Here is a 72089-nt window from a genome sequence, read left to right on the forward strand (position 1 = left end):
AGATTGCTTTTAGCAAATGGCCTAACCCTGAATTCAGGAGAAACCAAGTGTGTAATCATTGCTGAGAACTTACATATCTATCAACACTTGTTTAATCCCACATCTATCTCCACATGCTGGCCTGACCTTGTTTTCACAATCTTGAATTTATTATCTTGGCGTAAATCTCCATTTATATCCTTGCACATTGAAAATTTGATGCCACTTTATCACTTAGAAATTGGATAAGGATTAGCAGGAGAGACAACTCTCTAGTGCAGGAAGCTCACAGCAAAATTTTAGGTCTTTCCCATCTCATAGCATAAAAGAAAAAGCTTATAGCAATTTTCTAATATTTCACCTCAGTAGTTAAAGAATGGCAATAGACATTCAGCAAAAAGAGTCAATGCTGGTGTACCAAAGGAAATGTCAACATCCCCCTTGTCATGAAAACAAGAACTGACTTTTAGGAGATGGAAGAAATTACAGCTTAAGCAATTTAGCCCTCTGTTGTCTTTATGTAAAAAGTAGCAATGCCAAGGATTTCTGGAAGGTTCTGCATAAGGTGCTTGTAAGGAAAATTGCTGCAGCCAATGCATCCATAGGAAACAAGTAGAGTGTGATTGAGGGAGAAAGATGAGAAAGAGATTACAAAAAGCAGAAGTCACAAAATTTTTTACTTAAACGGTTGATAGATACTTAACTCTTCTCAGCAAGATAAAATTTTCAACAGATATATATATATAACTAGTGGCTCTAGTCTGCACATTATTTTTCTGCCAGCATCTTCAGATAATGCTCCATGGTAAGAGAAATGAAAATCCTCTAAAAATAATAAAATAAAATAAGTAATGTGGCATAAATGGCTTTCTGAATTCTATGAATTTTTTCATTAGTTAAAGGAAAGCTGTATACCAATCATTACACACAATACAGAAAATAATCTATGTTTCTGGTAGTTGCTGTATTTTATCTGAACTTTTAGGTTTACTGTATAAATATAAGATAAGCCTTTTGTTTTCATTTTCTGCATTAGTTACAGGGAAGAAAGTGTTACAACAGCATTGCCACTCTGTTTCCCAGGTGACAATTCTTCAAGTTGGTTAGAAGACAGTAATTTCTCTGTAGCAAAAATTAGCAAAGCTGATAGTAGTGGTAAATGTTGCCTTTAAAAGTTGCCATTAAAATTGAACATGATTAGTATCCTTGGAAAATGCCATCTTCAATATAGAAAGTGAGTTATCTGAAATCATGTAAATTAAATATTCTGTCCCCTCGTGAACAGGACAAAACAGAAATATATATTATGCAAAATCATCATTAGAAAAGAAAAAATGCATCAAGACTCTAAAAGCACTCTATTACTGGAAAAGAGGGGAAATTCAGATGTCTAAAGTTGATATTACTAAGGGTTTAAGCTTGTAAAATTATTTAAAAAATACTAGGGCAAAGACATAACAAATGTGGAAATTATGGTTGTCATGGTCATAAATTCTTGGCCATAAAAACATGCCAGGATGATTTTATGCAATTATAAAGTTAATATATTGATCAGTTAGACAATTAAATAAGACATTAATGATTTACATTACTGCAAATGTTCCAAACAGCTTACTAATTTAAAGTACAACAAAGGTATTTATATGGATTGATTAGAAATATATGAAGGCATAAAGTTCTTTGTAAATATAGTGCCTAAAAATTTTGTTTCACAGATAGATGCTACAGTATTTTAAAGTTTAAATGCTGAAAGCAGAAATCTATAGAGTAAAATGTGTTGTGTGCTATCGTTACTGATATTTCACTAGAATTCCTTTTTCTGTATTTTTTTCAGAGGGGGCAGGGGATCTTTCACTCCTTTCCTTTTCTCCATTATGCTTTTATATCTCAGTGTTGCAGTCTGCTGTAAACAGTGTTTTTAATAAACCATAATCTTACCTCATAACACAAGCAGCCAAAACCAGAGCCTTACTGCTGTCTGAGAGCTTACACAGTGCCACTTCACGCAGAGATACCGTGTACCAAAAGCAGAATGATGACATTAGCACTGTAGCATGTGCTTCGCTAACAAAAGTATTAGCTCTGTCTCTCCTCATGAAAAATGAATTTAAGTGTAGGGCGGTCCTAGTACATCAGTGCAGATCCTCATTCTGGAAGCAACTCAATTGCAGTTATTTCATTTTCTCCTGAATTGTGAGGAGATGGCCAGAACTTAAAGATGGCAAATAATATGTTTAAATGTGCTGAAAGTAGCAGAAGAGATATGAGGAGAGAGAATGCCTGGGACAGAGAAGCAGCATAACACTATACATTAGCCTATGGAATTGCACCCATCCTTATGATCATGTGGCAGCTGCCAGCTTTATAATTCTTAGAATGCAATTCTTATGCCCTTTCTGGTTGCACTTGCCCAACTGTAAGATTAAATTAATGACATCTAGAAAACTACTGGACTGCATGTTTAATATTATTTGAGATCTTTTTATTTTGCCCTTAATCAGGTACAGAGAAATAACCTCAGCATATTCCTCATATGTACTCCACCAAATATACATACAACATTGTTTCAACTGTTTGGATTCTGTACAACATGTGGACAAAAAAATTATGAACACCAAAATGAATATGGAATGACTTCAAGTGGTTGAACCAATAAACAAGACTACTGCAGCATGCAATCAAGTTTATTATGTACATGAACAATAAACCTGGCAAATGGAGTGCTGAGTAAGTAAAGTATTAGGAACCATTTGGCATTGCTTTGTGTTTTGTGTTTATGTGTGTGAAACATATTTCATTATCTGAAATCCCTTCCAGAGTGACCTGCTGTGCTGTCCAACTGGATAAGTGATTTATGTTAGTATATCAAACAGAGTAATGACATTTAGAGAGGAAGAAGGAACTCTGTGGCAGTGCTACTTTACTCCCTCCTGGAGCCTCACAAAATGTCATTTGTGTCATGCTGAGTGCTGTTTATTTTAGAATAAGAGACATTTACAGGTTTGACTCATAAAGTTCTCTGAGACAGCCTAATAAAAAAGCACAAACCCCCCCCCCCCAAAAAAAACCAAACATAGAAGAATTGCATGATTTTAATGCAGAATTACTGATTTCCAGCAGGGGCAAAACCTGCCTGTTTGTATTTCATAAGAGTAAAGGAGAATGAATGTCTCAGACCACAAGATGCTTTTCTAGAGTTGAACATGTGGTTTCACCATAAATTAAAGCAGAACTAATATTGTAACCCTTACTTAGAGGGCTGCATCAGGTGCATGATGTAGCTGCTCTCCATGCATTGGTTCAAGCAATTGTGTGTAGTAGGATTGAACAGTACCTCTTCATCAGGAAATAAGGGTTTAATTTTCAGTGGTATCAATGAGTGTGTTCAACCTCTTAGGTGACTGCAGAATCATAGAATGGTTTGGGTTGGAAGGGACCTTAAACACCATTGTATTCCAAGCCACCCACCATGGTCAGGAAAACCTTCCACTAGAACAGATTGCTCAATGCCTCAATCCAGCCTGGCCTAGAACACTTCTAGGGATGGGACATCCACAACTTCTCTCGTCAGTGTCTGTTCCAGCACCTCACCATCCCCACTGTAAAGAATTTCTTCCTAATATCTAACCTAAATTGACCCTCTTTCAGTTTTCAGCCATTTCCTTTATCCTGTCACTGCATGCTCTTGTAAAACACCCCTCTTCAGGTCTCTTGTATGCTCCCTTTAAGTACTGGAAGGCTGCTATAAGGTCTCACTAGAGCCTTCTCGTCTTAAGAATACTTTCTGCCCAATAGTTCATACTCCTATTTACAACTTCCTAACCACTATTGTATCTTTCAGGGGAAAGAGGGGTACTTTCTTTGTTTGCTTTGGTCTGGATTTGTTTTGGTATTCCTTTAGTTGATACATTTTCACATTTTCAGTATGAAATATTTTCATATTGTTGGTCCGTTGTGATTTCAAGCAGGAAAGGATTAAACTGGGAGAGGCAACAGACTTGGTTTACATCCAGAAAATAATGCAGTCACAACACTATTTATACAGTCAATAAGCCCCTGAATCTCATGAGGCATATTTTTTTTCTCTCCTTTACAAGCCTCATAGAATGTATCAGAAGACTTCCTCTGTTTTTAACTTCTATATAGAACTGAGTAAGTACTAAAAACACTTTGGAAGAGTCCATGGCCTTTCAGGAATGTTTCTGAGAAATTATTTAATAGAGAATGAAATTTATCATCCTGCATTAGTTCACAACTTATTTTAGGAGTAGAATTTTCTGTTAATATCTTACTGAGGTTTTTTTTTTTTTTTACAAGTATGAATTCCCCTGAAGTCTACCTGATCACTTCATTTCAAAGTGAAATTGGTTTGCTGCACATCTGCCTTTTCTTTTCTCTTTGCGTCTCTGTTAATTACTGGTTCTTGGTTGCGAAGTGTTGCTTAGCATGATGTGGAGGTGAAAGCATTAATTCAAAGCATCATAATAAGTATAACAGTTTGCAGCAGTGTTTGAAGTAAATATGATACGCACAGTGTTGAACTGAAAAGAGCTTGAAGGCAAACATGATCATTGTAACAGTCTGTGTGAACAGGGAGAAGGGATTACTTAAAATGCTTGGGTGAAAATACTACATACTTTTGAAGACCCATGCATGACCCTGACTCTCTGTCTCCTGCCTTCCATCCATTCTCATCTCTGTGGTCAGCTTGAAGTGTGGTTTCACTGATCCATGCTGTTGTGTTCCTAATTTGAACAGATATGCTTACATTAAAGAGCTTTAATTTTTCACTGTTTATACTAAAAGTAGTAACACCTCCACCTTCAGATCATTTTTTTCCTCAGTATTCACTGGCTTTTGCCCTTTGACAGTATTACCATTGTGAGCAATGTGGGTGGAGTGACAGAACTGCATTTCCAATTTACAAACCTGAGTTGTAATTCCCTGCAGACCTGTAATGGATTTCCACATCCATGGTGTCTTTTACCGGATATATCTTGTGATTTATTAATGAAAGTTTAATCACATGTAGCCATATTCTGTTGCAAAGTATGGGTGTCAGAGTTTTAATAGGGTTTGAAAATACTTTGCTGTTGGCTTCCTACTGGAAGAATATTGCCAGTGCCAGAGGGATGACCATCACCCAGATTTTTGCACTGTATTTGGCAGAGATCATAGGAAGATGTCAGGGAGAGGAGCATTCATTGTTATTTTAATTTTATTGGAGAATAATGGATTTCCGTAAAAAATGGGTAAAAGATAAGTGTCTGCTTCTCTACACATCATCTATTCCTATTTATCAAGGACTCAAGTTAGTATATGTAAATGGTGGTGTGAGAAAAATGACTCTAAGAACATGTTTCATTCCTTTAAAAGCATACTTTGCTTTGATTACTTCAAATGGAAATTGCACTGAAGATGGGAAGGAAAAAGATGACTGTATCACTTTCTACATGTTGTCACAAGAGTCTTTGAAATAGTTACAATATTTGAATTACCAGACTTTAGTCATATTACGTATGTCCAATTGTGGACATAAACAAAGCATGCATTTTTTTTTTTCATGTGGGTTATTACACATCCCCTTGCTCTCAAAAAATAGACTGCTCTGTGGTTTCTCAGGTACCAAATCAAACCACTCTGAAGGCAGGCGGGTAATGTAAATGCCAGGACAAGAAAATGCTGTGATTTGGAAGATTTGTCAGGGGTTACTGCTGGTTGTGGGAAGGGACTTCCAACTGCAGTGGCCATCATAACATCCAAAACATTGGAAAAAATTAGTGCTAATGAGCATAAAATGCCTCTGATATCTGTATTCAGTGAGCATGAAAATCTGTCCTTGTAAAATCCACCATGTGATTTCTGACAAACCTGAACGCCAGACCTTCTTCATAACAAGTGACAGAAGATAAGCTCCTGCATCAATATGTATCATGCAAGTAGATTAGGATTTTGATCTCAGTCATACTGTGTAGTAACCTGCCTCTTTATTAACCTTGTAGTATCTTAATGTTTACACCTCTCTCTTGGCATTCACAGTGTCCAGAGATGCACATTTGAAATTCTGCCTGTTAGTGTTATTTCTGCTAATCAGGGGATGAATTTTCATCTCCTTCATAATTCTCAATTTCAGGAACAGCAATTCAGGCAAATATGTCCATATTTCCTTCATTGCTTCCACAATAAGGATCAGTCAGTGCACATAAATGAACCAGAATGGGGGTTGCATGTGTGAGTAAACTATTATGCACAATAGATGCTGTGCAAATACATGTGTTTATAATACCCCTCCACTGAATTATGCATTTTGCCTAATTTAAAAGCCTGAAGTCTACTGCCCAACTCACGGAGAAATTTTTTTCTATTTAATGTACTTGGGAGCAAAGACCATTGAGAAAACAAATACATTAAGTCTGCCCACAGATTTTTCTCATTTAATTTTTTCATAATTTATATTAACTCTTAGAAGACTTTTTCTTGGAAAAACAGTATATGTGCAATATATATATATATATGAAACCAAATTTATTGTTTGTGAATGTTCATAAGATCAGAGAACAAAATATTGGCTTCAGCAAATTCTCTTCTTTTATTTCTACTGACTGAGAATGAATATGGGTCCAAATGTATTGCTGACATTTTGGGAATCAGAAGATGTCTGTAATATAGCTGCAGTGCTTGAATGAAAGGAAGAACATTGAAAGCATGTGATGGTTTTCAATGGCAAGCAGTTGCCTAAGAGGACAATTTTTTTTCCTGTGGCAGTTCCCAAATAATTTCAGATTCAGCCTCCAATCAACTGGCATTGATTTTTGCTGTGGTCAGTTTTTGAATGCAAAGCATGAGTCAGAAAGGAAGATGGATATGTACTTTTTACAGAAATGCAAGAATTCAACAGTCAGCAGAGACAGGAAGGTTTGCAGTGTGGGAGCTGGTTGCCTGCATCTTAGGGTAATCTGGCCTCCATCCCATGCTTAAGCAGTGGTATTGATTGACCAGTGATCAGTGGTATTGCCTGGCTTTGCAATTACCCTAATGGAACAGTTGTGCTTGTGCTCAGAGCAGTCATGTGTGTCCTAGCAAAAGGAGGAACAAATGCACAGACTTAGTGGTGGAGTTTATATACCCCTAACCAATCTTCTCATGCCCCAAAAGGTTTTGTGTAGGGAGCATTTGCTAACTGGTCCCCTCAGTGGCAAGGTTAGTAACACAACTAGAGTGAAATGGTGCAGCTGATCCAACCAGTGAGGTCCGACCTATGCTGGAACAGGTGGTCTGATATGGGAGCAGTCTGTCTCTTATGAAGGACTTTTAGATCCCTCTTCCATAGAGATACCTAGAGGCACTGCGCTGAAGGATTCTTCTAAATCAACAGATTTTGTTCTCTTTCCCCTTCTAATTCTGAATTTACGGAAGAGATTTTATCTACATATAATTGGGATAGCTCTCGGAGAACAGTATATTTGAGAATAGCTTGCATTGTTAATGTAGCTCTGTAAACATGGCATAGACTTCTGCTGTTTAATTATGTGGAAAAAGTGTACAATCCAGTTGGAAATCATGACTGTGCTTTCAGTATTATTCAGTCATACCCATACATAGGAATTTTTAATTGGTGGCCTACCATTCTATTTAAGAATCTGCTTTTTTTGCTTCATTGTCAGTAAATCTTGCCAAAATGGATAAAATAAAATCCATGACTGTTCAAACAACTATTTCTCTTATCAATTTTTCAATTAATAAAATATCATGTCACAATATCATCTCAAATACTTCAAACTCTGTAATGACTTTTATCAATGCTTGTGGTCTCTCTTTTCTAAAATAATTCATCTTAAACCCACTAATATAAAGTCTTCTATTATCTGTGATTTTAATATACTTTCTTTATAAATAACATGAGGAAGTTAATATAATTGCATGGAGGATACAGTCTCATCTTCTGGTGCACTGCAAAAAACTTAATGCAATTGAGTTTGAATTTTACTTTTCCTCAATGAAGATAATAAGACCTTTTCTTGCTGCTTTGAAATATATGCCACATAAGGATTTGTGTGGTCAGTTCTTTTGGGGAATATGATGCCATTATTTGGATCCAACTATATTACATGTGTGGACCCAACATCAAAGATTTTGGCTGAATTTGCTGTTCACTTAGCTGAGCAAATGCCAAGTCACTGCTTTAAAAGTATTAGAAGAGAACACCAATAGTGTAAGTGCCTTGGGTGTGAGGTGAAGCACATGAGAAAACATGGATGAGTGGAATTGCTGAAGGAAAAATTAGAAGGGGAGGGGTTTGTTTAATAAGAAAGTGTGTCTGTTACAGACTGGATATACATTGTGCTGGGGAAAAAAGTTCTTCAGGAAAAGTAAGCAAGATTGTGGGCCTTAATATGGGTATAAGCCATATCAATGAGTTTTCAATATTATATTGCATTAAATTAAAAGTAATTTGACATTTCTGCTGTCACATTTATTAAAACATTAGGCACTTCATCCATAATATAGCATCGCTACATAAAAAGAAAAGGAAATGTCTTGAAAATGTTAAACTAGTCAGGTTTAGTCTGGAAAAAAGTAATTTTCAGTGTGGAATATATGATGAAACCTAAATAAATTAATGAAATATTTTAGTACTATGAAGATAAGCTTTTCTTTAAAGCAGTGTTGGTTCATTTTTTTTTTTGACTTCACTTGGTACACCCAGGACATTCTGCTAATGCTGCTTCAAAACAATTTTTTTTTTTTTTTTAGTGCCACAACATGCCTTCAGGAAGAGAAAATATTATTAAGACAATGTATGAAGAAAACACAAAAATGACTCTTGGAATATACAGCTTTGCCTCCTCTTGTCTTGGAGCACCTTCCTGAAAAGTGAGTTTAAATATTGCTTTTCCTCAATGAAGAGTATGTCTCTTTCTAAATACCTTTAAAATGTAATACATCATCAAAATTGCAGCTTCATGACAATTATTTTTTTCTTCCCCACTTCTGGTCTTAAATTAGAGACTGATAACACAAGAAATGGTATGAAAATAATTTTTGTACCTCTGTTTATTTAAGTCAAAATTTTTTTTTTTCAATTAATTACCCCTACTGATGACATTAATATTGAAATAACCAGCTTGAGAAGCTGGATCTTGGCCTTATTTGATTTACTATAGTCAGCCTAGAAAAGAAATCACCAGTTAAATCTCTTAAAGGTGTCACCCATGATTTCTAAAAAGATGATATAGTCAGATTAAAAGGACAGACATGGGAGTTTATTCCAGTATGTATTTTCATTTTCCAGCTGAAAGCCATGAATTTATTCGTTATGTCCATTCAAATGTTACTTCATTTCAGGTTGCAATGGTATGATTTCTTTGGATGTACTGTTAGCTACACATTTACACCACTTTGCATTGTAATAACTAGGGTTTTTTTCTGAAGAATTGGTAGCCTGTATCCTATGATTATGGAATTGAAACATGGAAATAAGTGTCAAAGTGGTAAAACTGCTAAGCTGGAGAAGTTCACTTGATATGGAACAGATGTGCCTCTAAATGATACAAATCACATACAGGAGTGGGTAAAATGGAACTGTCATTTAATTAATAGGTCCTTCAAATCCATGTAAATAAATAAATAAATGTCCCATTTTATTATCCAACTCTCTTACTCCCTTAGGAACTTTGACATCAGATCCTGTCCTTCTTGGCTGAAGAGTGCATGTGAATGGTGGTTATGTCATATAAGGCTTATTTTCTGTCATCACTAAAGATGTTGCATTCTTTTGGGTTTGGAATACATGGATGAAAGATTAAAGACATCAGGAGGTGATCCTTTACTGCCCAGATGTTTTGAAGGTTTTATATTTAAAATCTTAAAAATACTTTTTTTTTTTTTCTGTGAGAAGGACAGAATAATGACAAAGGAACCTTGCATTCACCTGCTCATATTTTTTTTTGAGAAATTTAAGAGATTTGTGGCAGAGATAAAAGTACCATTACCAGGAGAGAGTTTAGGTGGGAGAACATGTCTTTTACTGAAACTGCAGATGCAGTGTAAATGGGAGTAGTCAAGTTCTTCAGCTGAGAGGGTAACATAAGGACAAAGAGCAAATTTTGTTAGAGAAATCATCCTGATGTCAATTTCTGTAGGAAAACTTTCAAAATGCAGACGGGAAGGAAACAGGAATTGTAGATTACAGGTTGGCCATTGAGAGGGCAGATAACACCTTAGGAAGGAGTAAAAAGTGGAAGGAAGCATCAGGAGGGTCTCATCAGTCACCATGGCAATGGAAAGATCAGGAATCTGATGGAAAATCATGTGCCCTGAAGCACTGAATGGAAGGATTGAGTACAAGGAAGGGGATGCTCAGCAAACCCGAGGGAGGAGCAGGGAGGAGGAAAAGTAAGATTTGCTGAAGATCACGTAAATTAGGGTCCTAGTTGCTGACAGCAAACTGCTTACATCAGCATGTCCAGACCCATGTTTCTTCAGGCTTGTACTGAGATCACAAGCTGCCCCACATTTTTGTTTCTGAGACTTCATGAAACAATGCCTTTGGTTTTCTAAGCCAGTGAATACAGTTGGCACTGACAAAATAACAACTTTGTTCTTCTGAGAGGCAAATGTCAGCTATGTCTGGGTTTGAGATAAACTACTCAGAAGGCTTACATAATTCAAGTAATAAACCAGAGAATAAATTAATTTGTAGGATGTGGTAGGGATGTAGGCAAATTACCTGGGGTCTCTCTGCTATAGGCTTAACAAGGTAAAGAAAGGATTGTTATATATTTCTAGTAAGATGTTTATTTTTTTGCTCTGCTATTGAGCCTTGTAGTTACCCTAATAGAGGGTAATCAGAAAACAGACCTCATTAGTGAAATTTGGATCTTTTTCACTCACAGGCCATGTCTTTACTATTTATTTTGAGTATTGTACCAGATTGAGCCCTTTAGGAGGAATTTTACATCCTGCTTCTTTCACTGTAAGGAGTTCTTTTATAATAAATGAATCTTAAAGGTGTAGGTACTGAGTTTTTTAAGACTGGAGTTTTTATAGCAGCAGATAAAATTATGCCCACAGTTATACTACAAACCTAATTTTGGAAGGACTTCTAAATTTCATACAATAATATAGTCATTTGAGAGGGAAAAAAGAAAGGCTGGGGTACCAGAGAGTGCTTGCATTCACTAAATTTTTGTATTTGAGCTCCCTGAAAGGCCCTTTTGCTCTAAAGGTGCCTGCTTGATTAGATAATTATATAGTAACCTTGAATGGTTTCTCCAATTTCATTGAGGATTAATGTGCTGGGAGTTGAAGCTATTCTTTGAGTACTGGAGACAATTTCTACAATCTAGCACAGTGACAAATGGGCAGGCCATAAGGGAGATATTTGCACTCCTGCTGCATGTACTGTGTCTCCCAAGTGAGTATATTTGTTCCCTTTTTTGCTGAAAAGGTGTTTCTTATGACAGTCAGTCCAATACCATTTGTACCAGACTGGCCTTTTTGGGACACTGCCAAACACAGAGATCTTTTGGGAGAGGAGCAGGGATACCTCATCCTATTCTCTGTATGCACACAGCAGTTTGTGTTGTGCTGTCCTAAGGTGTGTGCTCCCCTGTGCTCCAGAGTACAGAGCAGCTGGAGTTGTGTGCAAGGCTGACCTCCTTTCCCTACTGCTCTCAAGCAACATTGTTTGACTAGACTGGTGAATTATATAGTAGTCACTGATGCACTGAGCATGAATAATTCAAGAAAGATTGAATTTTAAACTACTGAGAGCACTCTTGGAAGATAGATGAGCAGAGGTGTGGTGCAAGTCAAACCCTTGGCACCAAAGCACCAAACCTGAGGCAAAGGGAATACCAAGCCTTTAATTGCTTTTGCAGTGCTGAGTGTGATGTATGTCTTTAGCATATGGGCAAGAGCATTCAGGGGAAAGCAGATACAGGCAGGATGGAAAAAGGCACACTTGGTACACAGAGCATTCCGTGCCTCAGCTCAGGAAGACATCTGTCTTAGGGCAGATGTGTAGTGTGTCCCCTCAGTGATGCTTCTCCCAACCCATTTCAGAAACTACCCAGTGTTTCAAGGCTAAAGGGGAAGGCAAACAATCTCTTCTCGGCACTGTTCATTTGCCATATGAAACATTTTCCATGTTTTCCTCCAAGTGGGGGCCAAAACATAATTTTTTTTTCTTTCAAAAAATTAAAGGTTTTGATAATAGTTACATCTTACTCTCAATAAAAGGGATACAATACAATTTTAAAAATTAGAAATATTGTTATCTTCTGCTATTCCTGTTTACTAAAATAGTATCAGTTTAGTGCAGTTTATTTATCTTAAGAGTCTATGTAAGAGTGTACAGTATGCTAGAGACTAGTAGCATTTGTTCCCTTCAACATATTCATTAACAACCATCAAAATAAATAAATATAATAATAAAATCCAGATTTCCCCCAAAGAACACAACAGATTCAAAAGCTGAATCCATGCATACACTTTGAAAAACTTGGAGCCTAGGTGACTTTTAAGCACTCTGATACTTAGTATCTCTCATTTTATTGGAAGGATTGACTTTTGATTTTACTTGCTTATCTTTTCTCCAGAAAGATACAATGCAAACAATCCCCCAACACTAACACAGGAGGCTATAGAGGTTTTTTGGTGGTTTTTTTTGTTTGTTTTGGTGTGGGTTTTTTGTTGTTGTTGTCTTTTGTTGGTTTGTTGTTGTTGGGGGATTTTTGTTCGGGGGTTTTTGGTTGTTTTTTGGTGTGGGTTTTTTTTTTTTTTGTTTGTTTGTTTGTTTTGTTTTGTTTTGTTTTGTAGCCTGTTGGAATTTTAAAATATTTTAGTAATTTTAAACAGCCAAGTCAGCCTGGACATTTTTCCACCTACTAGTCTTGAACTTCAGCGCTATCTGCCTTAGAAGCAGTGATTCTATTTGCTGTAATATGCATTATGGCCAGATTTCTAAAGGACCTATTAGCCACACTTATAAGATTACATACATACATACATTAATGTCTAACCAATAACTGCAGTTTTCTGTGTAGCTTCTTCAAATAAAATACTTTTTCATGGTTGCAAAGACGAGGTACATATTTTTACAAAATATCTAATATGTTTTTAATTAAATTGTAAACCTTAAATCAGTTCATATATTCCCACATGTATATATTTTTAGCACACAATTATAAAATTCCCTTTACTATTAGATAGTACTTAAGTTATTTTTATGTATTCCAATACTTTGCAATCCTGACCTTTCAAATCCTTAGATTTTAAAGAGGCAGTAGACATAAGGTCTGTATTATTTAAACACTGTAGCCTTTGGGGCATCCATAATACAACAGTGTTACATTCTTTGAGATCAAAAGGCCAGCAGTTCTGGAGTGAGGACATCCCTCGTGGATTAATTATAATGAAATTACTCATTTGGAACACTATGCCAGAGCTTTGCACTATCCAAGATGCAGTAAAAATTTCATGTGAATGTTCTTTACACTGGAAGAAATGCTGCAGTGGCAAAAGATGTTTTATTTATAGCAATCCTGTCTATAGAGGAGAGGGAAGAGCTACTGCACATTTTGAGAGCCAATATTTTTACTGTAGCATGTATTTTTCCTTCAGCTACATTACAGCTTTGATGTTTAAAATAGATGAACATCATAGGAAGAATAAAATGTACTTAGCTATTGTCTTCAAAGCCCTCAACTTTGAAATCTGGAAATACCCCTTTTTTAAAAAAATAGAGACATTTTTACTTTGAATAAAGTACCTGAAAATAAAAATGTCTGGGCTTTCTGAAACATACTTCAGAGAACAATGGCATTCTTGAGGATTCATAAATAATCTCCAATCTGGTGAAGTTGTTGGGGGTTGCATCAGATCCAAGTGTACTTATAAACAGGTTTGGTAGGTCTGTAGGCTCACATGGAGGCTCCTCGTCTTTATGGCTTGGGTCTGTGCTCCTAATATCCAATCCAGGAGTGCTCCAGCTTAGCCTGTTTTCTAAGACGTTGTTTATGCAACTCAGCAAAAGTTCAAGACAGAAAGCAGAGCTTGTTCAAGCTAATGTACTGCTATATAGTGTAGTCCATGGATGGAACTGCTTTAAATAGCTAAGGGGAGCATGGAACTTAAACTGAATAGACCAAAAGTAGCATGAGGGAAATAAGATTTAAAGAAGTATTGGAACAAACTACTCCATTTTCCCATCTTTTAAATTCTCTTCTGCCGCAACTTTATTTTTGGTTTGGAAAGGTTAATTCCTCTGCAATTTCTTGGGCCATACAGCTCCTTGAGCTCTTACACCCCTCTACTGTGGATGACTACCATCAAGCTGGAATAAGGAACCAGCTGATAAACTTTTCCAGTTAAAGAAGAAAAAAAAATTGAAGAACAGCTGATATATGAGAGCTATGCCATATTTGACATGATGGTGTCTCTATTCTCACACTGTTTCTTGATTTTTTTTTTTTTTTAATGATGGGAGGGTGCATGATTTCTCTCTTTAACCATAGGGTCTAGGTTAACCAATCAAAACAGCATTTTGTGACAGGGAGCCGTGCCAAGTGAGGGTCAAAGCAACCTTCACATTAGTGCATATTTTTAATTTATGAACATGGCTGTGCTACTCTGGCCCTCCGCAGTGAGTTCACTCTGGAGGCCAGAGGCCACATGCCACACCAGCTCACTGACATAAGAGAATACCTTCATAATGTTTGAATCTTCTTTTTTTCTATTTAGAAAGTTTTCTTGTATTTTTTCTTATTTTCCTGAAAAAAGAAGTATCAGAAGTAAATGACTTTCTAACAAGCATGCTAGTGTATCCCAAACTCTAGAAACGGTAGCAACTGTTTAAAGTCTCGCATAGGACTTCTCCTTAGAAGAACCCTACAAAGCTAAACAGTAGGATTAGTTAAAACAAAAAAAGATTTTAAAAGTTTAATTGGAAATTGATTTTTTAAAGATCTCTGTAGACAGGAGCTCTGTTAATATAGATGCATTTTCTCTCTGTATTCTTTAGATCTATGTATTCTATCCAGGCTAACACACATGAGATAGATCAGATTTCAGGTTCAGGGACCTTAGATTTGAGATGAAAAATAAATTTAACTTAGATCAGGTTTGAATCTCTCTTTATATTGAATGACAATGGGGTACCTTAGGTAAACTAAAAGCAGTCCTGGAATTATGGTTGACATTCCAGAACTACATGCATAGGTATACAGTGAGTATGAGAAGAAAATATAATTAATATTACAAAAATTTCCAAAGAGCTGAGTTTCTATAATTTCAGTGTAAAACCAAGAGAGGCCTATATTCTTTCTAACCTCAGTTATGCCTATCCCACTGTTTTTAGCAATGCTTTTACCAATTTCTATCGCTTTAAATCACTTCTCTCACGCCAGCCACTTGTCACTTAACCATAAGCAATGCAGTGTTTTCCTTCATTCCTTATACTTGTGAGCATGAACTTTACTATATAAGGTATGTTTTTTGTAACATCAACTTCAGCAGTTTTGACACAAATCCCAGCAGATTAACTGAGTTATGTAGGAATAAAAATTCCATATAATCATGTAGGATTACTTGAGATGAACAGATTTGACTTGTTTTGAAGTCCAAATGAACACACTCAACTGTGACTGTACCTTCATGAAATTTTCATCATCTCCCTCTTGGAAGTATCAACTATTCTATACATTTAGTCAAGGTTTCTATGTAGCTTCTTAGACAATTTTAATGCTTCAGTGAACCATCTACTATCATTTTACTTCAAAGGAGGGCAAAAAAAAATTCCAAACTCTGGATAGTCTAACAACCTCCTGCTGTACAACTGTATTGCCGAACCCATTATTAAAGTCTATTTGGAAAATTGATCTATTGGAAACAGAATTTTGTTGCAGGAGTTCATCTCAGTATATCATGATCCCTGTGATAAAGCCATAAATGGGTTATACCAGCAAAAGTCTCTGGCTGGCTTGTTAAATGTCAAAATGTCACCTCTTTTCTTGATAATAAAACTAAGAAACCAACCTAGAACTGCCCTCCTTACTGTTCTCTATAACATGCTTAAGAATTAATTTAAATCATTTAACAGGTATGATGGTTAAAAATATTGAGGTACAACTAAACTTAGAACAAGACTTATTTGTACTCAGTGCTCCTGAGAGCAGAAACAGTACCCATTTGCTTTATTTAAAGTGATCCTAAGCTTGTTTTAAAGCCAAAAGATATATATATTTTTTTTTTTCCCAGTGCTATCCACTGTTCCTCCTCATAAAACAGGACATGTCAGCCTAGGAGCTGCTATTCAGGATTAAAACTTTATTTCTATGGCATTTTGATAAGTAGATCCTGAGAGTTATGCAAAGAGGATTTTAAACCATTGTTTCACAGAGAACAGTGTAGAAACACCTCAGAAAGGACTAGTGTTGGCACATTCATGCTGCAGTATGAGAAAGAGGGACTTGTTAGTATCCAGAAGTAGTAGACTCATTACCACAAAAGTTTGACTAAGCCTTGCCTGTTATGCTCCTATCTTAAAAGGAGCTTAAAGTTATTTACAGTCTGATGCATTGTATGGAATGTCTGAGAATTTAACCTTACTCCAGCTGAAACCAGTACAGCACTTGTAAGAAGAATTTTTTATCTTAAAATTAATTTATATCAATGAATCATAAACACAAGATGTTCCCATTCCAATTGATTGTCCCAAGACTTGTTTAATGTGTCTCAGTACTGTTGGTAAATTTGGTGTTGTGCTATTTTGGAGGAAGAGGATAAAGGAGAAAACAGGCCTGGGAAAGCTAGTGGGTGCTCTGGACTGAGGGTGGCTTCAGGGTTTCAAGGAAGACAACTTTTATTTTTTCCCTCAATTATGAGAATAATTTCTTCTCAGGATTCATTATTCATATTTATTTACCTTAAATCTATCTCCTTTTTCACATAGCAATATTTTTTGTCACCTTTTCCAATTAATGTGCAAGAACAACCTGCCAGTTCTCTTTCATTTGCTCCCTAATTTGCTGTAAAGAGAGAGAGAAATTTTGTATATCATTTTATTAGAGAGAGGGGACAAGTTAGAAAAAACAGAAGAGAGAAAACTGGCATATTCTCTTCTAACAGGTTAAGTAAAAATCTAGTTATGTGGCAGATTATAGGAGAATTAAAGTCAGCTTTTGAATGCATAAGCAAAAGCTACCATGCCCTCCTGTCTTCTCTGTACTGCTGGATTGATGTTTGGGCATAAATGATCACAGTTTAGGAAGTGACTGATGAGTGAGACTCATAATTTAATGGATGTTGCTTCTTTGAGTGAAAGAAAAGTGGTACCTCAGGACAACTTGATTCAGCTACTGCTGCTTTTGACTAACGAGCTCTGGGGTGAAGGAGAATGAACCATCGTAGCTGGCTTGGGGTGGGTGCAAACATTTGTTTTACCACTTCTCATTTTTGTACAGTAAGTGAAATAAATACAGTGGCAAATAACATATTTTTCTAGAATAATTACATGCCTATGACTGGTTATATTGCACTGACAATGTTATCAAGGTATGCCCTTCGTAAGCATAGCTGTGGCATTAGTACAGTATAGCTAGAATTAGAATTTTTGCAAAGGATCTGCATGCAAGGAAGAAATCTTTATGCTGCTATGTAACTCCTCTAGCATACTGACATTCCAGCCTCTAACCAGTGTATTTAGCTGTCATATTCAAACATGGAGTTAGTTTTTCATCTGTATTCAGGGCTTTTCAAAGGAGTAGAATTGCAGTAGAGCCATACTGACACCAGGAGGTTATCAGCATTACTGGTCAAAGATGGATGAATGCAGAGGTGTTAAAACATCTCAGAAAAGCTTTTTTAAAGTTCAATCAGTAAACAAAAATGGACATAAACCCTCCCCCCGCCCCCCCCCCCCCCCCCCCCCGAAATGTCCACTTTCATTGCAGATTTTTTTTTTAATGTTCTATTTTCAGGATATTTTTTCCACTTGTTCTTGGGGATTTCAGGCTTTTCAGCTAACCCTACATGCCACACAATCCTGAGAATGAGGACTTTCCTTTAATGGTCCCAATAAAGTGCAAAGGTATTAGCAGAAAAATGTTTGCAGGAATAAATTTGAGGATCCATTCAAACAAAGGAAAGGTGCATATCTGAAATTCCAAATAATAACATATTACAGAGACATGATTCCTCTCACTTCCAGTGTTTTTCTTTCTCCTATTTATTAAGATGGGCTGCAACTGGCTAACTTCTTGCACATCTGTTGAGCCATTGTTTTGGCTGCTCCCTCTTGAAAAAGCAGGAGAGATCAGTTTGAAATCATAAAATTTGAGTTCTGTATGAAATGAGTTTTGGAAAAGAAGATTACAGAGCACATGACTCTGTGGTGCATACTATCCAAAGTCAGCCCCGTAGAAAATACATGGCATTTGTAGAGGCAGCTCTTGTTTTGTAGACAACAAATTTGTAGACAACTCTTCAGACCCCTGGAAGACTGAAGCAGCAACAATCAATCAAGAAAACGAGAATAGAAAATGAAGTATACACATTTGTAAGATGGGTAGAAACCTTTGGAACTTAGGGGAAAGTTTACATCTCCTCTTAAATTTAGTCTTGAACACAACCAAAATATCAGAAAATCATCCTGGATTTCTTCATTTAGAATCCTAAGTGTGAGGCTACGATATTTTCTTTAATATCAAATCCATCTAACTGTGTCCTGATCAGTAATAATCTGGGTAGCGACTCTTAGTGCTTAAGCAGCAGGGAAGATGAAAATATGAATTTCAGGTCATGAAGCTTTATCTCAACTAACCAAATAGGCAAGATAAGTAAAAAAAAAAAAAAAGCATTAGTATTACAGCTTGTTTTTGATGGGTGGAGGTTACTGGACCTAGTTGTAAGGCCAAATATTGGTGTGATGCACCAAATCTGACTTCGGGTTGATTAATGTGTGGTACAGGGCTTAGAGTACTTTCTCCATAATGACTTGGTTGTGCCTTGAATACTGTTTTGTAAAAATATGATACCTTTGGTGCTGCTCACTGCAAAGCATTGTTAGGCATTATGACCCCATTCTTTTGGAAGGGTAAGTTGAAATGGCTGTGTCATCTGGAATTAAATTAGGGAATACAAGTGAATGTCAAGTAGCTTTGTTGGTTTCTGTAGGGAATAAATATGAACTATTAGTACCCGTCAAAGACATGAAAGATAGAGAAGGGCCAGACAATATACAAACTCTGATTTCACTGAAATGTGGTACGTTTTTGGAGGGGTTACCTGCGCTGAAGTGCAGACTGTGCAATTATTCCAGCACAGTATTATTTTGGAGCATTTGTGCTTTATAACAATTTAACTCAGGGATTTAATTCCAGTTGCTAGCCTGAACCTTTCCACTGCGTTGCCACTAGGTGGGGAGGTCGCCTAACAGTTTGGAGAGATCTGTGCCTTTCCCTGCGTGGGGAGTTACAGGATCCCTGTCCGGGGGCCAGTGAGAGGGGAAGGGATCCCGTGAGGCTGGTTCTCACAAAAAATTTAAGCCCACTCTGCACAGGAACCCCGTGCGAACCTGTTGCTTGAGTGGGCTTAAGCTGCACAAAGTTACTCCAGCTTCAAGTTAGTTTTGCCCTTTTTCCTGATGAGTTGTGAGATTTTAAACTCCTTGCATGAAATTAACCACAGTTTAGATTCTAGTAAAAAAAAAAGTAAGTAAAATGTAAATGAAAGTAAGATTACCTTTCTCTTCTAGTGAAAAATCTCTCTTACATTTAAAATCTCTACTGTATGATTCCTCTCCATATTTTCTCTCAAAACAAGTAGAAGAGTGTGATAATTCTACACAAAAAACTAAATGCTAGCTGCCTCATCTAAAATGTCTGATCTTTATAAATTTTAGAGACAACCAAACCTTCAATTATTCCCTTCATCCTCACTCCCTCCATCCACCCTTACTCTGTTATTTATCAAAAAGACATTTAGACACCAAATTTCCATTTCACATTCTCAATAATGATCCCCCATACTTAATGAAATAAATACTCATTTCCCTTTTAAGTTATAACTATAATGAGTATCTACATTTAGATACTTAATGACACTTAGAACAAAATTTGGAAAAACATAACACTGTTTAATAGGAAAAATTTTGAAAATTCAAGTTTGGTTTTTCAAGTGAGCTGGAATGTCATAAATGTGTTGGCTAATAGCCAGAAATGTGTTCTGCTAATAGAAATATTTGTATGAATGGGCAAACAGTGGCACAAAACATAAAATGATGACTTTTTTTTCTGCCTGAAGGATTAATCTTCTAAAACATAAGAACCATTCAAGAAAAACAACAATATAGCAAAGCATCTGTATTTTCAGAATACATTGTTTTAAAATATCTCCTTCTAAGACATAGTTTGCTGTACTTATTTGTCACAGGACAAAATCCTAATTGTAAACCTTAATTTCCTCTCCTGTCTTACTTAATTCATGCCATTATACATATGTGTAGTGCCTTTTCCCATTTCAAGTGAAAAAGCTACACCTTGTTTTCAAAGCAAAACTGCAGTTCTCTGTCAGAGAGGAGCAGAGTGACATCTAATGTACAAAGTGCTGTGAGAATTGGGGGAAGAGGTGTGTCAATGTGTTCGGGGTCTTTTTGTTTTCTTGCTCAGCTTGTGTTTTATAGATGTAAAAAGTGAGTAAAAAGAAAAAAAAAGATATTGTTGGGTTTTGGTGTTTTAAATTGGCAAAAAATCCATAATCAATAATCAGGGATTTACTGGGATTTTACAGGGATTTTTATTCATTTAAAATACAGTAATTTTCAAATTCATTAAATAATATACTCTCTGAGTAGATATAAAACTAACTGAAAAGAACCAACAAATATCAGAGAAAGAGGTAAAACCAAATTCAAAACATGTAAACTATTGGGAGAGAAAGGGAAAGCATGGGCTGGGAAAAGCACTCTGTGTTATGGTCTGGTTGACAAGGTGGTTGTTGGTCAAACATTGAACTTGACACTGTTGGAGGTCTTTTCCAACCTAAATGATTCTGTGATTCTGTGATCTCTAGTAAGAAGGAAATGAGCTGTGGTGAAGCTCATATTACATAAATACATGGTGTTGATTTTATTTTTTAATTCATCTTTTTAATTTTGGAAGTGGTTTTCTATCAAAAACGTGGAGGCAGAAATACATTTCACTGCTGCTGCTGTTAGCTTAAAGAAGAAATGTAGCAGAGGGTTTCTGGTCTTACTGCTGTGGGAGACAGCTGTAAGGGCTGTCATACTTTGTTAGCTCTGGAAAGCTGTCTAGCCCTGGCTGAAAATCAACCAAAGTGATTTTTACATTTGAGATAAGATATGGATAAAAATCAGTCAAAACACCGCAGCCTTTCCATGTGTCAGGCATTTCTTCTCAAAACCAGCCTTCCCATGTAATGTTGCTTCCCAAATTTACCTGGGCATAACTAAGTGAAATGATCTTAAATCTGAGTGACACTTGTGTGTTATGGTGGAAAGACACTCATATATCTTACAGATGACCACTTGTTTGCATTGGAGTCTGTACACTTTATAAATGTAAAGAAATTTTTCTTGAGTGGTAAATTCTACTGTGTATAACTTTCAGGAAAACTTAATATTGTTGATGGCAGATTGGAAATGGAATTCTTGACTTGCATTTCTGTGCTGAAAGCAAATGAGTAAATAAAATGCTCCCTACAGTTCTAAACCGATATCGATAAATTATTCTAAAATGTGGAGAATTTAGAGAATGTAACTGTAAGTTTTCAGTTTTTGGAAGGGAGTTACATCCACTGTATTTCTTTAGACTATGTTTTTCTTGTCTTACATGACTTACACAGTGTTGTATAGATTTCTTAGGTCGAAATGAAGAAACATCCTTTTGCCTGTCTTCCTTTGAATCAACTGAGCTATATTTGCAGGATTTAGATCACCAGCCTTTCTATAGCATCATACTGGAGATCATATCCTTGCTCCCATGAACATTTGCAGCCACTGGGTGGAGAACTTGTCTAACAAAATATCTCATTATGACAGAGTGAAAATCAATCCAACTTTACTTTGCTGGCTGGGCAAATTTGTCTAATACAGGTCATATATTAGGCTCTTCTTTTTCAGTGGTCAACGTGGTTCAATTTCCAGCTAGGACATAATTTGCACAATAACCTGAAGTTGAAATTAATACTCAGAAACAAGCTCTACTGGGCTTAAGAAAAATCCATTAAGCTGTCTGCATTAGAGGAAGAAGCTGACCAATGGAGTTGGAGCACATTTGTTATACTGTAAGAAGAAAGTTTCAGACAAATATCACAGGAACCAGGATGACACTCCAATAAGGTAACTTTAGGTTTAATCTCAACTGCAAATAAGAATATTATTACAATGATTTATTTGTAGTACTATCTTGTCTAAAGGAATCAGATGAGATCAGAGCCCCACTGTGCTAAACACTCTGCTCTTGTCTCCAGCAGAAGACTGTACCTTCCCACTGGGGTTTGTGTTTAAGTAGATAAAAGTAAGCATTATTTGGAAGGCCAAAGAACAAAGCAGAGTGGTCCAAAATCACAAAGCTGGTAAGGGACAAAGCTAAGGACAGGATCCAGGTTTCTGAGCTTTGGTCTTGTCTTATTTATAGAATCATAGAGTGGTTTGGATTGGAAGTGATTCTAAACTTCATCTAGTTCCCCACCCCCCTGCCATGAGCAGGGTCAAGTTTCACTAGACCAGGTTGCTCAAAGCCCCATCCTTCCTGGCCTGGAACAGTTCCAGAGATGGGGCATTCACAACTTCTCTGAGCAACCTGTTTCAGTGCCTTGCTGGCCTCTTAGTGAAGAGTTTCTTACTATTATCAAATCTAAGCCACTCTCTCTCAGTTTGAAGCCATTCCCCCTTGTCCTATGTGGCCTTGTGCTCTTGTTGCTCCCAGCCTCCATGATGCAATGACTTTACACTGTCATTTTGCTAAATGAAATTTCTAAACACAGCATGCAGTATTTTAATATCTGATACAATACAGACGTTTTGTGAAACAGGGAGATCTGTGGGATTCTGGTGGACCCTGTTAAGAACTAGATAGCTTGAAAATTATTACTTTTAAAATAGGTGAAGTTCTCTAAGTTTTAGTTACAGTTATCTCCTGTATATTTCTATCACAAAAATCTTTGTCACAAAAAACCCCATGTGATAGGGTAGACAAAATTATTAATAATATTCATGTATTGCTATTGATATACTTTAATTTAGAAAGATAGAAATTATTCTGGGATAGATTGCACCAGCTTTACTCCCATTTAACAGTAACTTCTCTTGCAAATCATCTCAGTGGTAAAAACAAGCAAAGTACTACAGAAAAAAATATGGTCCCAGTAATAGTAGTGGCAAAAAAACTTTGAATGGAGTTTGAAGAGCTGCAAATTTCATCATTCATTATGGATAATGTGAACTGGCTTCATGTGGGTGCCTAAGCAATATCTCCTTGTATATGTGTATGCTCCAAAAACAGCACTACCCAATTAACCATTTACTTGCTACCCATCTTGCTGGACAAAGTTCCTGTTCCTAATGATCATTCAAACAACGAGTTTGTGTAAGTAGTAAATAGACTGAATATTCAAACTATTTTGTGTCTGAATAAACCAACAAAAAATCCTAATTGGTTCAGATCAAATAAAGGCGTCTCTGGTTTTGCTCATTCAAACCAGAAACTAAATTATTTCATGTTGTGCTAACCATGGTATTTGTATTAGGATAACCAAAGAGAAAAACATAGTTACAGATATGATGTATTAGTGGTGGAAATAATGTTGCCCTTTTACCTAACAGTCCAGGGAGATTAAACTAATTTTCCCAGAAGCTTGAAATCCAAATTCTTCTTTTTTCTGAGAGAAGTATCCTCTGTGCTGTGCTGTATTCACCCATTTAATATGACATTCTCTCATATGAATGATGTTAAAGTTCCCAAACAGATATTTAAATATTCTTTGTTCCTAGTATAAAAATATATATATATTTAATATCCAGTGGCCGGAATACTGATCTGAGCCTCGGGAGAGCTGTTGTCCTTTCATTGCCCTATGAGTTCGAATAGCTCAGGAAAACTCCTGATAGGGCATTTAGAGCTGTCTTCCACCAAGTGGATTTAAATTTGGAGTTTCCCCAAGAAACTGGGGTCTGCTGAAAATTGTTAGTAGATGCGGGCTGTCTTGGAGAAGCAAGATAGAAATAAGTCTCTTCCCACTGTCATCCCAATATATTCCCTAGGAGTTTTAGTTATGCAATTATAGAGAGGTTCTGTCTGCTAAAAATGCAGAAAAAGTGGTCATAAACTTTCATTACAGAATTAAAGAGAATAGGTCTGGAGTCAGCCATAGCTGTGTGGCTGAGACTGATGAGTTCAAGTATTCTACCACATCCTTTTAACCTCACTAACAGAACAAAAATTGATATTCCCATGTTTTCCTTGCTGAACTTAAGTTATCCTGCCTTTCATGTACAAGAACCTTTATTTTAAGTTTTCTGACTTACACAAGTAAGGAGTAAGTGGAAGTAGGGAGGGAGGATGCAGGGAGAATTTTCATTAATGGTCCCCCAAAATAAATTTTGGAGGAATTCACCTTTTTCTGTGGAAAACTATGAGGAAGAATATCAAGCTTAGTGTTCCAAGCTGGGCAGTAAGAAGGCTGCCCATATTTGCAAGTACTCACACCTGACTTAGGTGCTGAACCAAAGCTAATGACAAGAGGCCTGTGATCCCTTTTAAATCTGTATATTATTATTAGCTCCACTGTGGAATTATTTTTTTTTCAGCTTGTATATTGGACTGTGCAGAAGAAAGAAATGTAATCAACTCCTGGCTTTCTGTGCATGTTCAAACACGTTCCCCCTTTCCCTCCCCGATATATAGTTGTCACAGTGTAAACATTCTGCTAAATATTTCCTCCACCTGCTTCAAACAATTAAGGAATCATCTCTTAACAGGAAAAATAAATGTACCAAATGTCACAATGCCTCAGGGGGATCGAAAATGATAAAACAAATGTTGTAACATTCTATTTTTGATCCAAAGGTAAACAAAAGAAATGATGTGTGCACGTGTGTATACACACAGATTCATTCTATTGGTCATGTAATCCATCACTGGGACTGTTGGTTAAGGGATAAATTACAGTTCCAACGTATTTTCCAAACATTTAAACCTTTCTCATAAAATTATTTTGGGCTGAAAGATATCTCCTGCTCATTTTCAAGCCAGGTCTCGGAAGTGAATTTTCTTGGAAGGGTTCATAAAAAAATATGTTCAGTGGTTTTATTTTCACGTAATAACTTTGAAATACATTAGTTGACATTTTCCAGATGCACTTTTGTGCTCAGGAGCTCGAAAGAAGCCCTTATTCAGGAGATGGAATAAGTGACAAAAAAAAGATGAGAAATTTTTTACCTTTAACCCTTGTCATTGTTATATGAGAAAAACAATTTTGTTCTGACGGAAACACTCTAATATTTTTTGAAGCATAAATCTGCTAGTTCTTATTGTCTCTTTTTGTTAGGGCTAAATTCTGCAAGAAAGTGTAGATCAGTTCTTTCTAGTAAAGAATATACTTTCTTCCCCAGGAAATTAGGTCTAGACTAACTAGGCCTTTCACTGGTGCAAGGCATAGGACGTGGTTCAAAGAGGAAAGGGAAGAAATGCCTCACTGTTTTCCCTTCAGAGCTTCCAGGAAGTGATCTTTTGAATTAGTGTTAAAGCAGGAGATTTGCGGAGAGCTCAAGCTCTGGATCATGTGTGTGGATGTCTAAGGAATTCAGATTGCTATTTAGAGATTTAGGAAACTTCTGGAGGCCAAAAAAAGAGGGCTAGCTCTCAGCAATCCTCAGCACCTTATGCACAAAGGATATTCGCTACTATATTTTCTCATTATCAACCTGCTCATTTATTAGACTTGTATATTGCTTTGTGATATAAACGCTCTTAGCTGTTTAGAGGAGAGCCTGTGTATGTTCTCACTGCTTCCTTGGTGCCTACTTTTGTGTCCAGGCTTCACACTATCAACTAGCCCTAGGACAGAAAGAAATAACCCATAACAATCTCTGTGTGGATACCTCAAGCTAATCTCAGCATGAAATAACATAAAAATCATTTGACTTAGAAGCTTCAGTAAATTTCCAGATCCATTGTGATTTTGTCAGGCAGCTTAGGATACACTTGAATTAGCTTTGCAAGGGTTAATGCAAGCACTTGAAACATCTTTTGGAGTATTGACCTGCACCAACCTCCATAATGCTGTGGCTACACTGCTGCTCATGGTCCTAATGTGGTAGAAAGAGCTAGCTCAGGGAATTCTATGCTCCAGTGCAGTCTGCGCCCTAGACATGTACTGCCTGCTTCTAAAATAAGTGTAAGAGGAATAGCAGGGATTTTGTGAGGACAAATATATGAATGATTATAAGAGGCACAGTTATGCTGAGCCATAAGCCTGCCCAGACAGTATAGGAGATGCAGTCCTGCAGAATAAGAGTGTACAATATTGTTGATGCAGTGGCCTTCCTTTTTGGTGCTGCTCCTGGCTAATAGCATTTAAGCTGCTGACATTTGAATCAATAACTAGTTATCCCTTTTCAGAAAGGAAATCATTCGATAATGGAAATGACAATGAAAGCAAAGGTGGACTCCTCTGGCAAAACAAAAGCATTGTTTTCAGTGGCCTCAGCAGAGTCCTCAGTTTCTGCTTTCATAGTTTCTGCTCCTGTTCTCAAAAGACAGTTAGACTTTTCCTGAGTGCTCTGCTTAACCACTAACAGGACTTTTCAGATATTAAACTTGATTATTTTTTCTGCTCAGAGGACTTTATCAATCTGTCTTATTTTCATGAAGAAGGTAAATAAATTAAAACTTGATAACATGTAGATTTCTCTACCAAAGAGCATGTCCCTGATGCCATATGGCAAATTCCATCACTCAATGATTTTAAATTTGTATGCTTAAGAATGATATCAAAAAAAGGGAATAATAACTACCGGATTTAAAAGTGTCCAGTCAAAAGTTCATGCACCCCCAGCTTTGTCTAGTTATCTCCCATCGAAATCAACGAAAGTCTCCCTCTGGCTACATAGAACTTGTACAGAGTCCATGTGAATCACATCGTCATTTCTGTATTTGCAGTTTTAGTTAAACCTAGGGCTATAGTAATTTCCAAAAGTGCAGGAAGAAACTGTTGACAATGGAAAAAAAAAATTTGCAAAGATTGGTGCAAGTGAAAGCCTATTTCTATTGAAGCCATATAGAAAGGAGAGCAGAACAATGTAGTGAAATAAATGGAGATTTCTTTGTGAACTTTACAACAGTGTCAGGTTGCAGCAAGAATTAAAAGTACTTTTTCTGGAGATTGTTGGCACAGCATCAGATTTTGAATACAGAGTGCTAGAGAGGATGGAAAAACTTAAGTGTCATGATATTTTAGGATGTATTACTACATGCACTTCAGCCTCTTCCTCACAGGTTTGGCTCATTTTTCTGAAGCTTTAAATAGCTAAAAAATGGCTTTCCTATGTTGCCTTGATATTCTATTATATTCTGTTCTTTCTTTCTGGCATGTATGATATAGTGTAATGACATCACATCCATTAAATCTGTCTCTCTTTCTTTCAGATACTTGTTTAAGGTTAACTGAGGCACACGGGTTCTGTTTCATGTGTTTGATGCTATTGAAACTGCAGAGCTCTAATTCATAATACCTTTAAAACAATGAAAGAATAACCTGTAAATGGGTCACTGAAGTTGATACAGGGCTTCTGCACTAACAATACCATATATTTTATATGATCAAAACACTTTTCATTTCCTGAACTCTTCATATTGCCAGGAAAGATAATCCATAATTTGTTTTCTTTTTATAAGGGCTGATAATTTGATAATATCAGTCTTTAATTAATAATTATTAATAAATTTAATAATAATTAATTATTATTAAATTTAATGTTAATACCCTCTTAACTACCTGAGAAGTTACATCTACAGAACTTCTCATCTTGAATCTTTTGTTAAGCAGTTGTTGACCTGGGATGAACATTACATATGTGGATATGTATATATACATACATATATGTACATACATAGAATGAAAATCCCAGAAATACAACAGTATGGTAAGACTGATTAAGTCTGACATTGTCATAAACTTAATTGCTTTTTTCCTTATAACTCTATTTATGGACTAACCAAAATTTGAAAATTGCAACATTGTCTCTTTAACAGGTCCAGAGAGAATAAATCAGCTCTTGAATAATATATTTTTAAATACATATTAGATATGTATTTTTAATTACATATTGAATAATATATTTTTAAATACATATTATACATATTAGACCTAATTTGAAAATGGCAGATGAAGATAATATAATTTATGACCTTCAGACAGGTAAATGTACTGTGTAAACAGTGAGATTGAGATAGTTCCTTTCCAAGCTGTTTTATTGGAACTTTTTGTGCTCATCTATTGGACATGATACTCCCCCAGCTCAAAGCTTCTCTCTTGTGTATAAGGAAAAAAGAAGTAATACATTTTGACATCTGGAGATGCAATGCAGAGTTGCCTTTTTGTTTTGTTTCACTTTGGGGTAGGAGTAGGGCAAGAAAAGGAGGTATTTGTGAATTTGTGATTAATTTTTTCTTCTTTTTTTTTTTTCCCCCAGAAATTACCAAGAAAGTAGGTTTCTTCCAAAATTTTACACAATTACAGGATTTTTTTTCAAATTAATCTTCATTATAATTGCATAATCATACATTTAAAATTATTTTCTTATTGAAAAGTAGACCTAAAATATTTTTATTTAATAAAGATCCTTCAATATCCAGCCTTTTTTTCTTCATGCTTTGACCCTGATTTTAATTTTCTTCTTTTTCCCTCCATTTTGCTGGTTAAATAAAATTAATAGCCTGCACAGTGGGAATGAAATTGAAATTAAAAATACTATCTATTTTAAAAGCATATAAAATCCTTCAAAACCATAGAAAAAAGCATAATTTAATGAAAAATATACAAGACATTGTTGTGGGTTTTTGTTCCCAGACAACTTTTTTCTCCAGAAATGGGCATGAATCATGGTAAGTTTTTTAATAGTAGTAATCAGAAGGCTTTGCGACTGAAACCAGTCAAATTATGGCTTCTAAATGCAGACTTTTTTTTTGTTAAATGTTTAGTATAGCCATTCGGGGAAACATAATGTTGTTTGCTGCTAACTAGCACAGATTGAAAGTATTTTTCAGTCTCGATGTTGAGTTGTCTGAGAACCTCTGTTTATATTGCATCCTATTTATGCAAGAAAATGAACTTCATTTTGAAGCTAGTATCTTTGAAATAGAGGATAATTTGCACTGCATGGATTCTGTCTGCAATATCAGCAAAGTTTGCAGAGAAAACTAGTGGTAAAAACAGCAATGTTCAAACAATTTCACACAACCATATCTTTATTCTATACTGGTAGAACTCTATGGATCAGAGTTGTGACAATTTACTTAAACGTTATACCAGTGTAAGTCCTAATAGCTCTTATATGCATATTTTATATGTTAAATTCCTAAATCAAGTGAGCAACATGTTTTTTTTCAGAAATGTCATTTGTGACTGCTTGCTGCTTTTTCATTTCTGCTAAAAATTATGACACAAGAATCCCATTCAAGAAGTTGGTCCTAAAATGCTGTTACAAAAATCTTTCTCTGGTAAACTTCCCAAGAGATTTGGGAACTAGAGCCCCTCTCAGTCCCAGTGAATGAGATTTGCTTTGTGATTCTTGAAACAAACCCTAGGTTGAAGACAAGCTTATGAAGGCGTTGGCTGATCTAGTGTGACCTTGTATTTTTCTGAACAGTGTTTTTGTCACGGAGCACAAACTCCACCAGCCTGGGAATGAGTATGCACTATAGAAAAGCAGACAGCGTAGCAGACTGGAGAACAGTGCACAGGTATCAACATCAGGTTCACATCTGCCCATCCATATTGACAATGTCATATGAATTTGCTGAATGATTTAAAGGTAGAATTTCTCAATGGAAAAGTGGAAGCTAAAAGAAGTTCTTGTACTTCATGGGTGTATAGCAGCATCATTATTTTCATTATTTTTCAGAAAGGATTTACTCTTTTCACAGAACATTCTTCCCATAACACTAGAGTTTTGCACAACGGAGACTGTTCTTTCTTGCATTTTCACAGATTTGCAATGGATTTAAGCGCAGCAGTGTACTAAATAGAGATGGAATACAGGCTTAGGCAATACCCAGAAAGTTTAACTATTGTTAGCGTTCTCCTTGGCACAGCTTTCAACTAGATCATCTAATACTTTCCCAGACCATTGTCAAGAATGCTTTGGGAGATAGTTGGACTGAAGATGGATCTAGTAAACAGTTTGTATAATAGTTGTGTAAGAGAAAAGAGTTTAGCTGTGTTATGTTATTAACCGGTAGGTTCTGTACCTTAAGTAATTTGTTGAGATTATGAATGAATAAGGCTTTAAACCTGAGTCTTCTAAATCTTTGAAAAATATCCTATATGTAGGCCATTCTTTCTTTTGCTTGTGATTGCTCCATACAGGAGGTTTTCTGTGTTTTTATCATTCTAAATCTTCTGTCATTTACTTTTGAAATTAATCAAGTCTCTGAATAACCATATCTTAGTCAATGCATGTGTAGGGTTTTGTCTGAACAGCATTAAACAGGGTTCGATGAATAGCCTGTGAAGTCCTTGGGACGTTTTTGTTTTTTTCTTATTTTTATGCTTTCAATTAATTGGGTAGATTTTCTAACAATTTCAGCTCATCCCCGAGAATACAGGTGCTCTCTAAGCCTGAAAATACATTCCTCACTATTCACTCTTGCTCTTGAGTATTTCCGATGCAACCAGATTGAAATGTGCTTCTGATATTCTGAGTGTCCTGGCTTCCTAACATTTTTTTAAAGGGTCATTCACTGTACTGAGAGTTTTCAACTGAATGAAAAATTCACTGTATTTGATTTTTGCATTCTCACATGCTAAAAGCAGAGTGAAGTACAAAATTATCTTCTTTGAACTTAAAAATTACCATGTCAAGATTGAATTACAGACACGATGAAGAGATGCATCTCAACCAAATGAAGCATGCATGTGCTAGTTAATACTAGTATGCCAACAAGAAGCCAAGAAGATTTCCAGAAATCCTCAGCATCTAAGTCCTGATGATTTTCAAGACATGGTTATCTCCTGTCTAGAGTTATAATGACATAGTATTTTTAAGAGTTGATATCCTCCCCGCTTAATGGGGGCAGGTGGATGAACTTATTTGGAAATCTAGTTCACTACATACTGGAAGGAGAATGGGAGATCAGATGTTTTTAAACGCAGGTGTATTTGTTAGAACCCCGGAACAGCACAAACCTCTTTCATTTGTGTATATTTTAAACCTCTGTTTTGCAGAGAGATTGTGGTGCTCTCAAAAGGCCCAGTATTACATCCAAAACTACAGGTGAAATACCATGATTCCAATTAGCTATCATCAGTGGTCTCATTTGTCACCAATTATTTAACTTCATAAATCTTTGAGGATTTTGTAAGTAAAGCTCGTGCAGCTTTGAAACTGTGGGTTTTGGTTTTTTTTTTTAGGTTTTTTTTTTTTTTTAATCTGATTATTCACAGCTTGCTAATTTGTAATTGGACTTTTACGACTCAAAAACCTCTAGATTTCAGAAAAACTAATTTATCTTTTCTTGGTTTAATTGTGGTATTCACACTCAAAACTGTGGAGTGAGATTGCTTCTAGTGGGTTGTATGCAGTGTTCTGGAACTAATAAAATATATTATTGATTGCTTAATGAAAAGCACCATGTTCATACAAATTTACTGTGGCTGAGGGTAGATACAACAGCTACTTCTTATTCTGTTTGGAGGATCACCTGCCATTTTACTTGGGTGTATTTCTGCATATCAAGTGTGCTTTTAAATTAAGTTATGGTTGCCTACAGGGCACTATATTGGGCGGCTCCATTAAGCTGCCCTTATACTTTTCCTTCCATGCAGTGCTACCCGTTGCTTTTAATTTAGCTTAAGATCATCAAAATTAATTATGATAGAGTGTATTAAAAGTTGAAATAGCAAATCAAGGAGTTTTATTAAGTGCCCTTTAGAGTTCCTTGTGTTTTTAGTGGTTTTAGCTTTTTATTCGCTCATCACAGTCTGCTTCATTGTGATTACTGTGAAAAAGATCAGTAAAGCAGAACAAAAATGTCTGATGATGGTTGTAATAACTACAACTCTCATTTCCTAGCTGGTTTGATATCCCTACTAGTAAAAATAAATGTATAACTGTTCTAGTAGTGCTGGTGACTGCTTGTAGCTGCCCTTCCCCTGTTGAGACATTTGGTCTGTGCACTTGGCAGCAAAGCAGTGGCTATATCTTAGGCATATGAAAATGCTGCTGGTCCCCCTACATCATCCTAATGGCAAAAATTCCACTGTCAGTGGCAAATACCAGCAACTATCTCTGCACTGTGGTAAATCTTGCGGTGAGGAATGGTCTCCCCACCATCTGCCAGACATGACGCAGCACGCCTGCTGCACTGAGTGCTCAGGGTAGGATTTATTGGAGTTTTTTGATGCATAGTTGTTGTGGACAAGTGAACACCTCTCCAGTGGTCCCCTGGGGTGAGTTTGTTTCTGTACTGTGTTGGTTGCTGTCCCAGGGCATAGACCTTGTGAGGTTCCTCTAGACACAAGCTCCTCCTGGGATCCTAATCTACTTGGCACCCAAGTGAATCATTAATTCTGTCATTCTAGTTCACACCTAATAAACCTTTGGCTTCCTGTGAAAGCAGAGCAACTTTCTTCACACAAATGCTTGAGGTTGTTCAGTTCTCTGCATCTGCTGCATCTCTATTAGTGTCTTACCACTGGCTGCTCAAGCTGGATGGACTCAGGGTGGGATACATCTGCAATTGGAGAAGAAGGCCTGGCATTCACTAGTGACATTGCATAATCAAAGTTCCCCACATAAGAGATTGTAATATCCATGGTGAATTCCAGACCTAATGACATAATTCACAATATGATCTCAGGCAGAGAAACCATCTACAAAACTCAATCTGGAAAAGATCCTGCATGTGGATGCAGCAAACTATCATGTATTCATTTTTCTAATGTTGTGAAGTCATAGATTTTTGAGTGAAAAGACATTATAGCCATCTATAATCATCTTCAGCCTTTACATATCCCCATTACATTACCCCAGGTAATACATTCAACACATGTACAATACCCATTGATATGTAGATGGACACACTCTTTTTAACCACAGTCTGCTTTCAGAGGTTTGATAGTTTTATGACTAACAGAATAACCCAATACCTGTACTTCAACCACTCCACTGAAATAAAATACACAACAATCTCTGCCAAACACAGCAGTACTCAAACATGTGTGCTAAATAGACTTGGGTCAAATCAGCATCTCATTTCTAGACATACTTACTGCCAGTGTAGGTTATCTGTACCAGGTTATCTATGAGTTGTACTCCTCAGGGGAAATCACCACTGCATGTAAGACACCATATGCACTAGCTTCAAATCCATTATTTCCCTCTCAACTCATAGCACAACTTGTTCCTTTGTATCTCTGGCTCACATATCAAGGCAAACATACTACAAATCAAAGAATGTCATCTATTAATTTAATAAATCAACCACAATTCTTTTGAGGTAAAAGGGGGCAACAAAAATAATTTCACGTGAATAATGCAATTGTATCAATTGTAATTGTATGATCTTTTTTTGCAAAACTTTGTTCTCCTCAGTGTTTCAAATCCTCCCCTTTTTCTGGTCAAATTTTGTTTGGATTCACTTTTTATCATGTTATGGCTTTGCCTATCAGATGAAACTTCTACTGATTATCAGAAATATTATTTTACATATAATGAGCATGTTGTCTCCAGGTCATTTGGTGAATCAACCTAATAGGCTGTGTTTTTTCTATCTTTCACACAGTGAGGTGTATTTTGAAGATTGCATCATTACATCTTTCCAGAATGCTTTCCAATTCCTTGGAATACTTTTAGAATTACAAATATTAATTCTGGACACAGAATTTCAGTAATGGTGCCATTAATGCTTCCTTGCCACTTTTATCATGTTCCTTTGCTTGCAAATCAATTAAGGATCATGTTAGCTCACTGAAGGAAATCAGGTTCAACAGCTCATCTACCATTATAGTCATTTGTTATCAATCTGGAGACAGAATCATTGCTCTTTACAATAGCTTTTCTCATCTTACAAATAGTCCTTGTTTCTAGATAGAAGTCCTTGCACTCGGCTGCAATAAAACCTATGTTTAGATCTGAACTGACCTCTGCAAGCGGTCCAAGTCACCCTGTACAACTGACCTGTTCTCTCTATTATTTACTATTCCACCAATAGGTCATATCCAGTTCCCTGATTAATTGAAAGTAAAAGGAAATAGATTTTTTTTTCTGTATAAATTAGTTTAATGCATGAGGCCATGACCCAAAGCCCATTAGACTCACTGAAAGAATTTCTATTGAATTTGGGTAGCTTTAGGTTCTGAGTCAGTTGTAGTTTTGCTGTTTTAGAAATTGTTCTGATTCCAGCAAAGAGTAGAATATATTATAGGCTTTCCTGACAGCTACAGAATTGATTTTTCTTAGTTTGGTCTTTATTAGTTTGATTTTTTAAAAAATATTTTAGTTTAGTTTAGTTTCCCAACAAATAAAAGCTGAACAATCCAGGCAGGATGGGACCAAAATCTGACTTTAGAGTCAATACTAGAATTAAAAATAATTTTCAGTAGCTTAAGAAGCTAAAAGTCTATGCATCCAGTCTATAGAATTATCCATATGCATGGTCTCAATATGGGATGTATTTTCTTAAAGCGTAAACACGTTTGTTCAATTATTTGTCCTCAATGACACTAGGGTTGCTTGATTTGATAACCCGAAGTCAAAATTCAGGCAGGTTGTCAAAAGTTCTGGGAAACTACAAAATTTCATATTTTCATTCAAGTGTGGGACATGCTTTCTAAAACACTGAATAATCTTCTTTCATATTTTATAATCTTAAAACATTGAATAATGCAAGTTGTCCTTTTTTCAAGTATCTCTAGACATAGAATCAATAATCTGTAATAGATGGAAAATCTTTTGATAAAGAAAAAATAAAGATTCTCATTCAGCTTGTTTTCTGAACCTCAGTTTCTGATAGGAAGTGGGAGGTATTTTGTTTGAATCTATCTTGCCTATATGAGTTACAACTAATTTTTTTAATGACTGTTCCTTGGTCTTTTTATAGGTAACATCTAGCATAGCAAGTTCCTGATCTCAGTTTAGATTAAAGCACCAATATAATAACTGATAATAATTAAAGCAAAAGTAAGCTGTTACAGAAACATGAAGGGGTTACTTTCAGGTGAACATTCTTCAGCATTGGCTTGAAGCCATCTTCAGCAGTCAAACACAAATTAAAATCCCAGTCATGGAAATTTGTTTAACAATAAAACCCCAGTCCATGTAAACATCTAGATTGGTGTGGAGGAAACCATGAATCTATGTGGACTTAAAAACTATAGCAACCTGTTTCAGGCCACTAGATATCCCTCCATTTTCCCCCTAAAGTAATAAGTAGGTTGCTCAAAAAGCCTTTACATGTTCTTTTATTGATATTAAACACAGTCCCTAAAACTTTCTCCCTCCCAGGGGCTAGAGACAGAAATTTTCTTGCTAGCTGTTGCCTATGTGCTTTGGCATATAAGGCTGTATCTTTCAATATCAAAGTACTTGAGTAAGCTAATTATACTGATCCTAAAAGATTCAATGCCTGTAGGCTTTCTTCGGTGCACTGTGTATTTTTATCAGAAGTGAAGCTTGTCTTGTCTGCTTGCTGTGCTGTGCATGGGTTCTTAACCTCCTGCTAAGATCCCAGCTATTGATTTGGGTTGGCTCTCTCTGTAGGTGCCTGGCATGATGTCTTTTTCTCACAAAGCAGTAAATACCTACTTCTGAAAATTGGGACTTTTGCTGGTACTTTTAGATGGTCACCAGAAGCACAGTAACTGGTTCACTGGGAGTACTGCCTTAACATAAAGACCTAAAATCTGGAAATTGCTGCTGATATGCAGTAACTTGAGCAAAGGCAGTAGATGTTCTGCCCTTTGCTGAAAACTGGGTGGATAACACCCTGACATGCAGCTGGTATCTTGCTTCCAGTGGATTTTACTGAAAATTCCTATGTTCTTTTCCTCAATTGGTTTTAAACTTTTTTTCAGAAAAATTCACATATCAAGGGATAACTAAGTTTTGCACAGGGTCCTATGTAGTAAAGTCAATACATAGGTATCACTATGTGAGCTGTTTTTCTATTGCACTGATAACTTATAGTCATCAGATAAACCTTTTTTTTTTTACATTCCCCATGTCTGTAATGAAGATCCAAGTGGAGTATCAAAAGCATCGCTGGGCAGTTTCAACAGGTGAAACATCATGGCAGAAATAACCAGTCAGGCAGTAAAATTGAGGAAGGAAAACCAGGCAGATTGTCAGAAATGTGTTCCTGGCTGACTGACAGAGACCCTTTCCAACAATCATACAAACATGTGCTTAACTACTTGGGTGAGCAGCCTTGCTGAAATTAAGGGAAGGAAAGATTTAAAAAGGAAGTATATTACCACAAGCATTTTTTAGGCTTCAGCCTTTGGTCTATGGAATAGTTTGGCTTTTACTGCTCAGCTTTACAAAACACTTCAAAAAGTATTGATGTAGCAGAGGGAGGAATATGAGTAATCGAGCAATATAGACTCTTACAGCTCACATTTGTATGACTCATGGTATTCAGGCTATGAAAAGTAGGACAAGATTTAATGCAAGGAATAATGCAAACATTTGTGTCAGTTTATTTTTTTTCATCAATAACTTTAAATGACAAAAGATTTCCCTGTTCTCTTCTATATTTTAAGACGGAAAAGTAATTCACAGCTGCACCTTCTCTGCTCTGCTCAGCGAAGACCAAGGACAAATGGCAGGAAAACCTGGAGCGTTTTGCTGCAGGTCGGGAGTAGCCACTAGGAGGGGCTGACTGCCTTGAAGAGAAGGTAGGGATTGATTTACTAACAATTCCAATAAAAAACGCTAATAAAAGGAGTTCAGTACAAAAATAGTGCTAAGCTAAGATAAAGTTGAAATATTTATATATTATTTACAATAGTTACATAATAACTTGTGGGATAAATGTTTTGTTTGATACTAATGTACTTCCAGGCAGCAAAAATATTCACAGGCCTGATATCAAAACAAAACTCAGAACACTGTTCTCTCCTAAAAGATAAGATTTGATTCATGGTAATTCTTAGAAAGAAATGTCCTTTATTTTATGAACCATTGTAGAACACAGATAAAATAGCTGATTGAATAATGAAAAAGAAAAGATCTCTGTTCTGTATGGGGTTCAAAGTCAGTGTGTGTAAAGCCAGGTGGCCTTGTTCATAAGCATGGCTCTTGGACAAAACAGCATCTGTTTTTCCATAACAGCCTTTTTTGCTGCATTATAATCTCTTTATATATTTAATACCATAAATAAAACACTGGAATAGAAGACAACTATAAATAAAACACTGGCATCGAGGGACTATGACAAAAGGGATCTCTCAACTTGTTTCTTAATATCAGTGCCATAGTTAAAAGAAAAGTCTGTTCAGTGCCATACTAGAAGGGATGAGGAAGTAACTGCTGCATTCCCTCCAGCCCCCAGACTGGCAAACACTAATAGTAGTGCTGGGAAAATTACAGATGGGATTGTTCAGCATTATTCCTTTCAGCTGAGGCTTCTTTTTTCTTGTCCTTCACATAGAACTTACTGCTCATGAAAGATGCCAGAGAGATGATGCTGACTTCTTATTAAGAGATATTTTGGAAAAGGTTTCATATTTCAACCAGAGATCAAGCACCATGACAAACATATGAGTTGTTGCTTTTCAACCCCAATTCACAAGACAGTTTGTGAAAACTTGTCTTTGGCCCACAGTTATAATCACTGATGTTTCATCTGACAAAGGAAAATTCAGGGCAAATGTGTTCTTCTCTAAGAAAGGAAGGAAAAAATTTGATCTAGAAAGGTAAATATGAAATATAAACATTTTTGAAATTTACTAAGAGTCCTGAAATCAAAAATATTGCAGCTGCCGAACTATAGTCCAATATTTGGTGAAACAAGATTTAGTTTTGAGATCTGAAAAATAAGAAAGGAAAGAACAGACTCCTTAGTTCTCTAAAGGCAAATTTCAGTGAAGATCACTATTATCTGTATGAAAAATGGGCTAAGAATATTCTTCTTTGAGTGAGGATGGAAAAGATCAGGGTGAAAAAGGACAACATGAGCTGACCATCTGTATTCGACAAAAATATATTTTATTTTTGCCATACTCAAAAGTACTCTGCTGTGAGTAGGAATCTTTTTCACACTGATGTAATTAGTATCAGCGCAAGAAACCTGTCTCCTGTTTCTCTATAACCAAGGAAAAAGAAACCCAACAGTAATGACAATGTCAGAGGATGGTTTCAAAGCAGCCCTTTGCTCTGTGAGGAGGCAAGTTGAATACTGTTTTTAAACAGGAAAGATCTCTGAGATTCCACTGAGTTCATACAGAAGGTGGTCCTCTGCCTGTCACAGGTTGCCCTGTGACTTCAGTGCTGCCTTCATGGTAGGGTGAGGAAGGCTGGAAACTACTGCCTTTCACAGAGGCAAGTTCTTGATTTGCAGGGAAGAAACAACTCCTGCTATCAGACAATTCAATATGCCAGTGTAGCAAGGGTCTAGGCTTTGTAAAAAGACCAGTATTGTCATTCAGAACTTTGTGGGAGCTTCTTTGAGGCAGTATGTTACCTTTGAGGAGAGAAATAGCACCCCAAATCCATATGGGAACTGGCAGCTTCCGCTTCATTGTCAGCTCAGCTTTGGGGCTGCCTCCCACAAAAGTGTCTGTGCCCAGACCTTGCCAAACTCAGATGGGGTCAACCTAGGGCAATATTTTTCCACACTGAAAATTTAGATATACAGTCTCACAGTTTATATCAAATTAGGATGTCAGAGGAGATGATGTGTGGGAATATGTGGGATCTAGTTGCCACCACTTTGCTGAATCTTCTAAATGTGAATGTTATTAATCATGACCTTCTCATGCCTACTAAAGTTCAGAATCCACACAGTGTAGCTGCCTCTTGCAGATGCATTTCTTTTGCTGCAAGGGATTCCCAGTCCTGATGAGCTAGGATTGCAGCAAGAGGTGGCAGCTATGCAGAACTGCTTGTAGGTAGCAAAGTGTAGAACACTTTATAGTACTGACTCCTAATTAGTTTACTCAGATATTCCCAATTCCTTCACCACTGGTGATGTTGGGAAGCTCAAAGAAAAAGAATGATGATACAGTATACTCTCCTACATCAACAATTTCACCTACAAACTCCAGCTACCTGAAATAGTTCTTTATACAGACCCTCCACTAGAAAATCAAAAGCAGAAGTATCCAGATGAAACATTTTTGAGAGAAGACTGTGCCGTCCTACATAGTGGAGCCATATAGTCATGTTAAGTTTATTAAACAAAGAGATGCATTATGAGCAAGAGTGATTGCTGTCTTACTATTAAAACAATTCTTTTATTGTGAGGGCTGAGAAGATGTGCCATTGGTATAACTTGATGCCTGAGAATACATCTACTGCCGAGCCCTCTAGATTCCCACCTACTCTGTCATCTGGCTGGTGCAGAAATAGACATTTAAGATAATTAACCATGGATTTACAGTGCCATTTTATTTCTCTCTCATGTTAGAACTTGCCATTATAGTGGGCAAGTATCAAAAATCCTAGATTGTCTAAAGTGTTATTTAGTCTCCTTATTTAGTGGAGGCTGACCCCAATTAGAAATGCAGTAAAGTGCTTTCTTGGATTAACTGATTCATTGTTGGCAAGCAAATTCAAAGATTTCAGCTGTGATGGCTGAAATACTTGCCATCTCTGGCTGCCCCCATAGGCAGTCTGGTACACCAGAAAACAGCTGGGACACCTCAGTTACTCATGGCCAAAGTCACTTGGCTAAGAGATCATTAGCAGCTTGTGTTAAGAAGCAAGACTTTCAAGAAGCTGTTGGGAGATGGGTGTGCATTGCTCTTCACTGGAATGCAATCTTATTAGCTTCCTTCAGGACTTCTGTCTATACCTGGATTGTGTCCTGTTAAAAAGGTTATTTCTCAGCTCAGTCAAAATTTTCCTTGCACAGAGAGCATCTGTTTAATATTATTCTGAATGAACTGCAATTTGAACTTGACAAAATATCAGAGTACAAAAAGTCTCCATCAAAAAGAGAAAGTTTTTCTTTTGGTCTAAGTTTGCTGGGATTCTTAATATGGATCCACTTGCTCTTGACAGCAAAGATCCCTCACACTAATACAAAAACCTGAATAAAATTAGAGATTAGTGGCTGTAACAGAAACATGACAACTCTTCATTCTTGAGTGAGATTTAGTGTTTAAAATGCAGTTGACCTAATTTTGCTTAGAAAATCTCTTATTCGCTTTATCTAGGTTTACATTCAGAGGTTTTTTTCAAAATAAGTCTTTCCCATCCTAGTGTAGGAACCTTTCATTCATCTTCCCATTCCTTTCTGGGAGGGTGCCATGTAGCTCGACATGCTCATTCTGTTCAACTCTTTCACTTTCATTCCACCATGGCTGGGATAAAATCAGGGAATAAACTGTGCTGAAGTCCACTGTCCACTCTGTCTTAAGTAACTTCAGTCAAATGCATGGTTTTCACTGTGATAAAAGCTTGATTTCACATCTGTTCATACTTGTATAGACAAAAAAAAATGTTAGTTGTAGATATCCACAATTGAAAGCATTTTTGACTTACGAACTTTTGTTTAAAATATAACTTCTAAAGTAAACATAACCTTTCTTGTGTGAAATTTTCATATTATAGTCATTGAATCCTTAGTTCTTTGTGGCCTTACATTGTTAAAGATCCTACTGATTTCAGTGGAGGCTGAAGTACTGCCTCAGAAGTGCTAGCAATAGGAATCCGAAACACTGTTTAGTTCCTCAACTTCAGGATTTTAAAATCTATTATTTAATATAAATTCACCAGGCAAGCACACAGAGTTGATGGTTTGATAGACTGGGAAGTGCCAACCTTTTCAGAATGTGATCCCTGGTGTTGCAGCCACTATTATACATGAGAAGAGATCTTTTAAGAAGCTGTGTAAACTTGATGCATCCAAAATCATTAAACACCTGTTCCATTAATGACATGGAATTTGTCCTGTGTACGCTTGCAGCAGATTCCATCTGACAGTTCATCTGAGAAAATTGGGCCTAATAAGGAGGGCAGAGGTCCTCAGCTAATGAGCAAGTGGAGGTTCTGATCTATTAGGTTAGTTAGAAACTACCCTGTCTTTGAGACTTAAAATATGACCGGGGCTTTGGCCTTGTTTTGAAACATTTATGAGTCAGTGCCTTAATCCTGCAGGACTACCCACCTGAAATCAGTGGAACTATTCATAGCAGTAAAAGATGCACTTTTGGGCCACAGCAGTATGTTCCCCATGACATCATTAAGTCCTTCACCACCTCTCAGCCCCACTTCCTCAGCATGCTGGCTCATCATCTGGGGAGGATGAGTTAGTCTTGCTTTGCTCTCACTTAATTTGAAAGAAATGTGCTAAGTGAAGGTTGATTCTTTATAGTAGGAATTCTTGACTAATAAAAAAGCCACTTCTTTTTTCCTAACAAAAAGTTCTGTTCTAAGTAAAGTCATAGCTCAACATTCTTCCCATGCTGAGATGAATTTTTTGCTAGAAAAGTCAATATTATTGAGTTTATAAATTCCATTTCCAGAAAATATTAATGAGAATGCCTGTAAAAATTATTATTATTATTAGTAGTAGTAGTAGTAGTATTAATAATAATAAAAATAATAAAAATAATAAAATTTATTATGGGAAAGCAGGTGCATTCAGAGAAAAAATCTCCAGAAAGTAAGTATATTTTGCAGACTTCAGTAACCATGTAAAAAAAATTTAATAGTGAATTAAAACTGCAGAAAATGTTGACAGTGTGAAACATCTGCAAACATAATTTGGGCCCTGTTCTGCAGTGATGTCATCCTGGAGCTGCATTGTTCATCTAGTTTGTTCTCTGTGTTGTGACTCATTTCATAGTATGTATTGACCCTGAGAAAACCTTGCTAAATTCTCACAGGCCCTTATCTCCACTCAATCTCTCAGAAGCACAGCCACCAAACCAATAAGTATTTATGTTTTGTATTTATGTGAGTGCCAGAATTTTGTGCTAACAGTTTTTTGAATGAGACTTGGTGATTTATTCTTATCATCTGGTACTCTCTTAGAGAGGTGGTTGATGCCATTAAACTTTAAAGTTATCAGTATTTCAGGAGGAGGAATGTAAAGACAATGCAAATGGAGCGAGGCTGTGACTGACAGAGTGGTGGCAGGTCCACGGAAGAGAAAGAGTCCAAAAGTACAAGCTGAACTGAAGACATAGTGTGGTTAGGAAGGCCTTTACAGACATCTTTTTCTTGAGTCAGGCCAGGAGGACTGATGGGAAGGATACTGTTTGGTAGGTCACGTGTAACTGCTTCCCCATCACGAAACGTGCTTGGACCTCCACTGGTTGCACTGTTGCACTGAGCCCTTCAGTTAGGGAAGAACATGAGATACTACAGATATTGCAGGTAGCAGATGAAATGATGGTATTATGTTCTGTAATTATTTTAAAGACCAGATGTAAACAAATGTGGCATTTTTTCCCTTTGTGGATTCTCATGCATTTTTGTGTTGTATATATAGCCCTGCACAAAAAGTAACCATCCAGCTCCATTATCTTCCATTGTCAGCATAGTTCTTCAAGGCACTCATTTGGGTGGACATTCTTGGCCTTTAATCTAGGACTTAGTTGGGGCAAGAAAGATCTGGCTGGAAGAAAGATGTGGACATAGTTTCCTCACGGGAGTACAATTTCTATCTCCAGACAGCATTTTATCTGTACAATTCATGTTGCTATAAAAGGTAAACCCCAAACAGTACACAATGTTTTGTCAGTGTAACCGTCTAATTAGGGTTTTTGCTACATAAAAAATGTTACAGATCCAAACTGAAAATTTTGGCTGTCGTCCTAGCTCAACAGAATTATTTACTGCTGGCCTGACTAGTTATCATTAATATATACCATGATGATTTTGTGTGTTATAGGTAAGCAGCATGGCAATAAGTCCTGTATTCCTTGGATGGCATATAATGGAGACTAGCCCATCTTACAAATGCATGCTCAGGGCAAATAAAAATAGCTAATGTGCTGACAAAAGATTTTATTTTCTATTGCACAGTTTGAACTGTTCCCTGTTTAATATGTGACAAAAGAACTCCTGTTTTGTGGCTTTTAAGTCCAAGAAGCACAAATTCTGTTTTCAGTTAATTTATTAAGCAACTCTGATCTTACAGTGCGAGAGTATTATTCCAGATTGTGCTATTATAGCTGACTCTATAAAAAGTACCACATATTTTTCATCTTGTCATCTTTACCAAAGTGCACGAATTTTTGTTCAATCCTAGATCATATGGACTCTCTTTTCTGAACCTGCTGACTGACATGAATGGCAGCTTTGCTAAGGCAAAGTAAATGTCATGAAATGTTTTGTTCTACCGCAGACACTGGCAAATAATTGGCATCTGTTTTCTGTTGTCTAGCTGCCATTCTGTTTTCTAAAACAGAAACTTCCATTTCTCATCTAATTCCTTGATGAATTCAGTCTCTTAGGGGACAGAAAAAATTGCAAGGAAAAAACGTGAAATATTTTGTTAAAGGAAACCTAAATAGTTTCATAGTGATTTCCATGTAGTAGTTATCCAAACCAGTTGGAATTTCTTAAAACAAACCAAATAAAAGCTCCAGAATGTTGATCTTGACAACTGGAAAATTCTTCAACTGTATAATGTTTCTGTGTTTCTCTGGATCTTTTTGGTAGATTCTATTGGAATTCAGTCACCTTTTTCATCAGCATTACTGTTTTACCAAAATACAGCGTAATTTCTGTGTACACAGTAGGAGATTTTTCATTGTATCCAATTATTGGCTAACAAGATATAAAATACGTATCAAAATACGTATTCAACTCCTTATTACTAAAGCTTTAAAGCAGATAAAATAGCTCTCTGACTTCAGGAATTCTTTTGGCTAAGCATATGACATTAATACTCATTAATATGCTTTCAAATATATTTCCATAGTGATAATAAAATTAACACCTTCTAATTTTTATATGGAAACTAAGCCAAAGTGCATTTGATCTTGTGACTACTTAGCAATGTGCATGATACTTAAAATATCAATATAAATGCTGAATAAAAATATTTTCAGTGAAGACAAGTTGCATCTTATGTTTTGAACTGATATTGTTCAGCTAGATTAGAAAAATTTCTGATAAAGGACTAAGAGTCAGCTGGATAAGAGATCAGCTTTTGTTTTTACACTGAAATGTTTCCATAGTTTATCATAAAATACCAAATAACACACAGAAAGTTATTTCCAGTTTTTATATTTATTGTTTGCCACTAAGGTGGAGTCTCAATAATCACCGAATTTTACAGGCAATATTTACTTAGATTAATGCAAAGATCAGATACATTTTCTGTATTATTGCAGAGCAGACCAGTATACTTACATTAACAGTGAAACCTCCTCTCAGCACTCTTCAGTAAAATTGCAATTCTAGAATTTGTAAGCCCCAGTTTTACAAAATAATTTATAAATTTAATCATTGCTGTGAAAGTAAGATATGGTTTTAGATGTGACTCTTTGATTGTTTATAAGCAATATAAATTAAACATATAAATATTTTGAATATAAAAATATGTATATGTTTTTTTACATATAAAAATATGTAGGAGTTTGCTTCTAGTGTTCCAAATCTGCAAGCTTTTGTTTATGTGGGATAAGCTCAAATTTTTTTGTGGAATCACTGTCCTTTCATGTATAGGACATGTGAGACATTTCTCTCTCAGTCCTATCCCATGGCCTATGTGAATTACTGGGGTTTCTTACTGTCTAGTGCCTAGCAGATTTAGAACCCAAATTGCTGCAGATCTTTATCAGATACTTTACCACAGAACTAAGGTCTAGAGCAATGTCATGTTGGAAAAAAGCACAGTTATCCTGTTAGGTCAGTGAGCTGTGCAGCTAGTAGGAAAACGTAGAGAAGGTTTAGAGCCTTTATTAACTGCGCCACTTATGAGACAAAAAGGCAACAGTTTCATTTACAGCACTGTGAGTCTGTATCACTGAAATAATGAAGTCTTGCTGAATTCATTCTCATTCTCTCCCAAACCTCATTATTATGATTTTGGTCAAGAATGACTGGCTGAAGCTTCATTTCAACTTCATAGTTGAAAGCATTCTCAGAGTCCACCTTCTTCATCAGCATTAGTCACTGTACTTAGTTTTGCTGTATGCTTACCTCTCTCATCCTCTTTTACTTCCTTCTTTGTTAAAAGATCCATTAGAAAATTATTATGCAATGTGCCAAATAATTTCTTGGTGAAATACTCTCCATTGTAAATTCAACTCTTCTAATGTCAGAACATGGACTACGGATTTTCAAACCAATTTGGTATTTTGAGAAATGTTCATGTTTTACTATTCTAGTTGAACATAAGAAGCATACAGAAGGTAACTAAAACAAATTTATTCTGAAGGAAGAACAAGTGCTTCTTGTCATTTTTATAGAGGCTTTTGAATACATTATGACTTGCTGTTTCTGTATGACACCTGAAGAGTTGGTATATATTATTTTTCAACTTTACAAACTGATCAACTAAAAAAAAATTTTATGACCCTTTAACATTCATGGCTGCAGCACCACTCCCACTGTGATATTCTACTGTGATTTATAGCCAACAATTTTTGAACTCGTATCAAATCATAAACATATTGGTACCATTCTCTCTATCATGGAAACAAGTACAACCAAGCATTGTCCAGGTGTGGAGACAATGTCCCACATAAGAAGGATGCGGATCTGATGCAGTGAGTCCACAGGAGAGCCATGAAGATGGTGAGAGGACTCACCATCACATAGAAGCAACTCTTCTATGAAGGCAGGCTGAGAGAGTTGGAGTGTTCAGTCTGGTGAGGAGAATGGTATGGCACCTTCCAGTGCCTAAAGGGGGTCTATGAGAAAGCTGGAGAGTTATTTATTGCATGTACTTATAGGACAAGGGGTAATGGCTTTAAATTGAGGAAGGGCAGGTTTAGATTAGACATGAGGAACAAATTATTCACTATGAGTATGGTGAAGCACCAGAGGAGGTTGCATGGAGAAGTGGTGAATGGCCACCCCTAGAAATGTTCAAGACTGGGCTACGTGGAATTTTGAGCAACCTGGTCTAATGGAATATGTTAATGCCCATGGCAGGACAGTCAGAATTCATGATCTTTAAGGTCCATTCCAACCTGAGCCATTCTGTGATTCTATGACCATTAAAAAGTTTAGCCTGTAGTAGAATCCCACTCTGTATGAATGCTCTGGCCAATTGAAGTTTGCACATTCACATTTTCCTATGAAGTGCAAAAGTGCCATTGCTATGCTGTGACAAAGTAATTTTTAAGCTGCAGCATACATTTAAAGAGGTACAGTGGCGTAGCATAATTCAGTAAAAAGGCAGAAGGTATTCTTGTTTCTTCTGGTTTGATGTAGTAGAACTGATTCTAATGAATTTTGGGGTGTTCTCACCTAATTTTTTTTTTTTTTGTAAAAAATTTTAGGGAAGTCATTTTCATAATACAGAACATAAAGCTCCTTGAACTTATTTTGTTGTAATGCTATTAAGATGTACATTGCAATTATAGCATTTTTCCCCACTGAAAATAGAGTAGTCCTATAGCATCTAAGAAATTAATAAAATTTCTTTTCTGAATGAACTCAGCGAAACTGTTATATACCATGGTCTATGCACCATATTGTATAGCATGATCTTAGAATGTGTCTCTCCTCTGAGGATGGAGGCATCTAAATCTCTTGTAAGGCTTATGGCTATATTTCTTCCTCAGCAGTAGGTTTATATGTGGTTCACGTGAAATACTAAAATCATCAGGATCAAGAACTAGAATTTTCACAAGAAGTGTGCAGTTATGAGGAAATATACCTTTAACACTGAAATAGTTCAAGAGAAAGCATTTTTGGTGATTTTGAGATATCCAGAAACAAAAAAAAAGTCTGCAATTTCACTCCCCAAAATTGAAGTAATCTGTTTTATTTTTGGGGTTTCTCTGGTTCATTTTAGTTGTTTTTACTCATTATTATTTTATTATTTGACATGTTACTATTTCCTTCTTTCCTTCTACCAACTGAAATGACTGATTTCTGCCCCCAGGTAAATTGCTTCCTTTTCTGATGGCTTTTTTTTTTGTAGATCAGAGTTCCAATATATCCATGCTCTTGAAAGGGAAGCACCTAATACACAGCTCATTTATCAAGGCAAAAGTGTTTAACTATGACCCTAAGCACATGCTGCTGCTTGTTAGTTTAACTGAAGCTACACAAACATGATAAAAGGTAACTGACCTTTATTCTGTGCTCTGGGTATCTGTTTGATGATGGTCTCACTTTGTCCAGAGGTTTAACAAGTGTTTACTTTTTAACTAACTCTCTGATTACATGATCCTCTTTTCCCCGACTCTCTTCCTTCATCATATGATACAGCTTTTTCTTAAGTCTCTGACATTTCAAGTGAGGGTCACTGTATTTATGCAGTGCCAAGAACTAGGAACAGTCTTATGTGCTGAGTGTGCTCTTCCGCATTGTTCTGCAAATTAGTCAACATGAAACCAAATAGTGATAATGTGTTGTTATGATTAAGGTTAATAAGCTACTGATTATCTCCATAGACTACGGTTCCAGACACATTATTTAAATGGAATGCTTTTTTTGAACTAGTTGATAAAAGATCCAAATTTCCCCCTGTTGTGATAAAAGATGTTCTAAGCCTTTAGAGAGATGGGGAAGCATTACACAACAGGAACACTTTACTCTGTTCAATACATTACAGATTTATCTCACGGTGACAATAGCACACTACAGCTCCAGAAAACATTGTCTGGTAACAAAAAGATGTTCTATGTCAGAGCCCCTTGAAAAAAACCACTTGAGTTAAGAAACCAGTTCTTACTTTTTGGTGAGTGCAACAAATATAACAAAATATTGTGTTCAGTTAACCTTGTTTTCTAAGCCTAATCAACACACAAGGCCACTAGGTTTATGTAATCTAATCTTCACTAACATGGACAATCCTTCAATAAAACCACTGAAGATATGACCGTTTAAAAATTAAAAAAGAAAAAGAAAAAAAAACAAACTTCCCAAACCCAGCCAACAAAACTAACCATAATTTTGGCTGAGTCTTTGTCAGGCCTGCCAGCCTGACAAAACTTTCTTAACCTTCAAAATTAACAAAAATTTTTAATTCACAAACTTAAAAAAAACCAACCTGTAACTTACATGTTCATAGGATACATAAATCTTGACCAGACATAAATTTTTTATTTTTCAATTTTTTTTGCTCATTTGTAGTTTTACAACTCATTTCAGATCATTTGCATGTTTGGAAATATTGAACAGAATAACTTTTTCTTCTCTAGTTCTTGAGAAGGATACTTTGAATACCTCAGTCAAATCTAGACTTCTCTTAATGACAATGGTTTCTGCTGCATTTTTCGTTAGTCCCAGGGGAAAAAAACAATCCAAAAAACACCACATAAAAACAGCACAAGAATTTGAAAAGCTTTCTCTGACTTTTTAGCCAAGTAGTCTGACAGCTACCAACTGGGTCATTACTGACAAGCTTGTATTTTCATGCTTTATCACGTCAGTTGGCGCTCACACACCTCAAAGAGGAGTAGCTGAACATTGAGCTAAGAAAGGGCACTTGTTCTGCCAAAAAAGCAAGGTGCATGGCGCAAAAGTGCTTTGACAATCAATTATTAAGGATCCAGAGATGCCAACTCATATGCATGTATGTAAGTCAATAACCTTTGAGCAGTTAATCCCCAGGGATCACAGCAGACAGTGGCAGAAGGGATCAAGGTCAGTGATAATGAAGTCAAAGTGGTGGTGAAGGCCAAATACAATCTAGTTCATCCCTAAGAAAGGAAAGCTTGCAGTGACTTTGTTAAACTCTCTAGCGATGCGCATGATAAAAGACAAGTTAATTTTCCAAGTTAATTTCTTGCCTTAGTTTAGAGAAGTCCATCCTGCTTCAGTTCACATTTTTGTTGCAAAGCAGACATGTCAATTACTAAGCTCTCAAGTTCCAACCATTTATTTTTCAAATATCTCTTGCTTGTTTTCTTTATCCTTGACCAGTACCCTAAGACATGCATATGAATTCATTCAAAAACCCTGGAAAAAATGTAAGTCTGATATTTACCTGTCAAACTGGGGTTTTAGCATAGAGGAAAATCCAAGTTGCATACTTGTATCACAGAGTGTTTGTGTGAGAGAGAATTAGAAAAATAATTAGTCATCCTGTGCATTTTCTAAAATGGGTTGAAAATTGTCTTTACCTTGAGTTATATTGGAAACAAAATATTTTACTGCTAGTAGTGGTATACAAAGTTAATGCAAAGTTAAAATTCAAGAGCTAGTGCTGCAATATTCAATTGTTCATGTGCAAGATAGACACTTCCATAAATAATATCACATAATATGTATCTCAGCATGTCTCTCCTACATAGGCAATTTATTAAACCTATATATAGTTACCTAAATAGAATAATTAGCCCAACAATCCACTCTGATCACTGAAATGATCACTATTTACAGTACTTTAAAAAATGTAGTCCATTAGAATGTCATGAGCTAGATTAGCTGTAAAATCAGATCTTAAAATCTTTCAGATACAAGCAAGCCATCTATCTTTTTCATTAAGATAATTCTCTCTTTCATTTCCTCTAAAAAAGAAGAATTTCATATAACAAATCTGAAAACTTGTGTAAAACCTCAAATTTTTTTTTTTGGTAATTCAGAAAATACAAAGAAAACTACATAGTTTAAAAGGAGCCAAGAAGTGTGATATCACTGCAAAAAGATTAAAGAAGACACTTGGTGTTGTGTGACCTATGCAGTCACAGTGTTGAAATGTTTAAGCATGTCAGTCAAGTTATGTGTGTTCTGTGCATGTGCAGTACATCATGAAACATCAAATACAAATGTATGAACTCTGAATTAGAATTTGTTATAAATTCCTATGGGATGGGAGAAAAAATTGGAGATGTATCATTACATGTTTATGATATTTTTTACATTTTTTTCTGACAGGCAGGCACTGTTAGTCACTGACAATTGAGAGAGTGGATTACACGGCCCCCTTTGAGCTCCTGATTGACTACAACCTTTTGGGTCTTCTCTTGTCACAGGCCTTAGACAGTACGAATGGGATTTGGAGACACTGAAGCACCACTTTTGTTTGCATTGGCAGATTTTGAGTGTAGTTGTGGTGGGAATAGAATGGCCTCCTCCCTTGACAGCCCTCTTTCTCTGAGGAGTGGAAAGAGAACAGAAAAAGACAAGTCTACTGCTTGGGCACACTGGGGATATAAACTTCTCCTGAAGTATTTCAGAGTTGCTCCCTGGAACAAAAGGGGAGCAGGGAAAGGATGTCTCTTGGGAGTCATAATTCATGTTCCAGTCTGCTTATTGAATGGGGCAGCTCCTTGAAAGATTCATAGATTTTAAGGTCATTTATGATTGTCTTGCCTGGCTTGTGTGACACAAGCCATAGAATTTCATCCCATCAGTGTTGCTTTCCAACCCATTAGGATTATATATTACTCCAAGTATATATATACTTAATGATTCTCCAGTAATAAAAGAAATAAAAATTTAATGGGCATAAACACAGCAACTTTTCTAGGGCTGCTAAAGACCAGATAGTGTACTGTCGCTTGTCAAGTTTTAAATAATTTGAGAGGAAAATACATACCTAAAAATACTTTGAATGCTCCTGGTAGGCTTTCTTTGTGTAAATTGAAGGCAGTGAAGGGAAACAAAGCAGCCTGTCCAATTATCTCACTATTTGGGGAAGAGTATCCATTTCCCCATCTGTGCTGGCAGTGCCCTTTGCTGAGTTTCTGCCACAGATGTAAGCAAAGGGGCACAGAGAAGGAGTAGAAGTAGCAGTATTATCATTGTAGAAGATGAATGTAGTGGCACTTCTAATTTATTTAGTATTCAGGATTTCAACTTTAATTAGGATTCTTTTGTCACATCATTCATCAAACACACTTGAAAGAGATGGAAATTAACACAAAAGTTTCTGTTGCCTCAGGCATGCTTTTAGTACTTCTCCTCGTTTTGGTTTATTGTTGTTCTGTTCAGTGAAATAGTTTAGTTGTTATAGTTCACTTAGCTGTAACTGGGTTTCAAAAGAGATAGAATGAATACATGCTCTTAAAAAGTGCTGGTTTGTGAAGCCCCTGTAGCTCCTAAAACGTCTTTTATTAAAAAAAAATAAATTCTCTCTCTCTCTCTCTCACTGTCTTTCCCTCTCTTTTTTTATTACTGACTTCTGAGTTGTTAATGTAACACTGTATACCGGGTTTTACCCTTAGAAATCATTTGTGATACATTTGTTGCCGCTAGAATGCTAGTAAGTCACAGAGTTACTCATAAATTGCACTTTGTGTTTAGATGAAATAACTTGCTGAAATCATTCCAGTTGGGATGAAGCTCAGTATAGCTACAAAAATACAGTCTGCATGGAGAAAGTTTGTATTACTTATTACTCCAGCTACATGCCTGCCATTGTAAAATTTACACTGTTGTGGCATAACAGGAGCTGCATTGATATATAGGCGCTCCTTACACCCAGAGCTTCCAGCTCGGGTAGCAGGGGTCCATTTCACTTGAATGAAAAGAAAGTGAACCTGTATTAAAGTCTGAGACTATGCAATATCAGCAAGGTAATTGCTGTCAGCGCAAGAATCCTTAGCCTATGTCCAAAAATCACATTTAGTTGAAAATCAAAAGGTTTATTAAGCAAATATTTCCGGGAGCTCTGGGATTAATGAAGCCTTGTTTATGCTGCTTGTGAAGATGAACTCCAGAGTCTAAGCAAGTGCAAATTCTGACTGTAGGTTTTCCTATGGTTTTGGATTTTGAACATTTCCTTCTACATTCACTGGTGTCCAGTGACGTGTAATTTTGTGTAGCTTTTCCATAAGTAGCACCCCTCACTCTCTCTCTCTCCCTCTCTCCTGATTGCTGAAGTTTAAAAAAAATCAATAGCAAAGTTCAATGACCTTTTCTCTTTTTTTGTGCTATCTTTTCAATATGTACCTGAAAGTTTAATGGATAAAGGAGTGGAATCTTTTTCAGATATCCATTGCTCCATAATATTTCATGGGAAATGTTGCCAATACAAAATTGGTAATATTTTGGGTGTACTTAAAATCAGCATCCTTATTAGCAAACCTTTTAAATGGATCTGGAATATCATTCCAGGTTTTCATCTACATCACAGGAGCCAGAAATTCTATTTCAATAGGGCAGACATTCTATTAGAAAACATTTGATGTTGCGTGTTGGATGTATATTGAAAGGTTATAACAATCACAAGATGAAAACACAGTCAGTGTTTTGAAATTAAAGATAGGTTTCTACTCCACAAAATGTTTACAAAGTTTTTAAAGGAGCCGTAAAGTAAAAGTGAAAATTAAGAAACAGTTGAGAAAACTAGAATTACCTTATGAGGTCATCCACCTCCTGGCTGAATCAGGCAAACATCTCATCTAACATAAGTGGGAGCAAGACCAAACTCCTTATTTTGAACTCCAAACTCCTAGTTTTTGAACACTGCCAAAGAAACCAGTTACTTTGTACACCATCATTCAAATACAAGAAACTAATGAGTTTCAGAACCATTTCCTCACCCTCGCTGACTTCTGCAGTATATAAACCCTGAAGTATATAACAGAGTATTTGTAAGAACTCAAAATACACATTTTAATTATAATGCTGCTAAAAATAATGGTTTACATGTTTAAGAAAATTTCGCTAGTTACAGATTGTTTCAAATAACTGGTATGCTGAAACCCAAGTATTTTGGTGAAAAAATCATAGTGATCAGTTTAGTCTTAAGGAAAACCCTTGGCAACAGGAACTGGTGGCTAAAAAATCTCCATTATAATAGGACATCACAAATGCATATTTTGTGGGTGCCTAAAGCCAGTTCTGAGTATAAATAAACTGTAGCTCTGAGAATATTATCTATGCCTTGTACTTCAGAGCTGTCAGTCAGTATTTTTGATCATTAGCCATCTGTGATTATCTTAATTTTTGCCAGCAGGAGAAGGAACTCTTTTCCACCAGGGAGCTCTGTTATTACAATATAATTTATATGTAAAGAGCTCATTTCATTAGAGGGAAAAAAACACCAACTTTTTACATAGGTTTGGTGGATTTCTTTTTAGTTTAAAATAAACTTTTAGTGTTAATTATTTTCCTTTATTTTTTTTATTTATTTAATATCCTTAGCATGGTCCATGTAAAAGCAATTAGCATCATATTAGTGGACTAACAATAATTCTGTATTTTAGTTTTTGTTTAGCATCCATTATGGAAGATTACAAAACTTAGCCAATCACAGACCTGAAGCATTTAACTAGAAAAATTACTACTTTTTCAATTTGACTCAAAATTATTGTACTTGAGAACCTAACTAAGTCTTTACCACATGCCAGTTAAAATCCTTGAAGGGTCATTTTAGATTTCCCTCCCATGCGTCTGTTGAAAGAATGATTTTATAGTGACCTTGGTTTGAGAATAACTTGCTGAAAAGAAAATGCTGCACCTCCCTGATTTACTAAAATGAAACTCTGCCCATTGTTGTAGTATAAAGCCCTATTTTTATTGATGTTGTAAACGCTGACATTATAATCTAAGTAAATTGGTTCATGAGGACACTAATATAAGTCCCTTTATAAACTTCACTTGAAGTGAAAAAATTCTGACTTCTTACTAACTATCCCAGTTTGTCAATGGTGCTAACAACTGGTTGTCACTATTTTCAGCCTCAGGTCTTTGTTGTCTTAAAATTGGAAAGTATTCAGGTGAACTTCAAAATAAAATCAGAGTCAGTATGACTGTCTACACATGATGCCTGTGTTTAATATCCTCAGAAGACAATGGAGGCCTGTGTGTACCAAGAGGACCCTATGGTTTCATAAGTGTACACACAAGCCTTCTGCTCATGCACCCTACCTGTAGTACAGAAAGTGTCTGCAGCTTTGGTTTTTCTCTCACAAATCTGCCGGAAGCCAGTTCCAATAACAATGAAAATTGACTACTGAAATTGAATGGCCTTTTTTTGATATAACTAAGCTTTGAGGCTGTGACTACATTACATTCTCAAAATTATGCTATGTATTTGACTCCTGAATTTGAATCAATTCCATGATCTAACATATAAGGTCGGATGAAGAGTCTCTGTCAGTTATACACAAACTTCAGCATTAGCAGGACATTGCTGGTCTGCCCTATCTGGTCATATGGATTTATGACATAGAGAGATGCTGTATATAACAGCTCTTCCAACATCTTTAATCACCAGCATGAGGTGCATTTTAGTAAGCAGTGTGAGAATTAATTATAAAAGCTCTCTAATTTAAAGACAAATACTCCCATTTTGAGTACATTTTTTTTTTCCTACAGTTACACTAAGAGTCAAACAGCAAGGAGGAAAAAGATATATGTAAAAAGAAAGAAAATATTGATGTAAAATTTAATGACTGGTGATAACAATTAGAGATGGACTTAGTGTTCAAATCTTGCAATCCCAGCTACCTTGGGTTTGCACATTCATATCACCTCACTCTTGCCCCAACTGGTTCTTCACAAGCAGATCTCACATTTGTGTAAAGAGGAGCAGCTGGGACATTCACCTCGGAAGTGCAGGGAAGATCTAACATAAAACACTAATATAGACACACACCTCCACTGAGATTGACGTGTGAGTACCTTGGTTGAAGGATAAGAATAGTTAATGTAAAGTTATGCCACAAATATATTCTAGCATAAAAAGTGACAGTTAAAAGTTTTAATTAAAATAACATTGTGTAAGCACCTCTGAACCTATCATAAGTTTTGGATAAAATATCTTTTGAAAATTGTAACAACTTGGGAATTGAACAGCTAACAGAGTAACAGAAGAATTGAACAGCACAAGGTTTTCTGCATTTTTTAAACAAAACTACCTTCATAAAATGTCCTGGTTCTGTTAAACAACTTGGGGCAAGCTGAAAGCAATTCACTTTTTACGTCTTTATTGACAAACTTGATTTGATTGAATCTATATTTATCCTCATGTGGCTTCTGGAGCACTCATGAACTTTCATAATTCCAGTCTATCAGAACAAATCTGCAAGTAAAAAAACTCACTGTTATCAGCAGGTATTCAATGAATGGCAGGTGGCAAATAAAGCACTTAGAGAATTGTTTTAATTGCATCTCTCTCCCATATCCCACAACTTGAGAAAGTTTTAGAAAGCTGGAGAGGAGCAGGATGGGTTTGTTTGCTGCTTTGATTTTGTTCCAACATGGCTTGCTTTCAGAAAAAACTCTCTGATAGAATTTCACTGCCTTTCATGTATGGATGATATTTAAACTGGCACAACAAAGGGCATATTGTAGTGCAGCAGAGATGTACCTCACAACAAATATGAAAGCAAATAGTTGAATTTGCTGCACCACTCAAGTATATGAAGAAGCTTTTAACCTGAGTCAGTTGACAAGGAGTGAGAACAAAATTCTTTTTTTCTGGATATTAAATAGAAATTCAAGTTAAGAGGTTTAGCTGTACCTATGTTTTCTGCAATTAGTTTATTTCATAGAATTAAGTTAATAAAGTGGGACAAGAAAATTATTAACTGCAAAGTTCAGTGTTCAGTTCAATATTTTTTTTTCCTTTATGCTGTTTTCTTACATGTTCCTTGTTTTGTTCTTACATGCTCCTTGTTTTGTGTGACAAAGAGAGCACACAGAAGAGAACACACACCCTGCATTAATGAGTATTTGAGGTTGGGCTGGGATTCCAGATCAGAGCAAACATTCTTCAGTGGATGAAGCTGCTGAAGTTTCCTACCATAGTCTTTGTCTATGACTGCAGCAATTTTGAAAGCCACCTAATTTCAAAATAACCATGCTTAATATCTTTATTTTCAAAGATTTTGATTGATAGTTCAAAATTTGTGAAATACCAACTGTTTTTAGTGGAATATGTGAAGGAATGTTTGGGTGTACATTTATAGCAAGGAACTTTATTCTGTAATAATTTTGTGCTGATGAAGTATCTCTATAGAGCCATAAAGAGGAAGTGTAGATATGAGCAGACTAAGAATCAAGGGTTGGTAGTGCACCATCCTTGTTTAATCTTCTTTGCAAAGTGAGGTGAGTGATACTTGGTTGTTCTTAAGAATACCTTGCAAAGCCTTAGGCAGTGAGATTAATTGTGATGCAGGAAAATTGAAGGAAAATATATGGATAAATGAGCAACTAAAAAAAAGTGAAACTAGAACTTGAGTTCTTTTAGTTGTTCAGAATTCACATAGAGACAGTGAGACTGAAGCCTGTTTCATTTTTTTATTGACCAATTTAATTGAATTTTAATTGTCCAATACTGAAGAGCATGAATTTTTGCAATGTGCAGCTGATGTTAGAGGGCATTTGAAAGAGTATTCACCCTCTACAAGGTGTGGTACCAAACAATTAAAAATGCTGATCTGAGAATATTTTTCTAAAATCAGGAGTGAATCATCATTTCAGGCCAACACTTCAGGGCAACTTGAAAATTTTCCATGAAGATAAGACAGGCATTGGCTCTGTTCTCTGTTTTCCTCCCTCTGCCCCGCCCCCCCAGCTTTACAACATTCTCCAAGTCTCTTATGCTATAGAGAATGTAGGTATACTGTCTCTCAAATGCATATTTTATACATTGGTTTAAGATCTAGCCATTACATTTCCTCACCTTTAGACTTTAAAATTAGATTAAAGTCCTTAGAAAAATTATGTTGCTACAACTTAACTTGCCCATCCAATGTTGATTTGCTGCATATGTCTCAGTTAACTCAGTTAACTTGGGAAAGACCTGGAATTCTAAATCCTACCAAAAAGTCAAAAGAGACGATTTCCTCGAGAAAGCTTGACAGTGTCCTTTTCCTCAGGTTCTGAGAGGTGAAAGATGAGTGAAGAGATGAGGACTAATGTTTTCCTTTTCATTTTCATTTACAGGTATAATCCCCTGAAGATGTAGGTGGGTTTCTTCTGTGGTTCAGGTACTAACCTAGGACTCACAAGAGAAGAGTTCAATGTCCTGCTGTGTTACAGACTTCTGAAGCAAGCAATGTGGTATTTCATTTCACCATCTATGACAAAGGCATAATTTCATCTGTATTCTAGGGATTTTATTCAGGTAAACGAATGCAAATATTTATGTTCTTAAGAAGATTACATTTAAGCTATACTTATGTAAGAATTTCTCAAGATGCCTCTATATTTAATAATTTTAACTGTAGACTTTATTCAAGTCTGAGTTTACAGTTTTCACTATATTAGGAGTTTTTCTTGACTATGTATGAAAAAAAAATATTACCCTGGAACTTAACGAGGTACATTTATTCCTATGTTATGGTAAAGGAGGAAGTTCAGCTCCAAGGCCAGTAGCAAGCAAATGTATTATTTAAAAAGGAAAGAAAATACAGCCTGCTGGGCATTCATTTGCTTAGAGGAGTTCTTTGTATTTACAGTCCTAGAAAAAATATTTCCTTGTAAAACATCCAGTAGATACTTAAAAGCATACAACGTTCCTGCTTACTGAAGGGAGGCAACAGAGACATTACTCAAAGGAGAACTGAAACCAGAAATAATAACATATAATGAGGAAAATTGCTGCCAATGTAGTTCAAGAGAAAATAGTCACCTTCAAAAGATAATTAAGAACTTTGAGGGACTGAAATAACTTTCAAGGGACATTCTGGGACATTCAGTTTCTCAATTTGGCCATCTCAATTAGGTATGTAAAGTTAAGCCATTATGATTTTGCCCATTTCCTTCCCACCTCTGTTTTAGTCTACTATTGTTTGAAAAATTTATCCAGTGTGATATAACGGCATTAGCTGTGACTCTCTTTTATCCCCAAAATCCTCATGCTCTCCTCCTCCAAATTTGTTGCTAACAGTTCCACTAATGAGTCACTGTGAAATCATTTCACAGACATACTCGGAAATGCTCAGTGTACTCAAGAGCAGGAGAATTATATGCATTTTATGGCACTGTAGGAAGTTTTTTAAGGTTTTGAATTTTTTCTTACTTCTGTCTTTTTCTTACCTTAATGAGAAAAAGTAAGAAAAAAACAAACAAAACAACCACACTCTTTCCCACATTCTCCCTTTCAATTTCTCCTCAGCAAGACTACAATTCTCCAGAGCTGATTTTCCTAATAGAGTCCTCCCTGACTATGTTGGACAAATGTCATGTCCCCTGGCTCTCTCCATCTTGTAATGAAAATAGACCTATTGCCAGCTACACCTTGCTGATTGCTTCCTACCTGCTGCTAAGGATAATTTGTGCAGTGTAAATGAAGACTTCAGTAGTTGCTGTAGGGGAAAAAAGCTACAAAAAGGGACTGCTATTCAGCACTCACATAAAATAGCCAATAAAGAAACAGTTCTGATTAGCTGAAAATGTGTAAAGTGTATAACGTATATGAAAGATCTTCAAGTTTTCACAGTCTTAATTATACCAGATATCATACAGAAGTGTTTTACCCTGGAAAATGAATCACATGCATTTGCATATTTTCATTTGCCTGATCCTGTATCAAGAATTTTTGTGTATTTGTTTTCTTCATTGTTCTGTCAAATATTTCCTACTAGACTGCTTCCTATAGTTTAAAAGTGAGCAATAAAATGAATTCACCAATATTTCCCTTCAGAATATTGTGACCATTTGGAATGCAGATGATGTTCATGTTTGCTATTTTCCCCCAAATATTCTTTCAGATAACCTCTTACCTCTGAAAGAATGGAAGAGACAGAAGCATTACATGTGCATTACAGAAAATGGTGAGTTGGAGCAGGAGACTGAAATAGTGGCAGCTCCAGACAGCAAAGCTGTCTGCTGTGTGTGCCCCCAGATCCACCTGGTTTGGCCCATCTCTGCTGTGCAATAGGTTGTGCTGTCTTCTGTTTTTCCCATGCTATGAGAACAATGTGATGCCTATGTGGATGCAAGAGCCTTTATCATATATTTTTGCCCATTCAGTGTGTGTAGATAAAGGCAAGCATACTATTTCTAGCCATTGAATGACTCCTGTTTCATTTTACCTCTGTTTACTTAACATAGCCTGGGATTTAATTGAAAGGTACAGGGTGCAGAGGGGGAAACAGTCACTAAGAAACTACCTACCACTAAGGAAATACATTGTCCTACTGAAAACCAGATGACAATTCTTAGATTAGACATTCAGTGCGTTTCCTAGACCAGGAATTCAGGTATGTTTGGATAATTACATAACCTTTTACCTGCAAAGATTCATACAGCTCTCATTTCTGTCTTCTGCAAAGAGAGAAGAAAAGAACTGCATCAATAATTAGTGTATTTTGTATTCCCTATCACTCCATCCCTTTCTTAGTCTCATAAGTTGGGGTTATCTCCACACACATTTTCCTTTTGTCTGTGCAGAGTAATACTTGAGGCATCTGCTAGCACTAGTTTAAAATACTTTCTGCTTCCTGACAGCTAGTATTTCATCTTGATCCTCCCTAATTATCCTTCCAAATTTGTCTCTTTTCACAGTATTTATCAGCCTCCTCAACAAATTGTTTAGACATTGTAAAATGCTGGTTCTGCTTCCAAGTGATACTGCTCTTTAACATGCCTAGATTCCCTCTTCTTCAATTGCTTTAGCTCTTTTCACCTATAAAACTATAATAGGCTAATCCATAATGTTTTTTCTGAGGTTCAAAAAGAGACCCCTTTACATATACCACAGGCCAGACTGTAATCTTTTGCTCACAGTAGACACTCACCACAGTGAAAACAAATCCACAAGGCAGTCTGAAGTGCCCCAAACCTTCACACCCACAACTGCAATCTTTCAGGGAGAGAAATTAAGCAAATGTTTCAGGTTTTACTGAGCTCCCAAAGAATTTGAAAGGGAGATTTAAAAAGCCCTAGTTTCTTTAGGGAATTGATCAACTTTCTTGCTTTTCAGGCTTCAGCCTACTAATCCAACAATGCTGGAAGACCTGGGGGACAGTAAGACTCTCATTTGTACTCTAGCGGGCCAAGCAGTGTTTGTGGGCTTTTCTGGTAAACTCCTAACTTCTCAATACAGCAGAATTCAACAAGGGTTAGAGAAGTTTTATCAAAACAAGGGAACTTTTTACATTTGTTGTTCAGTGTTTGATGAGTTCTGAAAAGGGAACAAAGAACAGTTTAATCTGTTGCATGTCTCTTCCAACCAGAAATGCCTGGGAAGGACATTGCTTCTGAAGCAGAGCTGTAAGCAGCATTGCTCCTGCCTTGAATAGAAGAGTGGTTTATCTTTGGTTTTGAAGTTTCCATAGTCCAGAAGGCTTGGGGTGTCATTTCAGTGCACTAGATATCATTTTTATGCAGTGGTAATCACAGTTCTGGGAAGTTCTGGGACCCAGCAGAGAGCAATTTTGCTTTCATTCCCAGCCATTTTTTCCTAATGAGAAGATTTTTGTTTACCTGCTGGTGGTGGAATGAAAGATTGAAACCAGTAGTTGTTTTTGTTTTGTATTTACTTTGAGAGATAGTTTTATCTATCTCTCAAAGATTAAGATATGTAAAGGTAGTTATGATAGTGGTAATAATAATAATAATAATAATAATAATAATAATAATAATAATAATAATAATAGCAATGACAAATAATGAAATTAAGCCAGTGAGTTTTGCATGTATTGAGAGGAAAAGAACAGTAGCTGTCACCGCTGTAAGAATAATTTATATATTGTCTATTTTCTGATTTCTCCTTCTCGGGTTATAAGTGTTGACAAGTTAACATCAGGGCAAAGGTACATTGGGCTGTCAAGTTTCTATTTTCTGCTTCTTGCTCTTCCACAAGTGCTACAGAGATTGATTGATTTGATTTTAAAGAGTTCAGTTACATCACAGTGACACAGTCTTCAATATAAATTAAAAGAATAAAATTGTTTGTTCAACTTGTTTTTGTGTTGACAGGATCTTTGCACTCCAGGCAATCACTTTGTTTTCCTTACAGCTTTGTTCGTTAGCCACCCAAATGTGGAATGTCACTCAACCTTGTCATATTTTTTTTCTTGATGTTCCTTATTAGTCCCTATCATTCTTTTCAGGAATCTAACAAATGTGGATAGCCTTTGTCAATCAGTTACCCTGGTTTTTTGCCATTTTAAGCTTCCTCTCCCAATACTGTGATAACAGAGTTTCTTAGTGAACATGAGCTTTACTTCATAACATACCAGTTAAGCCTTTGAGTGATCACTAGTGTGATCATCTAATTAAATTTCTGTAGACATCCCAAATGAAAATTACATATTTGAACCCATAGTTCATAGTCACTCACAGTTTAGTTTTAACACAGCTCTAAATTTTTTGAGGGAATTAGGAAGTGATAATACAATTAGGGGTCTTGCTGAGCTTCAGCTCTTTCTGAAAATGAGATCTAAATGTTTTCAGAATAAAATTTAGGTAATCATCCAAAATTCTGAGCATCTTTCATACACTGAACTGTCCCACTGAACCTTTCCAGTCTCATTTCTTGCACATACATTTTTAATCTCTGTTTTACTGCGTCTTCTATACTCACTTTAGTATGGCATTCAAATTCATATGTGCATCAGCTGTAATTTTAATATATACTGAGATCTGAGATGAAATATCAAAAGGAACACAGAAATAAAAGGATATAATCTGGAAGACATCATACACCAAAGGTTTTCAGGCAAATTATGTATGATTCAGGAAGGCTTAGTCATGATGTGATGATCTAGATTAAATTTCTGAAAATGGTCAGGAAAAAGTTGTGTGGAAGAAAAAATTACAGGGTTACTTAGAAATATTAAGCAAGTATTGCTGTTTGGGTTTGTTTAGTATTTTTTTTTCTCTTGAACTGAAAGGCTGCTCATATGTAAAAGAAACTAGATTATGAAGTCATTAGAATAAAAATATGTAAAAATCTATTGTATGCATATATAGGTCCATATTTGTGTAATTATTTAACTGTAGTTAAATCTCAGTGATTTAGTTAAGTGGGTTTTAGCAATTAAACTTACTTAACTTACTAGCAGTAAGTTAGTTTTAGCAATTACAAGGATCAAAGTAGTGTAGACGGGTTAGTGGTGGAAATGTAGTTAATCATTGCCTTTTCTCAAGAATGGGACCTTGAAAGGCTAGGCTTTTTCAAAACTACATAGCTGGAAAGACATTTTTCATCCTAGCAAAGCTCTACTGTTTGCAGCTGCATTTTTGCTGATTCTCTGAAGTCAGAGTTAATTGATAGACAATTTGGCCTGTAGACTTTAAATAACATACTGAAATCTCTGTTTTGGGGAGAGGCGGGTTTAAAGTTAATTATTCCCCCAAATGACTTTTTCCAACTGAATAATAGTGCTGGCAAAAATATTGCCATTGAGAAAGGCTTTATTTCTGTGGATTTTGGTTTTTTGGGTTTTTTTTTTTTGGTCTGGTGTCTAAGACATTGGAAGTTAAAGTTCTTTTCCTGGGATGGGATACAGTTCTCATCCATAAGGAAATAAAAGCCATTAGCTCATCCTTTTTATTTTGGCTACCTGAGCTTCTCCAGTTCACTCTCCAAAGACAGATTAAAAATCTGGTTTAAGTAGGCACAATTCCTAAATAGGAATAGCTATTTATGGGATTCCGGTTTTGGTTCCAGACATTTTAGGCTCTTCAGCATTTCTGATCTGTAGTTTTATATTTGAGTGTAAACAGCTTTTTAATTCTTCATGTCTGTGACTTTCTTTTCTCTACTTTAAACAAGACTCCCTCTGAACTGGAAGGCAGGTTTCACTGAGCACCTGAGACTCTGCACTCTGGCCTCCTAGTTAACTAAGTGATCTTCTAATGTTTTTTTTCCCATAGTGTCAGCATTTATCTCTGATAGCTTGCAGTTTTGCTCATTTAGTTTTTCTGACTTTTAAAATAATAATTCAATAATATTATGAACCAGATTAGAATCTATTTTCTTTCTTTGTCTCTTATGGTAAATTATTTCCATATTTCTCAGTAACAGCTGCTTCTAGCTTCAAAGCAAGATTCAATTTCTGTGGCAAATACCAGTGCTTCAAGGAATGTTTTTGCCTTTTTTTCCCCCTTTCTTTCCACTAAGCTTAAACTGGAAATCCACATCAGTATTTAGATATGCCCTGTATATAAACCTCTGTAGATTTTTTCTAGTTCATCTGAGGTTCCCTTTTTCCCCTCAACTCTCTGATCAGAAGGATATAAATTCTGCAACATGCTTTCTCTGGGTTGCTAAACCCTAGATTCTTTTGATTTTTGCCATTTATGTGCCCTCTGAAGTTGTATTTGTGTTTCATTTGCTTGAAAATTAAGAGGAAAATTTACAGATGGATATTCATGTGGCTGTGTTAAATGAAAGGTGGTGGTGGTTAAGACCATACATTTTAAGATGCTTTAATAGAAGTTAAATATTAATTATCTAGTCTCTAATTTAGTCTTATGAAGACATAGCCCTAAATTTAAAACAGGCAACTATTGAAATATGTATGGGCCTACTCCAAGATGCTTAGTGTTATAGCATAAAATGGTAACAATTAATTAAATAATTCACATATCAGATGTTTAGAGGTAACAGTTATCCATCATTCTTATCTGTTGTAATTTTGTTCAAATTATGAATGACAAGGCATAAATATTAAGTCTTGCAGGAGAGGTATAATATTATTTTCTAATTATTTGCTTTTGTTTTATATATATTATAGATATAAACGTACATATATAAAAAATAGACATAAACATATATATTACGTATATTTTCATGTTTGCTATTGATTGATTGCATTAAACTGCAACTTTTGAAAGTGAGGTTTTGTTATAAAATAACTGTCTGATTGCATTTACAGCTATTCAAAGGGGAAAATCACTCAATAGCATTGTTTCCAAAGAAGTCAACACTATTGTTTTCAGATACAATAAGCTCTATTTTCTTTGTCCACCCACTTCTGAAAATATGCAGAATGTCTGCAGCAGTTTTGGTTTCAGTATATATTAAAAAGTAACAATTATAAATTGAGAATATGTTCTGAGTTCCATGCTTCATATTTGAACATCCTCAAATTAGCATCATTTTTAGCCAATACAGGTAATATAAGGCCTGACCTGTGACTTTTAATTTATCTGGAAGCCCGAGTTCTCCAAATTGGGGCAGTGTTTGGTGAAAAAGTGAACATTTTGCTTTTCTTGTTTGCATTCATTTGCATTGCACCATATTTGCAATTTGTAATTAATTTTGTAGTCTATTTTTTCCTGGAGTACTTCTCAGTTTATTATTATTATCATTATTTAATATAGCCTGTGGAACACTGAACACTGATTAAGTGTTGTATGCTTTCTGTTATCTCTGAAGCATAACCGATGAAGTATTGTGAATTTGGCACTGTGTAATGTAGCATTTTGCTTGCTGTGCAGCACTAACAAACAACACATCAGTAGTCATGCCTGTCTCTCATTTAAATGCAACCTCAGAGTCACACTGCATGTTACAAATATCTGGGAGCTGTGTGATTAGTTAACATCTTTTGCATAACCTTAAAACTATAGCAAGTTCTCAGGAGATAATTAGCTTTCTGGATACCTTCAGTGAAATGAACTCTGCCTCAGCAATGGAGGGTACTACGTGTTCTACTACTCCAAGGAAGAGCGGCATCAAAATGTTTGTAAAAATAGCTGAAGTGTCTTCTACATTAAAAAATAAAGTAAAATGAAAGAGTGAGATAAATAACTCCTAATTTATTTATTTCCAGATATCAGCATTGCTTTGGCTCCCTATCTTTTACGTTCTTTCCTTTCTTGGCAGCTCTTCTGGTGTAAATAAAGGGTGTTCAGCAGGCAACAGCCTCCCTTACTGAAATCTGCTCACCTCTGTCCCAGAGTTCATGTCTCATATGCTAGGGGCGAGTAAACAGACAAAATACATCACAATTGAATAATCAGGAGGATGTGATTTGATATTTTTCCTTAGCAAAAACTTGAGACTTCAATTCTTTGTATAGATTTATGGAAAGCAATGTTTTCCAAACATTCTCCAAATGTTTTTTGTCTCTTGAAATAATTCCCCAGCCATATCCATGTGCAACATTTTAAAGCTTTTGATCCTGCTTTGAAAAGGCTATTCTAAGCCTTCAGTGTTTACAATATTCTCTTTTAGCACTGGAAGTATCTGTATAATAACCTCAAAATTAAAATGTTTTGGAAGCTTCTAAATATAAGTCATAACTGCAGCTGTCAGGAAACAGGATTTTGACAAAATTGAACTTGTTAAAGGAAAGTATCAATTTTGATTAAATTTGCTTGAAAGGTGTTTTCTAATTTGAAACAAAACATTTCAATAGGCTAACAGCTTTCTGTACATTTATTGGAATATAACATTGCTGTTTGTTTCAAAATTATTTTTCGTTTTGAGGTTCACTTGTAACTATGATGTAATTTACACCCAAGAACGGAAGTATTTTTGAAACACTTTGACCTTGTTGCTCTTGAAATTTAAATGCATTCCCCCCTCCACCAAAAAAAGAGTTTCGTAAGAGCCTTAAAGTTTTACTTTGATTCTATGTAGTAAAATGTTTTTCTAAAAGGCAATTTTTAAATGACATTCTAGATTTAATAAATTCTCTTAATACTTTTACTGAAGCATAAAGTTGGTCTAGCTACTCTGATTGTGCAAAGCTGTAAGCCTGCACATATCTTTAACCATATTGATCAAATTGAGAAGCTCCCACCAGTTTGGTGGATTTTTATGCAGTTATCTTTTCCAGGGATTGTATTGCCCATCTGATTCAGTCTTTAGCTTTATTGGCCACCATTGCTCAAAAGGAGCTTTGTTGGGTTTCTGAAGGTCTAGTGAGGCAAAAATGAAGGCATATAGACAGGTCCAAATAGCATTGAAAATTCAAGATATACCATCAGAGGAACTGAAAACATGGACTGTAAATGAAGGAGGGGAGGGACAAGTGATCAATTTCTTACCTGGAGAGACATAATACTCTGGTGAATAGACTACTTTTCCAAAACAAGTAAACAGAAAGGAATTTTTTGTTAATATCCAGATGCTTGACTGAGGATCCTACTGGCATTCCAAGGATCACTCTGTTGAAGCATGGAATACAGCTTTTTAAAAGTTTCCCCTCTCTACAAATAACTAACTATAAAGCAAGTGCAAAGCCAAATTTGCCTCGCCATAGAAGAATCCCTGGTTGGGCAGTCGGGTTCCTTCCACGGGGTACAGCAGGAGTGAGACACCCCAGAAACTGACGCAGCATGTAAGGTGTGTGAGGCTGCCTGCAGCTGAGGAATTAATGAACAGACAGGACAAGTCACCCAAGTGTACAGAGCTTCATGACTTCTTCTGAGGCTGAAAATTCCCACATATTGATAATATAAAGCATATTTTAGGGTACTTGATATGTGCTCACCTATGCCTGTAAAAATGCAACAAGAGGGAAGAGCAGCTTGCCCGTGTATGTGTACTTCTCAAGTGAGTAGTTAATTAAATTGTGAACAGAGTGCCTGAGACTTCCAAGTTCACCTTACCCAGGTCCTAGGTTGGTATTCTTAACCAGAATCTTCCAGAATCTTCAGAGCACTTTTAAATATTACTCAAGTGTTACTCATTAAAGCTCAAATGTTCTGCAGAAGACAATTGAAGTTTTTCTGAGCATGAAAGAGAAGAAAATGAGTTTTAACTCTCTAGCTGAACACCAACTTGTAAAGGGGGAGATCTGGTGTCAAGCCTTTTCCCTCAAAATTGTTTCTATGTTTTGTAGGAGTGAGATAATACCATTAACGAGAACTGCATTCCACAAGTCTTTCTCTGTCACTGCCATTCCCTTTCTGCATTTCTGCAGCCTATATAAATTATATATTCATTTGATAAAAAACCAACCAGAACAACCCTACATAAATGCCCATTTTTGATATTTAAATATCTACTGGGCCTGAACCTGAGGATATCAGCTATGGAAAGTTTCCTGATTCTTTTCAAAATCACTGGGCTGATCACCTCTACTTCTCAGAAGTGCAAATTTACTTTTTCTACCTTATGTCCTTATGTGTAAAATAGGAATAATTTAGCTGAAGTTTGTTAACTGTGGTAATTGAAGGTTCCTAAAATAATTTAACATATATTCTTCACAGAGGTCAATAAGCAAGTGTTAAGTGCAAAAATAATTCTCTACTTTCCAAGCTGGAACTGACTTGCTAAACTGAAGGACACACGTTCTAGTCCATTACCCATTACCTCCATAGTCCTCCATATTTTACATTTTTGTCAATAAAAAATAATGTACAGTCAGAGTGTGAAATTTTCTTCTGTATGAAAGGCCAACAAAAGGCCCATGCCTCACCAGCTTTCCAGAAGAGAGTGACACCTCAACAGACCAGTCAGTGTTAATGGTTAAAAAATGAGACATTCTGAGCCTATGTGTCAAATACGTAGGGCAAAATTCTTGACCCTGACTGTCAGTCTTGCCTGGCTGAAGAGGGCACACAGGGCAGAAAGCTGCTTTTGGCTGAGGCAGACGAAGATGAATTCTGCTTGAAGAGATGGCAGAGTTGATAAACAGGTTTTTAACCCAGCCTGAAGGACCTTCCATTAAGATATTGAGAAGCTGCGATTTTCTTTTTTTTTTTTTTACCTTCAAGATATCTTCTTCTGTGCAGCATACTTTCACATTTTCTCTAATGGAATTCAAAACCTTGATTGCCTTAACTATAAAATAGATTCCAATGTTTCATAATGTAAACTACGCACTTAAGCCTGGTTTGGGTTCCCACAGAGTGCCACAATATATGGTTAGTCAGAAGTTATTTTTCTCTGACAATTGCCTAATTTTTAAGTAAGAGGATCACAAAATTGAACAGTTTTCCAGTTCTCCTCTTCATTCCTTAAGGTCAGATTTGTGACCCTTTTTGGTGAGAGTGAAAAAGCAGAAAAAGTCTTCCACTGAAAGTGTAGCATTTGTGTTGGGCAATTCTGTCTGAAACTGGACAAGTAAAGCTCGTTCCTATAATTCCTGCTGTCCTAATTCTTAAGGATCGAATGAAATAAAGGAATCAGTAAAAGAAGCTTGGTACAGGTGTTTTACCTTAATACTCATAGTGTCCTAAAGAATGCTTAGGCAGCTGTCCCATTTTATATTTTAGTTTCCATGCTTGGACTGGATTTTTGAATGAAAATTGAGTTAACTGGTGGTTAAGTTTCATGGCTTTGCCTGCGTGAGATGCAATTTCAGTGGACTTTCTCCGAGATTTAAACATATTTAGCCCTTCTTCATCTTAAGTTTATTAAATTCTGTAGTAAATATTAGGCAAAATTTGTATATGAGTGAGTCAGTTATGCTAAGAGGGGAAAAAAAAGGTGAGTACTGGATTCCCAGACTAGCAATATCACCATGCTTTTTAGCCTGGATCTTGAGGGAGTTTCTTTGGACCAGTTACGACTGCAACAGGGTGTCCTGTCTTCCAACAAAAATAGTAGTGTCCCATGTAGGCTAACCTGGTCACCAACTGCTCTTCCTGAATGCCACTTCTGCTGTTGCAATGGAGATGTTGTTTTGGCCACTTGGGGAGAAGATGATTCACTGCAAAATGCCATTTGTGGCTAATGATCACCCGCAGTGTTACAGGGTTTTCACAAAGGTAAAGCAAAGAGAAAAAAGCCACGGCCCAATTAAGATCTCCCTGGTTTTTGATCTTAAATCGGTAGTTCTAGTTTTTGAGTTTTGTTAAATGATCTGACTGCACAAAAAAGTCACAATTGGTTCAACTTGCTGAAGGAGTTTTTTAATAGAATGTCAGGAGTTTATGAACTGATCTTTCCCTTGCAAATTTCAGCTGTTTGAGAACTGGGCCCTAAGTTGTCTATTCACAATGATCTTGTTTTTTGCAAAATAATGATCTAAATGATTTATTATTCAGTTCTTAGACTGCTGTTTTATTTCTGTTGATCTTTGTTTTTCTGCTTAATTTCTATAAATTACTGTACAGTTTCCCATAAGGTATAATTAAGCAGAATTGCTAAAGTTTTAATTATTGTGTATTATAGATGTTGAAAGCAACATTAGCACTTAGCTTTTAAAAATGTGATAGTATATTTATAAGAGAGCATTTATAAACACATTTACATATAGTTAAGATGAAAAAGGTATTTGAATTGTAGTCATTAGCATTTCTTCAAACATATGGCATACCAGCAGAAGCCATGGGCCATGCCTTCATTAACTGAACACTGTTTCATCAGTATCTCAGCTTCCTGCTGTGCCACCCTGTAGCGTACCCTTCTGTCCCCGAGGTTTCAGTGACAAGGGACAATATGTCCCCAAGGTGAAAATCTGGGAAATAACGCAGATTAGCCCTTAGAGGAGTTCTTATGATTATTTAATCATACTTAGGAAAAAAGTACACTGTACTACAAAAGAAAAGCACTAAAAATCCTACCAGCCTACTATTTTCCATGTTGCAGCATATGATGGTCTCTTCAGTGCACCATCAGCATAGCTACAGTGGAACATGACAGCTTTGTACTGCTTTATTACAAGGCCAGCCTTTTTCAAATTTGTTCCTATAATGGGTAAAGCTCACATTGGTACTGATAGGTACTGTAGGTGAATTAGCATTTAGTGTCCATAATGTTCAGGTGATGGATCAAGATTTAACTTCTCTTAACCATGCTACATGGAGCCATTTAATTTTATTTCCTAATAAAAAATGGGAAAGGAATAAAAATTCTCATATAAATGTCATGGTCATATTTTATTTCTGCATTTCTTAAGTATATAAAGATAGGTTAATATGACAGAAGCAGAAACAAGCAGAAATAAGAGAAATAAGCAGAAACATATGTCTTAAGTCGTTAAATTCTCTCATGCATTACCGATATGATGTGATGATATGATATGATATGATATGATATGATATGATATGATAGGATATGATATTCTTTGCTAAATATTCTTTGCTAAAAAAAGTATATATTTTGGGAAGCTCTTAGCAGAATTAAAAAAAAATATATTTTGTTTGACAGGATGACACTTTTGAAAGTAAAGTTAGATTTTGGGGCTGAGGATGGGTTGGTCTTTTTGGTTTTTAAGATGCTTTTTTTCATTGCCTAGTAGTCTCTCTTTTCTTTCTCATTGTCACACGGAGTAGTAAAAAGCATTGAAATGGAAAATAATTATCAAAAATATTTTCTCAGTTTCTAATGGACATTGATCTTTATTGCATTCTCTTGCATGCTCTGCAAGAAGAGTTGGAGCTTTGTGGAAGTAGCCCTCTGTCATTGAAATCCAGTCTGCAAAGTCTGTTCTTGGATTAGGAGGGAACAGATAGGAACTGGAGTCAACATATTCATATCCTAATTATTAAGTCAGCTATTGAAAGAATCATATTCTGATATTAAAACATATATTATGCTACAATATATTCTATTATTCTGCCTTTAGAAAGTGTACTCTTCAACATGCATTTAGGAGAGGAATCAAAAATCTCTTATGGTTTAACCTAGTGCAGATAAAGTGTGGATTTAAAAAGCAAGCTTTGATTTATATAATTACAAGCATCTGATACAATTTAAATATTTTTATATAATTTCTCACAGTTTTTGTCAGGCCTAGATGTCATTATGACAGGTTTAGAAACATTTTGGTAGATAGTCAAAGTGTTTAAATTGGCATCATTTTAACCTTTTTTGTTTTTTATGGGAGGAATCTGAAAATCTCTCACCACGGTATCCACCGTTAATCAGTGGTGCAATGGAAAGCTCTCATTAACTTTAACCCTCCGACCCTGACATTATTCTACTCATCACAGCAATCATTAGCAAAATGAAAAACAATCAACCAGCGTATCTACATTCTACTAATATTAATGCTTTCACTCTATTACACATGAATGTCAAATGTGACAAAAATCACTGAACTTCAAATATATACATAACAGATTTTGATATATATAAATCACCAGTTTTTGTTATTCTCACTCAACAGCAAAATCAAAGTTGCAATGCCAAGGGGGCCCATACCATTTGCAATCTGTAGCATTTCCAATGTATTTTCAACAATATTGTAAATATTTATGGAGTTTTATAAAGACTCTATGATTCCTTCTGCTTGTGATGCATCAACAAGACACAGTAGGATATCATAGGCAGATATTTACTTCTGGGAATTCCCTTTTGGACTCTTTTTGGTTTAAAACGACTTCATGACATACAGTACCGCAAATCCCCAGAAATGTACCATGCTATTATTGCCAGCTGAGTTCTTCCAAGTAAAGATGACATCAGCCATCTGTCATGCTATACTAATCCTAGGAAGGAAAGCCAACTGAAGAGAAAATAAATACCTTTTCTATCTATTAGCCAAATATTTATATTAAAAAATCAAACTCTTGAATTCTTACTAGCAAAGTTAATCCTTGTAAGCGAATTATCTTTTCTGAGTAAACAACAAGCCTGAAATGTTTTTGTCTTGTTATCTACCTAAACTAAGTTATGTCACGAGCATATGTTTGAATTGCTGGTTTTTTGCTACATATTGGTAGATAAGAAAATATGAATCCAAGTAGTGATTTTCCTCCAGACCTCCTAGATGAACTCTGCCAGGTTCCATGTAGCTGCGTCAATGTTCCGGACTGCTCTGCTGAGGTAAATGGAAGTTTCCCAGAATCTAACAGTGCAGGAATT

At 36.0% G+C, this 72089-nt stretch overlaps 1 long non-coding RNA gene across 1 annotated transcript; it reads left to right on the forward strand.

The window, feature by feature from the left end:
- Positions 1–8752: 8752 nt before the first annotated feature.
- Positions 8753–57537, forward strand: LOC119698068. The gene is made up of 4 exons (XR_005256053.1): positions 8753–8853; positions 22121–22339; positions 36982–37116; positions 57368–57537. It is a non-coding gene; the product is annotated as an uncharacterized LOC119698068 (long non-coding RNA).
- Positions 57538–72089: the final 14552 nt, after the last annotated feature.

The sequence above is a fragment of the Motacilla alba genome, chromosome 2 (assembly GCF_015832195.1).
Source record: "Motacilla alba alba isolate MOTALB_02 chromosome 2, Motacilla_alba_V1.0_pri, whole genome shotgun sequence".
Taxonomy (NCBI): domain Eukaryota; kingdom Metazoa; phylum Chordata; class Aves; order Passeriformes; family Motacillidae; genus Motacilla; species Motacilla alba.